Genomic DNA, 60948 nt, shown 5'->3' on the forward strand with positions numbered 1-60948 from the left:
TGCATGTGTTAGGCTAACTTTGATGAAATATTTGCAGTTTATTTTTTTTAAGTGCTTTAATAACTGTTAAAATGCCTTGTATGGTTTTTGGTAGTAATTCTAATCCCAAAAACAAAGAATAAATTATTTATTCATATTTAATTATTCTTTTATGTAAAGAAACGATTAAATATGTTTTAATTTTTAAAAATCTCGTAGTAAACGACGACACCGATTAAGTCAATCTGCGCAAGACGAACGTATTTTCATCCGACAAATATTATTCCGCTGTTAGTTGTATCATGAAAATAACCCAATACGCAGTAAATTATTTAAATCAATTTGGTAATATTGGTTACACTGCCAATGTAGTGCAGTCACGCCGCATTATCACCTGATCTACTGTTACTTGAATGTTCGCGACAGATACTGATACATCTTGAACCTTCTGGATTGAAAATATGCAACTATAAAAGCAGCAGCAGTGGCGCCACTCGTCATAGAAACAAACTTCAAATAGAAAAGGAGCTCAGAGTGTCTATCTCGAATATCGAACCAAACCTGGACAGGCTGCGTACTTTAAAGCAGGCACATATTAGTCATTAAATATATGCCTTGGAAATGTTTTATTTTAATTTTAGTTATAATGCATTCGTTGTGATTATATGCTTGCAAATTAAAATTTGAAATAAAAATTTTGATGTCTTGTTCATTTAGGAGGGTACGCCCCACAGTTTGAGAACCGCTGGTTTAGGGCAAGGCAACAAAAAGCTATCTCAGAGGATTAAACTGTCAATGTCAATTGTAAGGAATGTAATCAGGAAATGGAAGGCCACAGGCACAGTTGCTGTTAAACCCAGCAGGTCTGGCAGGCCAAGAAAAATACAGGAGTGGCATATGCGCAGGACTGTGAGAATGGTTACAGACAACCCACAGATCACCTCCAAAGACCTGCAAGAACATCTTGCTGCAAATGGTGTATCTGTGCATGGTTCTTCAATTCAGCACAATCTGCACAAAGAACATTTGTATGGCAAGGTGATGAGAAAGAAGACCTTTCTGCACTCCCGCCACAAATAGAGTTGCTTGTTGTATGCAAATGCTCATTTAGACAAGCCAGATTCATTTTGGAACAAAGTGCTTTGGACTGATGAGACAAAAATTGAGTTATTTGGTCATAACAAAAGTGCTTTGCATGGAGGAAGAAGAACACCACATTCCAAGAAAAACACCTGCTACCTACTGTCAATTTTGATGAAGGTTCCATCATGCTGTGGAGCTGTGTGGCTAGTTCAGGGACTGGGGCCCTTGTTAAAGTTGAGGGTCGGATGAATTCAACCCAATATCAACAAATTCTTCAGGATAATGTTCAAGCATCAGTCACAATGTTGAAGTTACGCAGGGGTTGGATATTCCAACAAGACAATGACCCAAAACACAGTTTGAAATCTACAAAGGCATTCATGAAAAAGGAGAAGTACAATGTTCTGGAATGACCTTCACAGCCCCTTGACTTGAATATCATCGAAAATCTATGGAATGATTTGAAGCAGGCAGTCCATGCTCGGCAGCCATCAAATTTAACTCAACTGGAGAGATCTTGTATGGAAGAATGGTCAAAAATACCTCCATCCAGAATCCAGACACTCATCAAAGGCTATAGGAGGCGTCTAGAGTCTGTTCTATTTGTAAAAGGAGGCTCAACTAAGTATTGATGTAATATCTCTGTTGGGGTGCCCACAATTATGCACCATAATTTTGTTATGATGCACAATGCATATTTTCTGTTAATCCAATAAACTTAATCTCACTGCTGAAATGCTACTGTTTCCATAAGGCATGTCATATATTAAAAGTTACTACTTTGACAGCCAATGATAAACAAAAATCCAAAGAATTTTTCATATAACTGTAAATGTGTGCTGTAAAGATTTACAGATCTTTAAATAAAGATTAATTTTATATGTAGAATTTTAAAACATCAGGATATTAAAACACAACTAAAATAACTCAACCAAGAAAAGCAGCAAAACAACACTGTTGAGAATAAAATATTTAAGTCAGTAAAGCTTAAATTAACATAACTTTATGTAAAGAGTCCAGCTTGAAACATGACCAAATATTTAGGTTTTTGAGGTCTTTCATACTCAAGTGTTACAATAGATCAATCCTAAGACGCATTTCACGTATACCTTTTTAAATTCATCGTAAATTCAGATAGATGTTAGTCATAGACATCATGAATATAGTGGCTTAATAATGTACTGTAAACTATAAATGATGCCAACTGAAATCCTATTGAAGGAGATGGGTAACAACTCATATCTTGAAGAGAAGACTAAGGTAAAACCAATATTCTGTACTATTAATGCACAACAAGCATTGTTTAGAATATTACCACAATCTGGACAAGAACAGGCCATTCAGCCCAATAAAGCTCTCCAGTCCTATCCACCAAATTCTTCTAAAATAACTTATATTATTAGTATTGAAGATCCCTGAAGTCCTACTGTCTACCATAATACTTGGTAGCTTATCCACATGTCTGTAGTTCTCTGTGTGAAGCAAAACTTCCTAAAGTTTGTGTGAAATTTACCCTTAACAAGTTTTCAACTGTGTCTCCGTGTTCTTGACAAACTCTTTTTGAAGTAACAGTCTTGATCAAACGTAACAATTCCCTTCATAAACACTTCAGTCATGTCTTTTCTTAATCTCCTTTTGCTTAAAATGAAAAGGCCCATTTATAATTCATCCCCTGTACCGCTAGAATGAGCCTAGTTGCTCTTCTCTGGACTTTTTAAAATGATGCTATGTCCTTTTTGTAGCCGGTAGACCAAAACTGCATACAGTACTCCAGATGAGGCCTCACCAGTATGTTATAAGCTTGACCATAACATCCTTGGATTTGTACTGTACACATCAGAGACCTATATATAACCTAATATTCTGTTAACTTTTAAAATGGCTTCTGAACACTACTATGCAGTTAATAGTGTAGAATCCACTGCAACTCCTTAACCCTTCTCATAAGATATACTTTTCGATTTTCAGACCTCTCATTGTGCATTTGAACATAATATTTGCTTTATTTCCATTGTTTATTTTTCATATTTAAATATTTATTTACTATTTATAAAAACAGCAATGAGCAAGTCTGACAATATGTGACAATGCGGTTTGGTTGCATGCTCCCATCATCTGACCGGGAGCCCTTCAACCCATCCCCGTCAGTAATGTTACCTATGAGCTTAGTAGTGAGGCAACAACATAGCAAGGCGATGGTGAAAAAGTGCAAAGTGCTTTTATTAAAACAATCAACAAAACAAGGTGTTCAAATTAAAGTACTGTGCCTTCAATAAGTCAATAAATTATCCATAAAATAGTTTTGCAATCGTGGAGGTTAAAATCAATAGAAAAAGTCTTCTTAAAAAAAACGAGGTTAAAATACAGCTGCAAGCATTCTTTTTACCTGCGGCTCCCCTGCTTCCCCCGTCTGGGCTTCTCAATAGGGGAGTCGCTCTACCTGTAGCTGGCCTTCACTATACTCGCAAACTGGTCAGTTGCCTTTCTGATCCCTGGCTCTGGTAGGCACCACCAAACAGCGACTTGGGATTCCCCAACAACCAGGACTCTCACGCTGGGGACACCACGTCCCAAATCACGACTCTCGCAGCCTTCCGCAGAGAGTCATTCGCCTTCTGGGTACTCCCACCCTTCATAATAAACTCTGTGGGAGCGACCACTACTGCTACTCCTCGGGTGTCGGCCTAACACCCAAGCTCCCCAATTAGCTGCACGCAAGTCTGCACTTGCTCGCTCATTCTCCCACACCGACTTTCTCTTTTTCCACACTGCTTCCTGCTTTCCTCCAGCAACCTCCTGTCCATTCTTTCTCTTTCTTCTCCCACCTTTAGCCGACTCGCGCTTGTATTTAACTAGAGGTCATGGCAGCTGTGGCAAATCAGCAGCCCCAGGAACAATCACAGATGTGGACGGTTTCTCACCTGTGAATTTAGGTGAGAAACGCCCACATCACGAATCGCCCCGAGAACTGCTTCAGACGCACAACCACCACGCCCCCTCACCAAGCCACGAGCGTGGTAAATATTTATTTTAAAAGCGTCTCTTTGACGGGAGCTGTGGACCCACTATACTACACAATACACATGTAAGTGAATTCATTCATTTTAAATTCTGGATGTTTGCTTGCAATTTTTCACTTTTTCAAAAACAACCTGTGTGTCTTAATTAGTACATTACCCCTAAATAAATGTGCATTAATAATCCATCCAAAATCCTGTAGAAAGGATTCTGAGCAACAAAAAAATTAGTTCACGTGGAAGAGAAAATATTTACAGTGAAGAACACGTCATAGGAGGCATTCAGTATAAACCGCAGCAGGCTCTTCCAGGTACTCCTTTTTGGCAAGACAAGGGAAGCTAGACGGTCACCAGCCAGTCTGCACAGACTTAAAGAAGAACATAAAAAGCGCACAAAATCTATTTACTTAAGACATGCATACCTTTTTAACATTAAAACCATAATTTTGCTGAGCTGTGCGGGCTACTTATTTGCAAATCTAAACTGTAGTAAAAGTTGTGTTTCTTTTCAAAAACGTCAAGGCTGTATTTACAATTTAATGATTGGAGAAAATACATAAAAATAGTTTTATAAAGCAGACCTCTTTCTATATATGATGTTATTGCTGCTTAACTTTGATAACCGCTAATAAGTAGTCTTCTTTAGGATCCACAAGTTGATAGTTAAAGAGTTACAAGTTGGCAGACCTGGAATAAAATATCTGGCAAACAGTGAAAATGAATGTCTTCCCCAAATAATGCTAGTAAATGCATTTCACAGACTAGACTATTGTACTTAGCTTACACACTAAAACATTATTTTACTCCAGTGCACACGCAAGCTGTGATGGAGGCAACTGACAAGTGCAATTTCCTTGTTCTTTCCAAAGATTGCGGCTCTAACTTCTATTTCGGTGCAAGTCACTAACATGAATTTCTCAAGGTAACCAACTTCACAACACTGAAAGCACTATTGTCTAATAGCTAAGTAAGTGCAAGTGCTTTACTTACGGAATTGTTGGTTTTTGTTGTGCTACACTTCCAGCATGCTTCCTGTTGGGGTGTTCACACATTGAGCTAGTGATGTCATAGACAACCAACTCTTTTTTACACAATAAACAACCATTTTCTCAGATTGTTGGGAAAACACTCCCACAAAGCAGAGCATTTTGCCAAGTATTTGGAGGAACCTTCTTCCACTGAATGTGTTGCAGTTGCTGCCATGATTAGCCAACTGAAAAATTGAACAAAACGTCATAGCATGCCATGCGCCGAATGTGCTGGATAGACAGGGACAAATAATTGATTAAGAAAACAAAATTCAATTTAAAATTGTAGTCGATTGGTTGATTACATAGATTAATTGCATCAGCCCTAAAATATACAAGCACCAATAATAATGTTTCCAAAATCACTGACCAACAGGGTGTCAGATAATTCATTTTCTTTCAGAGTACACTACCATTAGCACTGAACAGAAAATTAGGACAAGAATCAAAACAAACCAAACCAAAAATAATTAAAGGATTATTTCTAAATATGTCTGTATGTATGCCCACTTTTATGAGAGAATTACTTAATTGATTTATATCAGGTTTTTTTCTTCTATAATTTGCTTGAACATTCCTGTTGATTTTGTGATTTCTGCCATCGCTCTAAGTATCATAGTTCACTTGCAGGAGAGATATATTCGCACTAATCCGAGACAGAGGTGCAGGCCGAGGGCAGGGGGAAGTGTGGCGTCTTGCTCTAATTTCTCTCCACGTTTTGGAGTGTACCTTGCCTCCACTTAGCTAGCGATACCTGTTTGTTTACTGATTTTTCAAGTTTGTCTTGTTTCACTACTACACGGGTGGAGCAGCAGGGGACAGCTACAGTAGTAATTTATAAAGGTAAATAACTGCTTTACTATATTTTTGAAACATACTAAAATGTAAAAAGAGATAATTATGATCTTGGCAACACCAGGAACAAGGCAGGCAACCTACTGTGATGGCACACGAACCAACTTCAGGGTATGAACATGCCCACACCCCATACTCATTCTCACTGAAACTGTTTACATTTAATCAGAACTTCTAACGTGGTAATTGATAAAAACTGCTCATCTGAAAATTAATCATCTCCACTATCATAGACCTTTGGACAGTGAAAGGAAAGTAAAGCAAGTATAAAGAATATGCAAAGTCTGCAGAAAGGGCATATCAGCTGAGGATCAAAGCAACGGCAACACACTACAAGGCACCAACCTGGCATCCTTTATTTCATAAAATATAAATGTAACCTTTTGTGGAATGCACTAAATAACTCTAAAGAACTTAAATGTAAGCCCAGGCATATACTTCTTCTTTCTGCTGCTACCGTTAGCGGTTGCCACACCGGATCACAAGAATCTTGCTTATGAATACATTCTTGAAAAGCTTCAAGTTTGAGCCTGCAGCCCCTCTGAGTTTCGTCATTTAGGTTTCCGACCCATTATTGCTAAAAGTTACTTTACTGTGATAAACGAGATTCAGCAGTTGGGCTGATTGCATTGAGGGCAAACTGATTGAGCAGTTGGTGGCCCCAAGTGGGCAGAGACATTGTTGAAAACTGCTCAGACCAATGTCTTGGGGGGTGGGGGATGGGGGGTCATCGTGGAGTGGAAATGATGAGGGATTGTAGTTTGAATCTGCACTGTTAACTTTTCAGTGGATGATGGATCAGATTCTGTGACCACACTCCACATCTTGTATCACCCCAGTCCCAAAGGTATCATGTCCTAGTGAGCTGAATGACTTCCGGCCTGTTGCTCTGACGTCACATGTGATGAAGACCATAGAGCGGATGCTGCTTCACCACCTGAGGCCACAGGTCCGCCACGCCCTCGACTCTCTGCAGTTCGCATACCAGGAGAAGGTGAGAGCGGAGGATGCCATCATCTATATGTTACACCGATCCCTCTCCCTCCTGGACAGAGGCAGTGGTGCTGTAAGAATTATGTTTTTGGACTTCTCTAGTGCCTTCAACACCATCCAACCCCTGCTCCTTAGGGACAAGCTGACAGAGATGGGAGTAGCTTCACACCTGGTGGCATGGATCGTGGACTATCTTACAGACATACCTCAGTATGTGTGTCTTGGGAACTGCAGGTCTGATATTGTGGTCAGCAATACAAGAGCGCCGCAGGGGACTGTACTTTCTCCGGTCCTGTTCAGCCTATATACATCAGACTTCCAATACGATTCGGAGTCCTGCCACATGCAAATGTTCGTTGACGACACTGCTATTGTGGGCTGCATCAGGAGTGGGTAGGAGGAGGAGTACAGGAAGCTAATCAAAGACTTTGTTAAATGGTGTGACTCAAACCACTTGCACCTGAACACCAGCAAGACCAAGGAACTGGTGGTGGATTTTAGGAGGCCCAGGCCCCTCATGGACACCCTGATCATCAGAGGAGACTGTGTGCAGAGGGTACAGACCTATAAATACCTGGGAGTGCAGCTAGATGACAAATTGGACTGGACTGCCAATACTGATGCTCTGTGTAAGAAAGGTCAGAGCCGACTATACTTCCTTAGAAGGTTGGCGTCCTTCAACATCTGCAATAAGATGCTGCAGATGTTCTATCAGATGGTTGTGGCGAGTGCCCTCATCTACGCGGTGGTGTGCTGGGGAGGTAGCATAAAGAAGAAGGGCGTCTCACGCCTGAACAAACTTGTTAGGAAGGCAGGCTCTATTGTAGGAATAAAGCTGGACAGTTTAACATCTATAGCAGAGCGACGGGCACTAAGCAAACTCCTGTCAATCATAAAGAATCCACTGTATCCACTAAACAGTGTCATCTCCAGGCAGAGGAGTAGCTTTAGTGACAGCCTTCTGTCACTGTCTTGCTCCACTGACAGACTGAGGAGATCGTTCCTCCCCCACACTATGCATCTCTTCAATTCCACCCGGGGGAGTAAAAGCTAACATTATTCAAAGTTATTGTCTGCTTTTACATGTATTTTTATTACTCTTTAATTTAATATTGTTTTTGTATCCGTATACTGCTGCTGGATTATGTGAATTTCCCCTTGGGATTAATAAAGTATCTATCTATCTATCATATGCTGGAGCCTATCTCGATGACATAGTCATTTCTTCTCTTGAGCATGAAGGCTATCATCTGAGAAGTTAACGAATGCAGGATGACATCATAGTCACTGCTTGCATGCTGCATGTGGTGTGTTTGAGTGACAGCTCCCCTTTGAATAAAAGTTTTATGAATGTTCCTGTCTTCACAACAATAAAGCTGATTTTTGTGGAAACCTGGACTCACCGCCTTCTCTCTTATACAAGTTTGTAACCCACACATCACAAAATATGCACAGTAAAATATATATTTAGACGCTCATTTTGTAAACATAATTTTTATGAAAACATCCACTGTACTAACAAAATATTATGCAAGAATGCAGTAAAGAACAAAAGCAAAAGTCACACTTACCAGAAAAAAGCAACCTTGTCTCCAAGTTTGTTCTCATGGATATTTCTATCCAGTAAATTGTAGCAGATGTTTGTTGAAGCACCTTCCATGCATTTAATGAAAATATCTCCTTTTGTGACATCAAAGTTGTAGTCCAAAAACTTCCCTGTGTGTTTAGTCTTCCAAAAGAATTCTTTGATGGTGTCATTCCAGAACTCTGTTTAAAAAAAAAAAAAAAAATCAAGAAAAACATGTCAGACAATTCTACTCTTACAATAAAAAAAATTAAACATATATAGGGAAAATACATTTTAAATGAACAAACTACAGTACATAGTATATTGTAAAGACCCATCTTTTTTCATAATACAGTATATGAATAAACGCCCCATACAGAGTTAACAACTTGCCAGACGGCAAGACTTTTGATCGGAAGTGTTATGGCAGTGACATCAAATTAGCTTGCCTGGAGCAGCCTGATGAGGAGCTCTCAGTATTGAAAAGTCTGGAGAGGGTGCCCCAGATATCTGTTTTATGTGGAGTGCAGCTATAAAGTGAAAAAGTGCAGAAAAAATAATATTACAATACTATACATACATACATACATACATACAAGTAAATACTGTGTGTACAGGGTAGCACATTGGTCAACAATACTGCCTCAAGGATCCAGAAGCCATTGTCCTAACTCTGCGTCTGATCACTGTCTGTCTTAGCAGTTTGAACATTCTGCCCTTTTTGGGTTTGATAAGGATCTATGAAATAGTTTGCGTGCAGATGACAAATACAACTTCATTTGGACAAGAAGGTTGCAGAACAGATCTGACAGGAAGGGTATCGTACCTTTCTTCTTGTGCATTTTTATTGAATTGTCACACCACATACAAACCTCCCACAATTTGAGCATTTCATACCCAAAAAAGGATACCCTAACTGAAGTCACAAAAGAAAGGACTTGGCTGGTATTTCAGAGTTTAAAAGGGATATGGCTGGCAGTTCTGGGATTTCATAATTCTTTACAACCCAAATGCTATATATTTGAACAGTCACACAATTGTAATTTTCAATTGGTACGCCACAAAAATGGATTTCAATGGAAGCACTCAAGACGTGATTGAAGGGAACACTTTCAGCTTAATTCTAGGGGTTGTGATGCCTGAGTTGCCTGCAGCAGGCATTAACCTCCTTAAGCACGGTTCATCGATAGTCATAGACTGAGATGGGCTAGCACAATAATAACTCAAACAACAGCAAGTTAGGGCAGCATGGTGGCGCAGTGTTAGTGCTGCTGCCTCATAGTAAGGAGCCCTGTGCTAGCTGGGATAGGATCTAGGAACCTCAAAAATACCTTGTTCAGGATTAAGAGGGTTAGACAATGACTGACTGAATTAGAGCCCAGAACAAAGTGTTGTGTAATTCTTAATATAAATAAACAATAAACAATCCATTATAAAAACAAGTGCTCATCATGGAAGATAAAAATCAATTAATAAAATTATGCCAATGGCAAAAAAATAAATAAATAAATACAAACATCATGATAAATGTCTGACCCTTAAAACACAAAGGTCTGAGATCATTCCCTTCATCAAGCCACATAGGCTCTGTTAAATTCTTATCCAATGGACACTCAACTCAATCAGTGATCCAGCATTCCCATGCTTGCATCCTTCGGCACTTTATAACCCAGGAAGTTCCAGGCCACCAGTGCTTGCTTCCATCAGAGTCTACCACTTCCACTCTCAAACTCTGTACCTTCCACTTTTTTTTTTCTGATGGACTGCTCCACCCTGGCAATCACTCAGCAAAGCAGTCTTCTACCAAACCAAAAGCCTTGAGCTCCACCAAATCATCACCTCCTGTTCTATCCCAAGTTTTTTTTTTTTTTTCTCTCCACTCTCTGATTTTCCCAGCGTCATTTATACTCCTTTATGCTTTTAATTACAAGCCGCTGAATGCCAATGAGAAACCTGACAGGGAAGATTGTGTCTTCATGTGTAATCTTGACCATCCAGTTTCATCCTAGGGCTGCAAAGCTGCACACAGCTACAGCGACAGAACCCAAGGTTCATTGTTTTTATTTAAAAACTTGTACACTGCCATGGACCCTTACTCACTACACTACAGGGAAACAGAAAAAAAATTGTATTAGCTGTTTAGGAATGACAGCCATGTTTATACTTTAAAATACATTTACAGGAACTGAAAAGTAATTGTCAAAGTAACATAATCTAGACTAACAAAAGGCAAAGCCCTCACTGACTGACTGACTGACTGATTCACTCATCACTAATTCTCCAACTTCCCGTGTAGATAGAAGGCTGAAATTTGGCAGGCTCACTCCTTACAGCTTAAATACTTTCGAAATTCTATGTGTAATGGTCATAACTGAATCCTACTTACGTACATATATACGGCCATAGCGTGCAGCTCGGTCGCTGTGTGAGGCGGAGTTGCATCCCCCATCACCGCGCCTCCCACATAGTTGGCTGCCTGCCTATATTGCATCCCCTAGACCCACGCCTCCCACATAATTGAGTGCCTGCCCATATAAGGCCGTCAGTCAGCAGCAACCCAATAGACATGCTGCTGCTACGAGGCGTTTGTCATGCCTAAGATGAATACGATATTCGCGAGATACAAGTTTAGTGAGAAGACGCAAGGTATAAACGAGACTTATGATAACTTTGTAACGGAGTTAAAATTGCTGGTGAAGGACTGTGCTTATGCAAATGAAGATGAGATGGTCAGGGATAGAATAGTGTTTGGCACAAACTCAGCAAAAGTGTGAGAGAAACTTTTAAGTGCCGGGTCTGAGCTAACATTAAATAAAGCCGTGGACATCGCAAGATCGCACAAGATAGCACAAGCACAGCTGAGAACCTTTGATGCATGTACTCCAAGCGGCTCACGTGAACTGACTGTGAACGCAGTACACAGACAACAAGCAAGAGCTCCAAAGAGCGCTGAACAAAAAACACATTACACAATTGAGAAGGCAGCAAAAGAATATGAAGCGAGTGACGCATACAAGCATATTCATAAGCGCAGCTACTGCAGAAAAAGTCAATGTCAAGCTAAAGGAAGACGGTGTAAAAAATGTAGAATATTTAACCACTTCACTTAAGTTAGCAGGACTGGGAAAGGTAAACCTGTGCATGCAGTGTGTGATGTCTCAGATAAAGAGGAAGACGAGCTGTTTATTGATGCAGTAAGAAAGGAACAACCCTCTGAACCTGAACAAGCCTTTGAAGACATATTAATAGGAAATTATTGATTATTATTATTAATAAATTAAGTTCATAGACACGCTGCCACTAAATATTCGCAGGCAAATCCACAACTTAATACCGGGAATGCCTGTTAAACATCTTAGATTCACGAGTACCGATTTGGGTAGTGAACACTTCCATGAATGAAACCTGTTATGTTTACAACAGTTGACAAACACGGAATGTAACTTGAACACAACACATCCTCCAAATATGAACCTGATTGAAAGAAATAACGATAATCTAATCCTTGATGACAGCAACACTCATAACAGTCACAAAACAATTACATTGACAATCATGTTACGTTATTTTTAAAATGTTTCCTTTTCTTTTTCATAACTTCTTTAACACACTACTTCTCAGCTGCGAAGCGCAGGTATTTTGCTAGTCAGAAATATAAAGACCATTTTCAATACTTTGTTGAAAACCCTTTGTTGATGATGAATGAAGTCTGCAAATCGTGGATGTCACCAAATGCTGGGTTTTTTCCTTAGTTATGCTTTGGCAGGCCCCTTCACTGAAATAGGTTTTTTTTTTCAGTAAGTGAATTGCTTGTTCAGTTGAGTGAAGGTCAAGAATATTTCACTTCTTTGCCTTGAAAAGAGCTTTGGTTGCTTTCACAGTATGTTTTGGGTCATTGTTCATCTTTACTGGGAAGTTTCATCGTATCACTTTTGCAGCATTTGGCTGAATCAGAGAACATAGTACAGTCTTAAGCACCTCAGAATTCATCCTGCTGCTTTTATCAACAGTTATACCATTATCAATAAACACTAGTGACCAAGTTCCATAGGCAGCCATACATGCCCATGCCATAACACCAGCTCCACTATGTTTTACAGATGATGCAGTATGCTTTGGATTATGAACCGTTTCTTCTCCATATTCTTCTCTTCCAATCTTTCTGGTACATATTTATCCTAAACAGGACAGGCTTTTTCAGATGTTTTCTGGCAAAATCAAAGTCAAAGTCTTCCCTTCCTATTCTTTAGGCTTACCAGCGGTTTACACATTCTGGTAAACCACCAGCATTTACTTACATTTAGTCTACCCTTCACTGTAGACTTTGACAATCAGTGCATTTACATGCACTTTATTAACCTGGTTAGTCACAGAAACCTGGTTCCTAAAATGGCATGTAAACCTTCATTCGGGTTAGAAAAACTGGATTAATGGTCTCGGAGAAACCTTGTTAGCAGAAACAGATTTCTCTGCATGTAATCTGGTTATTTGGTAATGTACACCCTTAACCAAGTTAAAGTTAAAAATTTTGTAGTTTGTACATATCCATTGTACTCTGTTCACAAGCATCTATAAGATACATTTTCTGAGACAAATGCTCGAGTGATCGCATTATTCCTTCTCCTGGTCGAAATAATCTGTCAAGATTTTTCAGAAATAACTACATCAAGCTGAAGGTACTGCTAAGCTCAGCAGCAACATGTGTTATGCAGACGGGTTACTTTTAAAGCAATAAGTAACCTAACACATTTCTTCTTTTATTGAAGTAAAAACACCAGAGTTGTTATTATCTCAGCACCACTGGGAATAAGGCAAGAAAGAAGCACATGTACCTGTGCACTGCTTCTTTGCACAGATCAATCGCACAGTGAAAAGGAAAAAAGAGTGTGCTGCATGCAATCCAGTAACAGAAACATTCATAAAGTTACTTTTAATCCACCTATTCGTTATAGATGTGTTGAAATAGTGTGGCCGGGGGATGATGTGGCCAGTGTTCACATGTTCAATTGTTGGGGTCTCAGGCCAAGGATGTAAAGAGGGCATGAATGTTATTTACTTCTGAACTCATGAAGGACAAAACATATTTATAAAACACTGGAAAATTATCCCAGGCTTCATGCTTGTTTTTTGGATTCACAGTGGCCAATGAGGGTGTTAAACTCTTTTCTGAGCTGTTTAATGATGTTGGCACATTTTGCCAAAAAAGAACACCAGAAAATTACTTGTGAGTGTAAATATGGATTTTTAAGACACCAGGTTTCTGCCTTAACCGGATAACTTACTTATCCCAGTTCATGTAAATGCACTTAATGATACGACTGCCTTACAGAGAGTGTTCTTGACTTGGCTAGATGTTGTGTAGGGTTTTCTTTTTCAACAAGGAAAGAATTCTGCAATCACTTAGCTTAGTTGTCTTCCATGGTTGTCCATGTCTTGCTAAGTTCACCAGTGCATTCTTATTTTAAGGATTTTTACCAGATTGTTCATTTGATCTTTCCTATTGTTTTTGCTGATGTGCTTGTTTTGTTTTCTCAGCCTAATGATGGCCTGCTTTACTTGCTTTAGACCTCAAATTGATTCACATCACCAGCTTCTAAATACTAATTCTACAGACCTTTTACCTGATTAATTGATAATGAGGATACTGGCCACGCCATGGAACAGCTTATCAGTTAATTACCCATTTCTGGTCACATGATAAGGAGTTGGAAATATTTAAATAGTGCCGTAATTCCTAAACTATTTGCCTAATTTGGATGTACCCTCAGGTTAAAGCTGGAAGTTTGCACTTTCAGCCCATGCTTATTATACAGCTTCAACACCAACATTTTTTGGTAAAAAGCTAAAATATCAATGTCCAAATACTTATGGTCCAGACTATATATACTGTGCATAAGAAATATTTCAGTGTAATAAGAGAAAGGATATGATGTAATGCAGGGGTGGGGAACCTGTGGCCTTCATTCGGCCCATAAGAAAGTTTGATTCAGCCCACCAGGCAATTCATGCTATATTTTTTTTTCCAATAACTCTGAGGGCTCAAAATTTTTTCCCCAAAAAACAGTTTTCTGAAATCACACGAAGTAATGGTTTAATGCATAAATCAACATAAACCATCTGTTACCATGTGCTGTGGCAACCAGTTCACCGTTTCTTGTGGCTTGAGCAGCTTATGGGAGCGGCACAATGGCTGGCAGGCTGTCTTCATGGGGCGGGTGCAGCAGCAGGCAGAGTGCAATACCTCTTGCCATTGTAAGTGGCAGTCCTCGCTGGCAAAAATTGCTGTAGGCGCATAAGCTACACGAACGTTTTCAGCACCACGATCAGCTGATACTGATACCTCATGTTCATTTTTGACTACTTGAATCAAAATTGGAGTCTAACAAAGTCAGACCACAATTCAGCGATAATATGCAAAATGTTCTCTATTGAATATTTTTCTTTGTGCATTTGCTTTGATCTCTCACCAGGTGTTGATGCCATTTTTGCTGTTGCTTGCTATTCACTACTCACTCAAGCACATGAAATCTTGGTCAAAAAAACAAACCTAGCTTTTCTTCTGACAAAGACAGTCCAACTAAAACATAACGGACAGTTTGGTCACCGTTTACAGTTGATTACCTCCCTCAACCCTCCTCTTAGCAAAAGTCAATATCTGCCTTGAAAGAGTTAATGATTAATACAAAATAAAATAATAATAATAAAGTAGCAGGGGCATCTGGATGGCACGTTCATGCTGTATGCCAGTCCATGTCACAGTCAGGGTGAATGCAACAGGTTTATTATCCCTTATCATCTCTGACACATCATGGCGTCAGTCAAGAAAAGAAAAGTACATGCTGAATCTCGAGTTTTCAAAGAGAAATGGACAAATGATTAATTTTTTGTTAAAGAAAAAGGCAAGTCAGTGTACTAGATTGTGAGGATGCACTTGCAGTGATGAAAAAGGTCAATCTCAAGCATCATTACAGCTTGAAACATGCTAAACTGGCTGAACTGAAAGGTCAAACGTAATTGGATAAAGTTAATGCTCCTTGGCAGAGATTGGATGCCAAACAAGCAGCTTTTACAAGACCGTATCAGATGCATATATTTAATATGTTCATTGAAAGCACATAACATAGAAGATATCAGCCATTTCATCAATAAAATGAATCGCCAGGCTACTTTTTAGCAATCTAACCTGTTAAAGTTTGGACTTAAAAGCTGTAGCAATGTCATTGTGGTTCTTTTTAAATTATTTATTAAAGAAGTTACAAACATTTAGTAACATTAAACAAAACTTACAAAATTAAAAAGACTAGAAGAAAAAATAGATTAATCAAATAATGTGAAACTGGAGATTTTTACACATTATATTTCAATTTACATTTAGGAGGAGTCAGAACATTTTTCTGTATCCGACTTCAGTAACCAAATAATTGCTTTCGACTTTGACTCCACAGTCTTGTGTGCACCTCCGGACAACTTCAGGCAGAGATGTAAAAGGAACCTCTCCATTAAAGTACTGCCCGGGGGAAGACTTCAAAAACCTAAGAATCAAGGAGGCACGTTATCAGCCTTCAGTCCTGCAACACCTCTAATCTTCCCTTTTCTGCAGATTTTTATGAAAAGGCTACATCATTGTCCCACAGTACCATTTCTACAAATCTTCCATTGAAAGAGAACTTTTCACTATTAAATTAAAAAATATATTTGAATGATTCCCGTTAATACTTCACACAAGGAATGGACCTCAATCACTTATAATATACTGTACATCCTTCAACAATCTGCGGAAAACAATCTGTAATTCATATTCAACTGTGAATTGTACACATTTTTACATACTGAAACTACCCAAAATATAACAGCAACATGATATAATTGTAAACAATGCCATTAAGCACTGGCCTTGATTGGTCATATGTTTTGGGAATGTCCTAAATTACAACAACTTTGGAAGAAAATGGTCATAATGATTACTTTATCTAAGTTAATTACTTCAGACCTTTTAATGGCACCTCTTGGAGCAGTATCAGTTAGGACTAGATCATGTAGCAATAAACTCGCAATTGTTTCTAATACTACATTGTTAACGTACTGATGAATTTTACTTAAAAGGAACAACTCCTCAATAATTCAATAAGAAAGTCGCATCTTAAATTATCTATGAAAAGAAATAAATGCAAAATGCTGTGCAAGGACCAATGCAGCGTTATTAAAATTACCATAAAATCCTAAAATAACAGGTCTACAGGGGTCTTGCAATTTATTTTATTTACTTCTTGTGTTTATGATTTAAAGTGTTTTAACTCTCTCTTTAAACTTTGTTAGCTATTTTTTTTTAATTAGACTTTTGTTTTATATATAGAAAGTTACACAACCGAGTGTGTCTGATTGCTTGGTTACAACTCATATTTTAACGCATATACAGTTAGGCCCATAAATATTTGGACAGAGACAACTTTTTTCTAATTTTGGTTCTGTACATCACCACAATGAATTTTAAATAAAACAACTCAGATGCAGTTGAAGTGCAGACTTTCAGCTTTAATTCAGTGGGTTGAACAAAAGATTGCATAAAAATGTGAGGCAACTAAAGCGCATTTTAACACAATCCCTTCATTTCAGCGGCTCAAAAGTAATTGGACATTTGACTCAAAGGCTATTTCAAATCCTGCTAAATGCAGTCAAACTGATTGGGCGAAGTTTAATGATACAGATGGACAATGACGCAAAACATACAGCCAAAGCAACCCAGGAGTTTATTAAAGCAAAGAAGTGGAACATTCTTGAATGGCCAAGTCAGTCACCTGATCTTAACCCAATTGAGCATGCATTTCACTTGTTGAAGACTAAACTTCGGACAGAAAGCTGCAGTAAAGGCCTGGCAGAGCATTAAAAAGGAAGAAACCCAGCATCTGTTGATGTCCATGAGTTGAAGACTTCAGGCTGTCATTGCCAGCAAAGGGTTTTCAACCAACTATTAGAAATTAACATTTTATTTCCAGTTATTTAATTTGCCCAATTACTTTTGAGCCCCTGAAATGAAGGGATTGTGTTAAAAAAATGCTTTAGTGTCCTCACATTTTTATGCAATCTTTTTGTTCACCTTACTGAATTAAAGCTGAAAGTCTGCACTTCAACTGCATCTGATTTGTTTCATTTCAAATTCATTGTGGTAATGTACAGAACCAAAATTAGAAAAAAGTTGTCTCTATCCAAATATTTATGGACCTAACTGTATTTAAAAGATACATAGTATACAAAGGCAGACTGGAGTAAAGAAATTAAGAGGGCGAAAACAAAACTAATGCACATTAGAGAATCCATTTTTTGGATTCATTCGCCTCAATTTAGGGTTTACAGAATTTAATTGTATGACTTCAGAAGACATAATACATTTGGCAAAGAGCCTTTTTCCATATGTTGTCTTTTAATTGTAGAAATAAATGAAACAGGAAGCTTGCAGTAAATATCTGGATCTTCTTCTGCTCCTCATTTTAAAATTATGAACCCAAACAGATTTTATCTATTGTCTTCTAGTTTAAAGTTGCACCTGCATGAACCTTCAAAAAACATATAAGCCAAAGAAATCAAAGTAATATTGCATAGAATGCTGTTGACTATTCAGATTTCTCTCTTTTTCATGTTTGTATAGTATAATTGAGGAAACTGAAGCTACATTTAGATTTGTCTCTTCCTGAATGCTTGTTTCTTTAAAGTGTGGATTTGAGGTGCAGTACAAATGCTGGGTAATCTGGATTTACAAGTCAAGATAATGATTAATGCAACTAAATAAAAATTGAACTCCCTTTTCACTTGATTCCAAAGGTTAATTAATGTAATTTCAAAATCGGACTTGCAAATCTGCCATGCTGCAAATCCACCTGGCTTACTAAGTAGTTCTGAAGGAAAAATATTTTTTTTCTTTTTGACGTAGCAAAGTTCTGAGAAGAACAGACCAGGAAAATGCAACAGTGCAATTAATTATTCCCATGTCAGTATACACTGAACATATTTTCCACTTTCTTGCTTCTCATGGAGACTGAAAGAATATAATTCTGATTACTGTGAAAATGAAAACACTCAAAACATTTAAAACACAATAAGGTGTCTATGTGTGTCTGTCATGCAGCAGTGGGTGAGCTTTGCAAACACTAGGATATCCATGGGATCTACTAACATGATGAGCTTGTTAGGTCACAGCAAATGCTACAAGCTGCTTGTAGCAAATAATCACTTTCTGTTAAGGTTTAGAAATGCATTGCTCTGCGTATTATTACTGAAAAAGTGGTTTAAGTCCAACAGACAGGTAGAACCTGTAACAGCAGTAAATCCTTACACCAGATTACCTTACACAATAACATCAATACTGTACTTGGAGGAATGCAAAGAACTTCCAACTAAATACTAACTGTTTCCTCTGGTTCCTCCAGAGCTTCAAAAACAAAAACAAAAAACAGTTCCTCACTCAATACTGAATAATGTTGAATTATTTAATTATTGCCTTTAACCATCGTTGCTATTGTACTCGAAACCAATTCAAACTCCAAGCTGTGAAACTTCAACCTCCAGAGCCTTTAATGCCATCCAGCCATCCCTGCTAAGAGGTAAGTTCAGATGTTTGCAGGAGGATGAGTATGTGGTGTCCTGGATAAATGACTATCTGTCAGGCCAACAGTTTGTGAGACTCAAGGATTGTGTTTCTAATACGGATGTAAGTAACACTGGAGCACCACAAAGAACAGGCCTGTCTCCTTTTCTCTTCACTCAATACACTTCCAACTACAAATATAACACCAGGTCACGTCACTCGCAGAAATTCTCACGTGATTCTAAAATTATGGGATATACTGATAAAGGGGATGTGACAGAGCAATAGGAGTCAGGTAGAGAACTTTGATTCTTGGTGCAAAGAGAATTGTTTGCAACTTAACATTAACAAAACCACGATTAAAGTTCACTTTGCAGACTTTCATCTAAGGATATTTGCATACACTTCAATCACACCATGTAGAAATGACAACATTTTTTGTACTTGGTTTCTCCATTTCAGGGCACCCTAATGTTTGGGACATAGCAATGACAGGTATATTAAAACAGTCATATTTAGTACTTTGTTGCATATCCGCTGCGAGCAATGACTGCTTGAAGTCTGCAATTCATAGAAATCACCAAGTGCTGAGTATCTGCCTGGCGATGCTCTGCAAGCCTCTTAATGCAGCAATCCTCAGCTGCTGCTTGTTTTGGGGTCTTGGCCCCTTAAGTTTTCTCTTCAGTATATGGAAGGTAAGCTCAAATGGATTTAAATCGGGTGACTGTTCAAAATTTTAATTTTTTCTGCTTTGAAAAACTCTCATGTTGCATTAGCAGTATGTTTGGGGTCATTACCTTGCTGTAGGATGAAGCACCCTCCAAAGAGATTGGAGGAATTTAGTGGAACTTGAGCAGGTAAGATGTTTCTATATACCTGAGAATTCATTGTGCAACTGCCATCAGCAGTTCCATCAAGAATGAAGATAAGTGTGCAAGTACCAGGGACAGTCCTACATGCCCAACCCATAACAACCAACTACCATGTTTAACAAATGAGGTAGTATGCTTTGCATCTTGGGCAGTTAATTTTCGTCTTTGCACTTTGCTCTTGCCATCACTCTGATACAGATTCATCTTTGTCTCGTCTGTCCACAAGACCTTTTTTGTGGCCTGTGTACTTCTGTTCATGAAGTCTTCAGTGGATAGTAGCCTCTGACATATAAACATCTGCCTCCTGAACACTGTTTCTAGTCTGTCGGACAGGTGTTTCGAGACTTTTTTTTTTTAAACTATAGCGAGGATTCTTCTGCCATCAGCAGTTGGATGTCTTCCTCGGCCTACCAGTCTTTTTGCGATTACTGAGCTCACCAGTGTGTTCTTCCTTCTTAATATTTCAGTTGATTTAAGTAATCCTAAGGTTTTACTGATTCCTCTAATGGTTTTACTCTTGTTTTTTTAGACTTTGATTTTCATTGGCACAGTTCTTGTTTTCATTTTGAACAATGGCAACTTTAGACTCCAAAGGGTAGAAGCAGGCCTACATACTTTCTACTTGCTGGAACTGAAACACATGTAAATACTCTTAAATGAAACTCAGCAATGTGCACTTTAATCATGTCTGAATTGTAAAATTTGTAATTTTAAACTATGGAACAGAGGGGTAACTCAATAAAAAATGTGAATTTGTCCCAAACATTATAGAGGGTACTGTATATAAATGTATTAAAAAGATTGTGTAAACAGCTAAAGTTTCCCCTTGAAACAAATAAAATCTAAATGCTACTGTATCATGGCCTAACTTAACACAATGCATTTCTGGTATTAGCATGGCAGCCTTGCTTTGGCACATCAGTAAAACTTCACTTAACCTGACAAACACAGTAGCCTTCACAAATATTTCATAACTTTCCTTAACTGCCTAACAATTTCAACACTACCGTTACGCAATTAGGCATTAACAAATGAAAACGCACATCATTATATATACACTATGCTGAAATAACAGGTTTGAAAATTCCAAACATCAGCACCTTCTGCTATTGTCTTCTCTTCAACAACAGCGATCTTTCACATGTAATTTATTCAGTGGATTCATTTTCAAAACCAAATTACTCCAAGTGGAATGCTGTCTTGCACTCTGTACTTGCTGAACTAGGCTCCACTTTCCCCGTGCCCCTGCCAAGGATATGCAGGCCAGGGAAATGGATAGAAGGATGGAATAGTGAAGGAGAGTGGCTTGAGCTTATTAATTCAGGAGTATATTGAGAGCTCTCACTGTAAATCACAGGTCCAATCATTAGATACAAGTACACAAAAACTGAGTCATTTACTATGCCCAAAAAAGTTGAAACTATCCCTTTGGACCATAAAAGGAGCTGACAACTAACTCCCTACAGCAAATATATAGGACCTTTACAAAAATGTAAACAGAAAATATTACAGTTTTTAGGCCTACATGACAACAGAAGCCATATTCATATAAAAAAAAAAAAAAAAATCAATTATTTTGATTTTTTGGTAATTTAGCTAAGAGCTACTGTATGCAAGTATGGGTCTTAATTAAAATATTGATTTGCATTTTAATGTGTGTCTCGTTTTATTCAATGCCATTCTCAATTACTATTAACTATTAACAAATATATATCTTCTATTTTAAATGGTTATGAAAATTTAGTATAATGTTTACTAACATATCAGCAGATTACGCAATAAAATTAACTACAAACTGAATTCAACACACATTTTTAACATTTCCTTCTTTGACATGTGTACATCTTCATGGGTTCAAAGGTATAAATCCTGCATTTACACTCAATTAACATACTTTTTCCCTCTTCTTCTGACATCCAGTATATTTACATTAGAGAGCTGTTCACTCAACACTCTGCTCCTCTGTTGCCAATCAGTCATTATCCAACCCGCTATATCCTAATAGGGTCACAGGGGTCTGCTGGAGCCAATCCCAGCCAGCACAGGGCGCAAGGCAGGAACAAATCCCGCCAACCCACCTCAGGACACACACCCACACTAGGGACAATTTAGAATCGCCAATGCACCTAACCTGCATGTCTTTGGACTGTGAGAGGAAACCGGAGCACCAGGAGGTAAGAACATGCAAACTCCACGCAGGGAGGACCCGGGAAGCGAACCCAGGTCTCCTTACTGCGAGGCAGCAGCGCTATCACTGCGCCACCCCTCTTCTATTGCCCCTTATCCAATTCTTCCCTGAATTTGACATGTTTCTAAAATATATATTAAACTGTTTATTTTGCTATCATTATTCTCATTATTTGAGATACTCAAATACTGTATATTACATACAATTTTGGCATAGGCAGTTTGAATGAAAGTTTTGCTGCTGGATGGCAAAGTATTAATTTCAAACTAGACCTTGAACAAAAATGTCATTAAGTTCTCATCACTGAGGACAAGATGCAATCAGCATTCTGTCAGGTAGCTGCTCCTTCCAGAGCAGAACAGGCGATCAATACACTGTTTTCACACATAAATCAACATTCACAGAAAACGTTTGTGAAGACTGGCCATTACCACAGTTTACAGAGTACTTCGGTTTCTGAATTTGACCTTGAAAATCACAATATATGCCTGTGTTGTGCATCAGCCTCTGTAACAACACACAGTGCGCAGGGACCAAAATCAGCATCTACCAGCTACTTGAGTTCAGTTCCTCAATTTGTAATGAATATAAACAGAATTTAAGGAATATTATTTTAAAAAGTTCTTGCTCTATGCAAGGAAACTGCACAACTGGGTACCAGTGTCAACTCTCAGATCCAACGGTGGTTTAAAAATCCTACACTATGTGTCAAGGCTATGAAATATCACCATGTCTAAATAGATTTCCCTCCTATATTTCCTTTTTGTAAGGATGGGTATGTGTGAGAGAGTGGGCTTTTTGATGGACTGGTGGCCTGTGCAAAGTCTGTTACATACTGTCCATTATTGTCTTGATTTCACCAAATACAATTTATGATCGACTGTCTAATTAACAGGGAAAATGTAAAAACCCACGCAGCACTGGCTGTCACGGCTATAACGCTGCTGCACAGATGTCCGCGGACGCAGCGTTTTGACGTCACGCAGCTGGAACTACGAGAACGGGGTAATGATGAACTTAATCGAAACAAGTTTGGGACCGAGATTTTGCAAACCGTACCTTGTGTATATGAAAATACACATACAGCAGGCACGAATAATTACTCTTGTGTTTCCTAACATTTTTATATTGTGTCATACAGAGAAAGAAAGAACTATGGCTTCCAGAGACTTCACGTGTGATCGAAGGTCAAGTTTAACTGTCATTTTTTTTTTCTCCAACTTCACATTCATTGCTCGTAAAAGCGATTATTAAGACACATTTTCAGAATGCAAAACAAATATCTTTTTTTTTTCACCCGAAGAAGGTGGACTTTGTGCTTGCGGCCTGAATATATGACAATAAGAAAGTAAGCCCTCACCTTCAGGATTCTCCACCGATTTCGTGTAAAGCTCCTTGTACTTCTGAAAGCTCGAAACGTGCGCCTCTTCTGCTAAGCTGACTGGAGGTGGGAACACATTACTTTGCTGAGCATACCCGGGAATCATTGCTTCAAGTTGTCGATTCCTTAGTGAGGAGGGGTGAAAAGTCAATTCGTGAATAAAAGAAAGCCAGAAAAATGCATGAGAATAAAAAACAGAAAAACTCAGACGAGTTTCACATAAACGATTTTGAAGTAAAATGAAACGTGAAGGCCCAAATCTGAAAAAAAAAAAACTGTAGCACTTCCTTGTTTGAATAAAAAGAAATCGAAAAGCGAGCTGACGAAGCGTTTGAAAACGTTCACTTGCGAGCACCTTGCCAGTGTTACTGCACGCCTAGAGGTACTACTGCAGTTTATTCGAATGTGTGATCAAGGCTGCAGATTTACAAAAGACAAAAGTAAAAGCAAACTGGTAATCAAAGCTGTCTCCACTGAGTACATTAACAACCACATGTGAGGTTTAAATCCAAACAAGCCTGCAGCGTAGCGTTTCAAACAGACTAATAAATGTTTCAACAAAAAGAATTTCCGTCAACAGCGTGTATTGCGCCAGGACAGTACCTATTGATTTTACAACAGACGTTTGTTGTTACTCGCTGGTCTCCTGTTTTCAATAGACCTTTCTTTATCTCTTTCCCCTCCCCCTCTAGTCTCACTTCAGAAAACGCGTGGAAAGACAGTTGACGGCTGGGAGTGGGCGTGGCGTCTCCCAGCCAATAAGACCCCTTACGCCCCAGTGACGACTTTTGAATCGCGTCTTAAATCAGAAAGATGTCGCCTTCTTTGACAACATGTTTAACAAGTAGTTGAATTCCTCTCGTCCCCTAAGGTTATATTGACAAACGGTTTTGTTTTTTCAGTTTTCAATGTCCGTGCAGGATTAGTTGAAGGCTTCAAATTGATCCAGTTTGGGTGATGCATAACTGTGGCTTGTGGTAGACCCTCGCGATTTTTTGCTTTGTTGCCCACTCTTTGACACTGTTTGTAGGGGAAATGCACTTTCCTTCATTTGCGTCGTTTTTCACTTCAGGCACTACGCTTTTTCTGTCAAGTAACCACCACGAATAACCGGCTAAGGTAAAATGGCACAGCATGAAAGCATACGTGTGGGTATGTAATTGGCTGGCGTCCCGTTCAAGGTTAGTGTCCGCTTAGGAGTCAGTGCTGCCTAGACAGGTCCAGCCATCCATTATCCAACCCTCTATATCCTAACTACAGGGTCACGGGGGTCTGCTGGAGCCAATCCCAGCCAACACAGGGCGCAAGGCAGGAAAGAAACCCCGGACTGGGCGCCAGCCCACCACAAGGGCGCGCACACATACACACCCCGACACAACAAGCACACACTACGGACAATTTAGAATCATCAATGTACCAAACCTGCACGTCTTTGGACTGAACTGCGAGGAAACCCACGTAGACATGGGGAGAACATGAAAAACCACGCAGGGAGGACCCAGGAACCCGGGTCTCCTAACTGCGAGGCAGCAGCACTAAACACTGCGCCACTGTGCCTCTCATGACTAAATGTAAATATGTTTTTAGGAAATTAATATAAAGGTGGATTGATTCCACTTCAGATGTGAAAAAATTGCTTTTTTTGCCACATTAAACCCAATTCGTATGTTTGGAGGTGGGTTGGGCTTGGTTTGGGGGTAACTACAAAAGCTTTTAGATAGCTGTTAATTGTGATTACAGTGATTTTCTTCATAAGACACAGCATATTTTTTTAATATATTTTTATTTATGGGAAAACAGAGGTGCAGTTGGGAGGACTGCTGACTTGCGCCTTCAGGAGCCTGCGTTCACAATTATGGCTTGGTTGCTATCTGTGTGGACATTGCATGTTCTCCCTGTGTTTGCACTGGTTTTCCCGTCACAACCCAGATATGTACACATTAGGTTAATTGGTTCCAGGTTGGTTAGTGAGAGTTTATGTTATGTGAGGTATTGACATACGGTCCAATAGGGGTTCCAATTTTATGCCAAATGCTGTCGAAGTACAAGCCAACCAACAGGTCAGGTCGGATTGATGAGCATGTACTGGAATAGCATGTTGCACACGCACCACCAATTTTTTGAAATTGAAAAAAATCACATTCGCACTTAGATGATCTTTAAAAATTTTTTTCAAAACCTGGTCAGATCTAATCAATAACATTTTAGAATGAGCATTTAAATTGAGGAAACAGATTCTTTTTTTTTTTTGCTCCATTTATTTTTATTCATTTATTAATTTATCTATTTGCTTATCTATTAGTTTTATTCTGCTGGCCTAACTCTCTCAGGGGTGGGGCTTGATTTGTTTCGAACCTATTTTTATAAAACGTGATTTATTTGTATGGAATGTTATTTGATTTTAATTCAATCAAAAAAAATTGGTTCCATGTTGATGAGTGAGAGTTTATGCTATGTGAGGTATTTACATAGGTCCAATAGGGGTTCCAAGTTTATGGCAAATGCTGTCGAAGTACAAGCCAACCATCAAGTCAGGTCAGGTTGGTGAGCATGCACTAGAATAGCCCAACACTTAGTCAATGAAAGCACTGAACAGGGTAGGATCAAAAGCACACCCCTGATGAACCCCAGAATCAACTGGGTAAAATACAGAGGCTATGCCTCCACTCTGCATAGCAGTAACAGTACCAGAGTACAGGTCGGCCATAATATCCAGCAACCTTAAGGGGATCCCAAGAAGTCTCAGGATGTCCTACAGGGCAACTTGATCAACTGAGAATGGGCAAAGGCTGCACAAAAAGTCTGCTGATAATTGCATTTGCACTTGATGAGGACCCTCAGTGCCAGGATTTCGTCAATGGGAAACTTCATAGGCTTAAAAGCAGACTGCTCCAACCACTGGTAAGTGAGCAAGTGATGACGGATCCTATTGAGGATGACCCTAGCAAGGTCCTTACCCAGGACCGACAGCAGTGCTATCCTGCTGTAGTTGCTGTAATCCAGACGATCACCCTTCCCTTTCCAGATAGGGTACGACAACTCCTGTTTTCCAATCAGTTGGGATGATGCCTCTCTTCCAAATGGAAGCAAATATTGCTTGCAATGCTAGGAGGACAGACATACCACCAGCCTGGAGAAGTTCACCTAGGATATTATAGATCCTTGCAGCCTTCCCTACCTTGAGCTGGTTCACCATCTATGCAATCTCGTGAGATTGGGTGATTCACAGCTAATTGGAGGATCAGTCTCAAGAACAGTGGACCCAGAGATGTCCAACGTCCAAGCTGGAGGATCAGTTTTGAACAGGTCCTCAGAGTAACCAGCCTAGCGAGTCACAACTACAGTGTCATCCGTTAACGACTGTTCCATCACCCGGCCTGACCGAGACTCTCTGAGGAATAAATTTGGATATGCATAATATTTTGATTCCTCTGTAAGCAGTACGTGGGTCACTAGACTACAGATGGTGTGTCACCTGCTCAAAGATTCCTGTAACAAACGCCTCTTTATCTGCCCTCAGAGCCTTTGCAGCCATCCTTGTCAGTTCCCTGTGCAGACTTGAGTTGCCATCAAGCCATGCACTGCAGCTTCTCTCAATGATATCCAGGGTGCCCTGCGAGATGAAATTTCTCCTTCTGGGAACACTGGCAATGCCAACACAATCTTCAGCCATCTTCAAGGTCTTATCACAGAAGAATCTCCCACATCATATTAGGATCAGCAGTCGCACCTAGTCTGTAAGTTCCTCACATAAACTGTGCAAACTCATTAGAAACGGTCTGATCTTGGAGTCTGGCCAGGTCTAGCCTCTTTCTCCTACTAGTTGGTAGCCTATTGGACCTACTAGATCTTCAGAGCAGCAACATCAAGTCTGTGGTCAGAATTCAAAAGCTGGGCACTTTTGTAGACCCTGCTGCTAGAGTGTCTGCCCACAAGGATGTGATTGATCTCACTTGTACCACACTACCATTTTTGGTGTACCAAGTCCAACAATGCAGCAGTCTACAGCTCCTGACCTTGTGTAAAGTCAAGGAACATAGAGCCACTTTTACTGTGGTCTCCAGTTCCATTGGGACCAACACAATCCTCATAGCCAGCCCTGTCAGTGCCAGTGATCGCATTGAAGTCCCCCATCGCAACCCAAAATTGGACTAAGTGGAGTTGGAAAATAGAAGAAATAAATATTAAATCTATTTTGCGTGACCATTACATAAAACACAGAAAGAAACTATGTGCGTTTATTGTAATGTGTTCAGCAGTTTGTGTTTTACAGCCTTTGAAGATACAGTATATGAACTTTGTCATCCCTTTTGTTAAGCCACCATATTAAAAGACTCTTATTTATTTATCATAATTTTAAATCTGGAATAAAACATTTAATATGAGTAAAGCTGTGTTATATAAAGTTGTGAAGTCATTCAGTAGAATTAGCGACCCACAGACAACCTGATCAGGAGGGCTAATTAAGTTATTTAAGTACAAAATTTAAGAGGCATAGCTTCATCACACTACACAAAAATATAACACTTCAAAAATGTGTAAAACTCTATCCTTGGAGAGGAGCCTCTAGGAGCTTGAAGAAATAAATGAAACGATCTTCATATATCTTTTGGAAAATGCGCATTTAAACATGAGAGGGCAATTCTGAACTGTGAATGACAATCTAAAGACAAATGTAATCCGAAAATGGGAGTGTTTGTGGATAGGTGTCCTTAATTTGCACCACATGTAAAATTTAATTTTGGCATCTTTAGGAGAGAAATGTCATCTTTGTGAAATGAATTGGGTGGATGATCATGGCAAAACTCTAGATGCAACAGGATATTTATAGCTTTTCAGTTGATTTTATTTCTGTTCAGTCTGGTCAACTATCAAGCAGTACTAATCTGTAAAATCGTGCAAAGTGCTTATTTACTGAAGATGTGAAGGAGTGGATGTGGAGGTGATCTCCGCTATATGTACTTGGGGGGTACATATCAATGACAGGTTGGACTGATCACGTAACACAGAAGAGCTGTATAAGAAAGCATAGAGCAGGCTCTTGTTCCTTATTAAAGAATGAAACATCCCCTAACAGGACAAATCAGTTATCATGCAGGAGAAAAGCTGTTCATTGTATCTTTTAATTACCCCTCAGCAAAATGCCTTAGAGGGAGCATTTTTCAAAAGCAGTCTGTTACAGCATGGTCAGAATGGTCAGAGAAAACAAAGAATAGAGGTTCATTTTATAAACTACTGAATTTATATACAGTGTCAATCAATGCATACATTTTACTTTGGTTGGTTCATTGGTTTACACCCAATTGATTTATATCAAATAAAAGTCAGTTATATTATTATATTTTGGTTCATCTTATACCTTTGAGTTGTGCCACCACCCTTCAATCAATCAATCAATCAATCAATCAACATTTATTTATATAGCACATATTCATACAAAAAAATGTAGCTCAAAGTGCTTTACAAAATGAATAGAGAAATAGAAGACACAATAAAAGATAAACATAAGTCAACATTAATTAACATAGAATAAGAGTAAGGTCCGATGGCCAGGGTGGACAGAAAAACAAAAAAACTCCAAAGGCTGGAGAAAAAATAAAATCTGTAGGGGTTCCAGACCAAGAGACCGCCCAGTCCCCTCTGGGCAATCTACCTAACATAAATCAAACAGTCCTCTTTGTATTTAGCGTTTTCATCGAAGGACCTGATGATGATGGTCACGTAGACTTCTGGCTTTCAGTCTATCAATGTTGGTGAATTTCTGTGCATGTAACAATTGTCCATTCTCGTTTATAGGACATTTGCTGATTTCTTAGTCATCCCTTAGCCATCCTTCAGGACATTTTGTATGTTACATCAACCTTTCTTCTAGTGCATTATTTACTTGACCATCTTAGTATTTTTTCTAAAGCAGTTCTTATATTTCAGTGTATATTTTGTGGTTCACTTGAACTTTATCTGATTTCCTGGTGTGCCTGAACAGGTTTCTGACATATATTACGCATTTATGCTATTTCTTTAAAATGAATGCTATGTTACCGTAAAATTATTCTTCCACAACATCCTCTGTCTGACACGCTAACATTGAATCAATTAATTATTTAGCAAAATTGTACAAAGAAACTACTGGGGCTCCTTTGTGCCTTCACTAATATGCCTTTATAATGTACCAATGTGACTGATCTTACGTCTCGTATCTTTACCCATGTCAGAAGTTTCCTTTTCTTTTTGTAATTCTTGGGCATTTTGGGTGGGGTTATTTTAATTGTTTGATCTGATGTGTTTGATATTCTAAGAGGTTGAGGTTCATTCCTCCTCATCAAATCTTCTTGTGGTCATGAAGCACCCTCTCTTTAAAAGAGTTGAATGTTTACAAAGTGTTAAAGAGTCCTTCCATATACTAAACACTGTGCCCAAAACTCAACACATGAACGTAGTACACATTGAATTCTGGGGGATACAGCATTTCTTTAAACACATTTTGTTATCCAGCACAAAATGTTTAGTACTCAAGGGTCCTTATGGGGTCCTTTCCTTCAGTTCTGCTATGAGGAGAGTTACCTTCTTGTAATCATTGAGGTTCTCTTCACTTATACTGTATATGCCTATTGACTGGTGTCCAGTAGCCTGTATTTATAGTAAGCATATGATTTATTGCAAACCTTTAAATTAATTTTCAAAAGTATTTCTTGTTTATTCAGTCCAAAACATAACCATTTCATTGAATATGAAGTGAAGTTTTCTTCACAGGTTATCTGGGCTCAGCCCAAGAGACAGTGTGAGAAGTACAGATATTCAGGAGGAGCTCACAGTAGAGCCAATGATCTTCTGCATTAAAAGGAGCCAGTTGAGGTGGTCCAGCAGCTGATTAGGATGCCTCCTGGACCCCTCCTTGTGGTGGTGTTTTTGGTAGAAGACCTTGGGGCAAACCCAGGATATGCTGGAAAGATTATATCTCTCATCTGGACTGGGAACGCCTCAGTATTCCCCAAGAGAGTTTGGAGGTAGCAGGAAAAAGGGATGTCAGGGCAACATTACTTAGATTTCTGCCCCTGTGACCTGGACCCAGGTAAGTGGCAGAAAATGGATGGATGATGGTTGCAAACTTGCAACACAGAAAGTCAACCCCAACCATGTCATTTTACTTTGGGCTAAAGGGAGTTCTATGTGGAATTTGCCTGTCCTGACTGTACTCTTTGACATACTGCTGGTTATTTGGCAGTGCCGTACCTGTGGTCAGTTGGGTCAGTGCAAGCTGAAGCTGTTCATTACATATTGTAGGCTCTCAAAATGACACTAACTGAGAATAAGTACGGTAACTAAGTAAACGGAGGTCAGTCTCGCCATAGCCAATAAGAAAATAGGCTGTTCAGAAATGACATTTAATGATATTCCCCTTCATTTTGAGCAGCAGCAGTAACTCAACAAATGTTCAATAAAACTTAATCAGAAGTCTACGTGACCATCATCATCATCAAGCCCTTCCGTGAGAACTCTAAATCCAAAGAGGACTGTTTCATTTATGTTAGGTAGAATGCCCAGAGGGGACTGGGCGGTCTCATGGTCTGGAATCCCTACAGATTTTATTTTTCTCCAGCCGTCTGGAGTTTTTTCTGTCCCCCCTGGCCATTGAACCTTACTCTTATTCGATGTTAATTAATGTTGATTTATTTTGTTTTCTTATTGTGTCTTTCATTTTTCTATTCTTTAATATGTAAAGCACTTTGAGCTACTGTTTGTATGAAAATGTGCTATATAAATAAATGTTGTTGTTGTTGTTGTTAATCAGGCTTTTGTGTTAATAGAAAAGCCTCCACAAATGATTTCAGACATGTACACATACAGACAAAATAGACAGTCCTCTAATAAATTATTAAAGAAAATTAACAGTCTATAAGGAATTCCTCTCTTTTTACATGCACTGTTTCTTAATAAATGGTCAGCAGGAAAGTTTAAAACTATTAAATCTCATTAAATACAGAACAAACCTACTGTGGTTTTGAAAATGTATAGAAAATCCCTGAATTGAATGTCATACCCTTGATTTTCATCGTAGGCACCACGTAGAGCACTGCAAGCAGCAACGAACTATTATATCATCTGTGGGTCGCTCTTCATGGGTCTTTGGGTTTCAAGTAAGGCACCAAAAGGGAGTCCCACTGCGCAAAGACACCATTCTGTTCGCTGGCAGTCACTGAGACGCTGGCCTGGCCGAGGACGACAAAAACATACACGAGTGTGACGTTACATATACTTTGTGATGGACGGCTCTTGGTGCTGCCTGGCCAGTAGGCTGATATACCGGAAGAACTGGGGGACCAGATATGCACAGGACACTACCTCCCTAGGAGCGCTTGAGAGCAGCCCACTAGGATGCTGTGGCTCCATGGATTCCCACAGGGCTTCATGGGAGTTGGAGTTTGGGACAGCCCTATCGGGTCCTGTGGGGGCCGTCAGGGGGAGTTGCAGAGCCCTACATTGAGCTGCTACCGCACCTGGGAGTGATTCCACATCTGGCTAATGAGCCACCTGGAGCAATCCTAGGGCAGCATGAATGGAGCCACCTCATTTCACTTGGGGAGCCAGAGGCGGGAAGAAAAGGGATGAAGCTTGCCAGAATAGAATAGAAAGAAGGAAGGAAGGACGGACAGACGGATGGACTATTGTGTTATTGGTGGTTCTACTGTGCTGTGACGTGCACTGAGGAACGAGACAGAAGTGTTTCCCCACAGTAATAAAGCTGTGTTGTGTGGAAAGATTGTGCCTGCATGTGTTGGGATTTGGGCGGCTTGTGCGCCCTCTGGTGGCCATAACCTTATAACCATCATTGTTACAAGTTTCAGATATACCGATCCTCAGGAGTGTCAGGAGTGGTAGTGGTTGTATTTACTAGAGAGCACTGAAATTTCAATATTTTTATTTGAATAACTTTTTATTGGCATAAGTGTTCAATAACATATTTAGAAATTTAATATAAATATTTTTGAACTTTTTTTGGTGGTGCTTAACGATGTGGTGTATGAAAAACTTAGAATATAGGATATTCAAAAGGAAAAGAAACACACTGAAGATCCAACAGCAGTTCTTGACCTTGAACACCCTTCTGCCCATAAAGGCTTGTCTGCCAGTGCAGATTATCCATCCATTCATTTAATTACCTTTTCTGATGAATGCTGCATCCTGCCGTATTCCTTAAATTAACCAACTGGCATGTCCTATTAAGCAGATATTTTACCTCAGAGGATAAATTTGTTAATAATAAAAAAATATTTACAAGTTTAAAGAGGAGAGTGCCTCTCAGGCTCAATTCAAAGAATGTGACACAAATACCAGGCCACAACTAAGGATGGCAATAGCATCGATGTCCTGATGACCGTATGTATGAATTGTGAGGGTCATGAGCAGTTAATGTTAGCCGCAAGCCTCTCTGTGCACACCCAGACAATATACATACAGTACATGCTTAGAACTTCACATAAACTTAAATAGATACCATACCTGTTTCCTATTACTGAAATATTTATATAAATATCACTGCTTACAAAAGAAGATCAGGGTACTGAGATTCCTGCTTTGAATATTTAATGATTTAATCACTTCTTTAAAACTTTGTATAATCTCATCTGACAATATGATAAATGTTACAGCCTACATTTTCCATATGGATAACATATAAACACTAAATTAGAAAATGTTTACTCAAAATAACATGAAGGACTAAACATAACTACTGGACTCAAGGACTAAACATAACTACTGAGCTGAAGTACTAGAAGGGGATGTTGACAAAGCTAACGTTCCTGAACTAATTTTTAATAGATTTTCCCTCCCACGGTAGATAGATAGATAAATAGATAGACAGATAGATCGATAACGTCAAATGACGCTGCTCTGCCTCTTCATTTAATGGAAGGACTTTAATATGGACACTTGTGATTGCACACGGAGTTCAGGGTTAGAAATAACTCGTCATTGTTTTCCTGTTCATTTGAAAATTTATTTTACTATAGTAAAAAAAAAACTGTTAGTGACGTGACAACTAGCAAATGAGGAAGTGACATTCAAAGTGCGCCCAGGCACAAAAGGACAACCCGGCGTGGTCGAAGGGTGCAGGTAAGTGCATTGCTCTGGATTTTTGTGAGTGTTGCACCTTCGTTCCTTTACATATCTTTGGGTCTCCGCTTCATCCAAACCTTTATTACAACGGTGTGGCCAGAAATAGGTAATTGCGGCAGAACATTGTGTGGACAATATACATGACACGCTCTAATTCAAGCTTTGAACTTAATTGGACAGAAGTCAGCAAAAGCGTCTGACTGCATTGAGTTAGCTTGCTTGTCTCGTAGACGATTCGTATGTAAAAAGGACATTAGCAACGAGTGATTCCTGGGGACCGGGACACGATTGACTAATATTTCATAGGTCAATAGCCTCCTTGATATTCTGTATTGTATGTATGGTCGGTCGGTATTCTTTCTAAGCGTCTGGCTAATGTGGTCCACAATGCTCTTGTAAAACTGTAGACTTAGCGAGCAGATAGCGGACACATCAAGGAAGTTGTTTCGCAACGTGACATGTTATCTGACGGGATATACTAATTGTTAGCCTGAATGAGATTGCATTACATTCTAAGTGCAGGTTAGCTAAGTTGAACAATCCAAACTGACCTGCCGAGGTAAAGGTGGCTTTGCCTGCCGATATTCGTTTAAATACTTAATATACGCTATTTCCTTATATTTCAGATAAATGAATGGAAATCTTAACACAAACTGTGAAATGACGACCCCACATTGCCCACCAGCGACCCAGAATTTATTTCATCTGGTTCGTGTGATTCATGTGACAAAATGGAGAGGCCGAAGCATCCAACTTTGCAGCCTGAATCGCGGAATTTGACAGTGTGATTAAAAATTTTAATTCCGACACCACTTAGTTACTGTTTCATACTGCAGTATTGCGCCAAGCGCCTGTTTTTTGTTTTGAATAATTGGTGACCCGAAAGTGCATTTCTGTAAAAACTGCACGTATTGAACGGTCGTTAGATAGGCCTACTTTATAGCACACGGACACAGAACGCCCAACGGCGAATAACTGATTACAGTCCTTAGCGGAATGAACTCATCACGGTGTGTGGGAAAAGTCACAAATACAAACTTGTTAATTTATTCATAAGTGTAAATTTTTTTTTAAAGAAATTGCTATTTCAAAAAAAATGACAGGTTGATTTCACTACAGAATAAAATACTGAAAAGGGTGCAAATACGCATATAATCGACATTAAGGTATATACAGCTTGCCGATTTATTTACGTGTTTTGTATTTTTTTGTTAATACAGCTAGTTATTTTTAAATATTTTTAGCAGTTAATCACCTAATTGGCTTGGAGCCACCCAGTCTTACTGTGATTGTACAGGTGGTGAACAGTGGCGTATCATGGTGGGGAGGGGGTGCTAGCTGGGCCCGGGGCAAGGGGGGACATCTGTCCCCGGGCGCAGCATTCAGGGGGCGCCAAAATGATGTTACGAAATTTTAGATTGAAATGTTTTGCATTCTTAAATTCACTAAAAAGTAAATAAAAAACATTCGCATACTCAGTCCATTACTCCATCAGTATGAGGATATCTTTTTCCTGTGTTTTTTGTCTCTTTCTGATTTCGAAGCACGTATTAGTTCTATATACACAACAGACAATAATTTATCCCCTCTACATGCTTGACTCCCACCCAGAAACATTTTGACGTTATTAATCAGGTCGCGCGACTGACATGAGGCATTAGTGTATCATTGTTGTTGCAAACGCCATTTCTGTGTGCCAAGTGATTTGTATTTATGTGTTTGATAGAAAATTGATTGGGCTGTGGTGAAGTATTCTAGTAGATGGCTGCAAAAGTCTAGACGTTTCCCCATCATATTTTCATACGAATAAATTGTAAGTAATGCAGTTTTTATAAATATATAATTATTTTGCTTTATAATTTGTTATAGACTTTCTTTAAAATCATTTTTAAATGCAGAAAACGAATTTTTTTCTTACAAAAACTAATGACGGATTTAGATTTTAAAGAACACGAGGCGGCGTTATCATTTTCGGAGACTTATATGATTTTTTTCTTAAAATACTATTATTTTAAATACATTTTTAAAAAATGTCTTTCCCTTCACCATTGCATTTTGGCAAACAGGAGGGGGCGCGAAATCTTCAGTTGTCCCCGGGCGCTGAAAACCCTAACTACGCATCTGGTGGTGAAGCAGTTCACGGCAAGGAAGCCTCCAGGAATCTGTGATGTCCGGGGTGAACTTCTTCATGCTGGTAATAAGGCCGTCCTCTTTGCAGTGTAAGCAATCTTTGCTCCCATTTGGGAGACGGAGGTCATTCCAACTAACTGAAAAACAGGACATGTCGTCCCAATCTGGAAAGGGAAGGATGATCGCCTGGATTGCGTCAACTGCTTGGGGATAGTATTATATTCTCTTGGTGCTGGTTAAGGTGTAGCGCAGCGTTTCTCAACCATTTGCGACCCGATTTTTCATAACAGTTTTAATCGCGCCCCCCTAACATTTTTTTTTTAAATGTAGATGCATATTTTATTATACCTACTTAACGTTTATCGACATTTATCTAACTCTATATTTATTGTTCTAGTATCAGAATGTAGTTTAAGTTAATTTGTTTTGGTTTCAACAGATTTTTTTTCATATTTTTGATTCTTGTTTTCTTTATTCACATCTTCGTGTCCCCCTTTTTGTTACTTCGCGCCCCCATAGGGGGGCCCGCCCCATAGATGGAGAACCACTGGTCTAGCGACCGAAGCAGTCAGGTGTTATGCCTGAGGAGAATCTTCGACCGCATCCTGGCACTGAGAGTTCTCATTGAGCTCGAATATCGACTGAGCTTCTTTCTAGCCTTTGTTGATTTTCGTAAAGCGTTCTACTCAGTTGATGAAGCTGACCTTTGGGATATTATGAGACTTCGTGGGGTCCCCCCAAGGTTGCTGAATGTCATTGCCGGTCTGTACACTGGTACTGTGAGTGCTGTGCAAACTGGAGGTTGAACTTAAATGTTTTTCCCAGTTGATTGTGGGGTTTGTCAGGGGTGTGTTGTTGCTCCTACTCTTTTCAGTGCTTGTATGAACTGTGTGTAGCTCAGGGTCATGAGGTCCAGCGGCTGTGGGGCATCAGTTGGTAAAGAAAGACTCACTGATCTTGAGTTTGCTGATGATTCTGTAATCTTTGTGGAGTCAATGGAGGCTCTCAAGAGACTGAGTGAATGGCCTGGATAAAAACCAAGATCCAGGACTCTTTGGCACAGCCATCAGCAGTGTGTCTGTCTGCGGAGGGAATGTTGGCCGCATAGAGGTTTATTTACCTCAGCAGTGACATTCATGAGTTCGCTGGAAAGGGGTGTGTGGCGCTTCCAATATCTTTACAAAAGGACAAAAGTTGAAGTTTTTAGGGTGCTTGTGCTTCCTGTTTTGTTATATGGTTGCAAGACATGCACTTTATCCAGTGACCTGAGACAAGGACAGGACTCCTTCAGTGCTATGCTTCTTCAGAGAATCCTTGGGTATCGCTGGTTGGACTTTATGTGTTGAATGAGCGGTTACTCATGGAGTCCTGTATTGTTAGGGAACGTCAGTTACGGCACTACAGCCACGTGACGTGATCCCCTGAGTATGATCCAGCTCTCAGGATCCTCATTACTGAGGACCAGAGCAACTGGACCAGGCCAAGGAGACACCCATGTAACACTTGGCTGTGGCAGATAGATGGTCATTTCTGGGGAGTGGGACTGGACCACGTGTTTGCCTGGGGGGTTGCCAACTGGGATCCCAAGCTGTTTTGTCATGTGCAGGGTACAGCAGCACAATATAGCAATGCATGCTCCTCAGCATACACTGACCTGACCTGAATTACCTACATAAAAGATATGGTATGGCAGCCAAACAATTCAAAAAGGATTTGTTTTTTACAGTAAATGCCTAGAGAGTGCCTTTCAATTTATTCACATTTTGCCAAGACCCTTAGAATGAGGTGTAAAAGTGACCTTTTTCTGAATATTGACACCGCAGCTGTACACTTCAAAGCACTATAGTATAATTATGAATTAAACGTCAGCCAGATACAATAAGAAATCAATAGTAACTCCTTTTTTGAAAAGTAAGATGTTGCTTTCATAGTTTTTATTTAAGTTTTGAAGCTTATAACCTGTCAGAAAGAAACTTTTGGGTCAAAATCAACGAAACTATCCATCACAAATGAGGTAATGTGGACTGCATCTGCAATGGACTAGAACTAGCCAGAAAAGAAGCATCCTCTGTTTCTTCGAAAACAGTGTCTTTGCTGTTGGATGTTCAGTTCAAATCTGTATTTAATTTGGAAATCTTTTACTTCACTTTTAGTTCTTTACTTCACCTTATACAATTTCTCGTATTAGCACAGGGTCAGCCATTGTACAGCGCCCCTGGAGCAATTGCAGGTTAAGGGCCTTGCTCAAGGGCCCAGCAGAGTAGGATCTCTTTTGGCAGTGATGGGGATTAAACCCGGCAACCTTCAGGATACCAGCGCAGATCCTTAGCCTCAGAGCCACCACTCCACTTACCTGCAAGCCTATGAAAATGTAGGGATTGTTCACAACTGTAATATAATTAAATTATCCAAAAGGGACATATCATTCCAATCCTTTTTGAAAAGGCACCTTAGGGACTTGGTCTACTGGTGCTGCTGAAGGGCAAACCCAATGAACATATGATGTGGTCCATGGTCTGTCCACTTGAAGGCTGTAACACAAGGAGGTCTGTATGACAGCACACGTTGAACATGGAACACTATGAACAAGAAATAAAGGACGTCTTTATAGAAAGTGAATTCTATCACAGTATGCTAGTGTGAAAATTTATGAAAATAATCAGTTTTCTTTGCATTTTGTAATGTGATGCTAACATACTGGAATTGACAGCAAATGACACAGAACACAGAAATCTGTTCATGTTCGGTAATCATTGGTGAGCAAGTTCCATTAGGTTAGTTATACATAATCTTACAAGTCAACAGTAATGAATATTTAAAATCAAGAGTAAAAACAAAAAACAAGGAAATAATGTATAATTCACATTATGGCCTGTCCTGGTATTTAATAATGTCATAAGAGTACAATTGTGAAAACAGCAACAATTATGCATCATAAAAGCAATCTTGAAGCAGTATAGATTAGTTGGAATAAGTGTATATGATGACAGTATCCTGGGAAGATTTTAATAATAATTCATATTAATCCTTTCTAGATTGAAATAACATTTAGATATTTTAAAATCTAATATTAAAAACCTTCTAGTGATAAAGGTTGTCAGAGAAAATAAGTGGTGGTTCACTGTTTTACCTCATAGCTTCAGGGACCAGAGTCCTATTCCCTGCCATGTCTGCTTGTCAAGATGCTATTCCAGGTTCTCAGAACTATGCAAAGAAGTTATTAGGTTATGAGGTTATTTAAAACACAAAACAGTAAGATATTAAAAAATAACAAGCATGTTACTTCAAGAATTGCTGATTCTAAACATTCATACATTACTGAACACACCTAATCCAGTTCAAGTTTGGTTGGAGGACTGGAAAAAGTTCCTGTGGTGGGCAAACACTTCATGAGTCAGCATGCTGACCTGGTCTTAAAACATATTATTGTTAAAAATGCAGGTAGGTAACTGACACTTCTTAGCTGGTGTCCCATTTAGTGTTGGTTTTGGTTTAGATGTTTTTAAAATAGACACCAGTTTCCTTGCCATGAAGAAATGTATGGAGAATGGAAAAAATAATAATGATATAAAAAAACTATTCAAGCAAGCAGGCTAACAAAGCTTGTCATTTTCATATTTCACAAAAACTGTTTTTGCCAGGCAGATCTTTGTATTTGCAGCTCTATGTTTATTTATGTGTATTTTCTTACTATTTTTAGTTTTTTTTGCCATTTTTTGGTAATGCTACTTTCTCTCTCCCACTCTCTAGAATGATTCAAGACTACAGTCTGGCAATTTTTGCAAATCTCATGGGAATCACCATTTTTCTTCTCATCATGGTTTACCATTATTTAATGGTTAACACGCCAAAAAAATATGCACGGGTCAAGATTTCATAGGGTATGTGAAAAATTTATTTGATTTGCAAGCAATTTCAGTTGGATCAGAGTCACTGAGAATCAGAAAATATTTCATCTAGCACCAGTGTTACTGGTACATGAGGCTCACACCTGACCTCATTCAAAGCCCAGTAAATGACTTCTGTTAACAACCATTGTCATGTCTTAACACTGTGCAGAACAAATGATAAAACTGTACTATGAAAGATATCACCCCTTATATATTCACCCTGTATTCTTCTAGCAGGATCAGTGAATTTTGGATTCTTCAATCCATTCTCTAAAATAATTGAGCCAGCAAGCTGCTGCATATAACCAATCAAACATCTTTATAATGCAATAGGCCTGCATATTCCCACTATGTTCATAGTTATGTCATGGCATAAAAGCCAGCCAGCTGCCAGTTAGGGCTGTGGTCTATCATGTCAAAGTGTGTGTCTTCAGTGCTAATGTACATCTTTTATCCTGTTATTTTATTTACAGGAGTAAAAAGATAAAACCTCCAGAATGTAAAGAGGAAAACAGATGCCATCTTGCAAGAAGCACCAACCCAAGGATATTTGGAAGGCCTCTCCAGATGATGTAACTTATTATTTAATATTTGTTTTATATTTAAATACTTTGTTTTATAAAAATAAAGAACATTTTCCAGCTTGACCGTTTCCACATTGAATCATTTATGTATGAGTTCTATAATTTCAAAACAAGCCTGTTTTAATGTATTTAAAATATTTTGATATTTTCTTGATTTAATAATAAAATTGTACAACAATCAACCCTACTCTGCTGTTAGCAAAAGGATCAAAGTCTCAGTCCAATTAAAAATACGGTTATTCCAGTAAGTCATATAAAAGAGTCAAGATTCATTATTTCATTAAAATTAAATTTTTTCTACTTTTAGGTGATTTATTATTTTCTCAGATAGTTATGGAGGGTGTATTTGGATCAGGGTGGCAAAGTCCTTAAAACTTTATAGCCCAAGAACAGCTTAAAAACAGCAAAGTTTCCCAAAAAATAGCCCAATACCTGACGCAGCCAGAGTGCTACACTGGAAAGCAGAAGTCGGCATAAATATCTTCAAAGTGGTTAGGGCGGATGGGGGATTGGTTTGTGCCTCTCGGAGATACAGTATCTGAGAGTTAATAGACTGTGTATATACTATCACACAACAGGGAGTTTCCCTCAAAGACATTTCAAAGTAATAGAATAGGTAAAATATACCATCACATAACTTCCACCTCAGAGATTTTACAAGGATAAAGTATGTGTACAAGTGTGTAAATAGCAGCAAAACAGGTGATGGATGGATGGTAAACATGGTAATAATGCAGAGAAGGGGGATTGAAAAGTAGCCCAAAATAACATGTTGAATTTTTAAAATCAGCCCCCCAAAAAAACCCTGCAAAAGCCTTTTTTTTCACACTGACACAGATCAAAATATCCCTGAGGGGAAATTCTGTTTTTTGCATACCCCAACTTACTCAGGGTCTTAGTGGCAGAGTCAGCTATTTGTACAGAACCTCTAGAGCAACTGCAGGTTAAGGGCATTGCTTAAGGACTCAACAGAGTAGCATTACTTCTATCAGTGTCGGGATTTGATCTGCTAACCTTTGACTTACTAGCCCAGCTCCTTTAGCCACAGAGCCACCATTCCATCCAGCTAGGAAAAATTAATAGATGATCTTTAAATGTAGTGTAGGAAATCAGAGTGAGATTAACGCTAAATAGTCTAATGCGATCAGATGTTACCCCAAATACTGCTGCAGAAGGATTTGAAATGATGGTAAATTTGACACAATCTGAATTGGCTAGCGAAACTGGATTTACTCTACTTGGCATCATTCACAAGTTTCATCAAGTCCCTTATTAATTTAACTTAATTTTACTCTAGAGAAAAGAAAAAGGCCCTGAAAAATGTGACACAACTCAACAAAAAACAATTTTAAAGAAAAATAAAAGGTTGATCAATACACAATAGTTTCCTGACAGGGTTAAAAACACCCAGCACAATAATAATGAACACTTGATCACCTTCCATCTCCTTCCACAACTTCTCCACAAGTACCATTCACCTCTTCCTGACTCCTGACTCACTGGTACAGATGGGGTGGTGTCTTTTATGCCAGAACTGGGGTTACTCCTGGGGTTAAAGCATTGCACAACATAAGCATTTCTGAACCAGGCGGAAGTTCCCCAGAAGCTACCCCTGGCAGCACCCAAATACCCCAACATGCTGCCTCTCAAGACTACAATATGCCCTGCAGAGTTACAAATAGATGTGCCACCAGAGTGATGCTGCCACCCTGTGTACAGAGAGAATACACAGCCCTGGGAAACAGCTGTTCTTCTGTTATGGCCTCCCGACTTGGAAAAGTACCATCACCAACCTGGCTGGGTTGCTTGTCCATCCACTCCGACACTTACAATGTCCAATGTATAACTTTGACCTGAAGTACATTGTGTTTCACACAGATTCATGAATGTGGTGAATAATTTAATTCCACTCCTTGCCAGAGATATCAGTGGTCTCCTTCTCTAACCAGTGAGCAACATGATAGTTGATAAAAGTCTGAAAATACAGCCTGCATTCTTCTCATCACTAGTTAAAATGTTGTGAACATTGCTGGAGGATTTGTAAAGTTTGACAGATTCAGGTTTCTGACTTGTAAAAAATAACTGTTGAAGGAATTTCATATTTACAGTATAGTCATCCATCCATCTACAGTGCATCCGGAAAGTATTCACAGTGCATCACTTGTTCCACATTTTGTTATGTTACAGCCTTATTCCAAAAGTGAATTAAATTCATTTTTTTCCTCAGAATTCTACACACAACACCCCATAATGACAATATGAAAAAAGTTTACTTGAGATTTTTGCAAATTTATTAAAAATAAAAAAACTGAGAAAGCACATGTACATAAGTATTCACAGTCTTTGCCATGAAGCTCCAAATAGAGCTCAGGTGCATCCTGTTTCCCCTAATCATCCTTGAGATGTTTCTGCAGCTTAATTGGAGTCCACCTGTGGTAAATTCAGTTGACTGGACATGATTTGGAAAGGCACACACCTGTCTTTATAAGGTCCCACAGTTGACAGTTCATGTCAGAGCACAAACCAAGCATGAAGTCAAAGGAATTGTCTGTAGACCTCTGAGACAGGATTGTCTCGAGGCACAAATCTGGGGAAGGTGACAGAAAAATTTATGCTGCTTTGAAGGTCTCAATGAGCACAGTGGCCTCCATCATCTGTAAGTGGAAGAAGTTCGAAACCACCAGGACTCTTCCTAGAGCTGGCCGGCCATCTAAACTGAGCAATCGGGGGAGAAGGGCCTTAGTGAGGGAGGTGACCAAGAACCCAATGGTCACTCTGTCAGAGCTCCGGAGGTCCTCTGTGGAGAGAGGAGAACCTTCCAGAACGACAACCATCTCTTCAGCAATCCACCAATCAGGCCTGTATGGTAGAGTGGCCAGACGGAAGCGACTCCTTAGTAAAAGGCACATGGCAGCCGACTGGACTTTGCCAAAAGGCACCTGAAGGACTCTCAGACCATGAGAAACAAAATTCTCTGGTCTGATGAGACAAAGATTGAACTCTTTGGTGTGAATGCCAGGCGTCACATTTGGAGGAAACCAGGCACCGCTCATCACCAGGCCAATACCATCCCTACAGTGAAGCATGGTGGCAGCATCATGCTGTGGGGATGTTTTTCATCGGCAGGAACTGGGAGACTAGTCAGGATAAAGGGAAAGATGACTGCAGCAATGTACAGAGACATCCTGAATGAAAACCTGTTCCAGAGCGCTCTTGACCTCATACTGGGTTGACGGTTCATCTTTCAGCAGGGCAACGACCCTAAGCACACAGCCAAGATATCAAAGGAGTGGCTTCAGGACAACTCTGTGAATGTCCTTGAGTGGCCCAGCCAGAGCCCAGACTTGAATCCGATTGAACATCTCTGGAGAGATCTTAAAATGGCTGTGCACCAACGCTTCCCATCCAACATGATGGAGCTTGAGAGGTGCTGCAAAGAGGAATGGGCGAAACTGGCCAAGGATAGGTGTGCCAAGCTTGTGGCATCATATTCAAAAAGACTTGAGGCTGTAATTGCTGCCAAAGGTGCATCAACAAAGTATTGAGCAAAGGCTGTGAATACTTATGTACATGTGATTTCTCAGTTTTTTTATTTTTAATAAATTTGCAAAAACCTCAAGTAAACTTTTTTCATGTTGTCATTATGGGGTGTTGTGTGTAGAATTTTGAGGAAAACAATGAATTGAATCCATTTTGGAATAAGGCTGTAACAACAAAATGTGGAAAAAGTGATGCGCTGTGAATACTTTCCGGATGCACTGTATCCTCTTCTGTTTATCCAAGGTCGGGTCGCGGGGGCAGCAGCTTGAGCAGAGAGGCCCAGACTTCCCTCTCCCCAGCCAATTCTTCTAGCTCTTCCAGGAGAATCCCAAGGCGTTCCCAGGCCAGCCGGGAGACATAGTCCCTCCAGTGTGTCCTGGGTCTTCCCCGAGGCCTCCTCCCGGTTGGACGCGCCGGGAACACCTTACCAGGGAGGCGTCCAGGAGGCATCCTGATCAGATGCCCGAGCCACCTCATATCTGACTCCTCTCGATGCGGAAGAGCAGTGGCTCTACTCTGAGCCCCTCCCGGATAACTAAGCTTCTCACCCTATCTTTAAGGGAAAGCCCAGATACCCTGTGGAGGAAACTCATTTTAGCCGTTTGTATTTGAGATCTCGTTCTTTTGGTCACTACCCATAGCTCATGACCATAGGTGAGGGTAGGAACATAGATCGACTGGTAAATTGAGAGCTTTGCCTTACGGCTCAGCTCCTTTTTCACCATGACAGACTGATGCAGAGCCCACATTACTGCTGACGCCGCACCGATCCGCCTGTCGATCTCACGTTCCATTCTTCCCTCCCTCATGAACAAGACCCCGAGATACCTGAACTCCTCCACTTGGGGTAGGATCTCTCCCCCAACCCTGAGAGGGCACTCCACCCTTTGCTGGCTGAGGACCATGGTCTCGGATTTGGAGGTGCTGATTCCCATCCCAGCTGCTTCACATTCAGCTGTGAACCGATTCAGAGAGAGCTGAAGATCACGGCCTGATGAAGCAAACAGGACAACATCATCTGCACAAAGCAGTGACCCAATCCTGAGTCCACCAAGCCGGACCCCCTCAACACCCTGGCTGTGCCTAGAAATTCTGTCCATAAAAGTTATGAACAGAATTGGTGACAAAGCGCAGCCCTGGCGGAGTCCAGTGATCAGTTGACAGCTCCACCCCTCTCTTCACCCGAGTGTCCAAGACATGTGGCCGCAAGTCCGATGACACGACCACAAATTTGATCATCGAACTGAGGCCTAGGGTGTCCTGGTGCCAAGTGCACATATGAACACCTCTATGCTTGAACATGGTGTTCGTTATGGACAATCCGTTACGAGCACAGAAGTCCAATAACAAAACATTGCTCGGGTTCATATCGAGGGGGCCATTCTTCCCATTGACAGCATAGTCAATCGAAGTGTATAGACACATTGTCAATATGAAGATCTCTGAAAGTCCACATGCCCAATGAGCTGCATAAATTATGAACTATTTCATAAAGACAGAGAAATAATAAAGAATATTAGAGGAATATTAATTATCCAATTATTCTGTGCTAGAACTGTAGAGTACAGCATCTCTGCTTTAAAGTGTTTTCTACATTGGTTCCATATTTTGAGTGAGTGAAGTACAGTATTAATGCTTGTTAACTGATAGCAATTATTACTGACTAGGGCACAGATATAAGGAAGAGTTTATTCAAGATTTTCTTTCCAGATCTAACCAAGCAGGTGAATTCTTAACACATTCTACTTACTTAAATTGTCTCCAATAACAAATATTCAAAACTCAGTATTAAGTGTGGATGTCAGACAGTGGCATACCACCCTCTGCTTGTGATTTTGGCAATGCCATCCTTTTAATACGTGACTTTTCCCCAAACACAAGAAAACACAATAGTGTCAAACTTTTTAAAAAAGTATTAGGGATTTGTTAATAAATATAGAAAATTCTAAAAAAGAAATGTGAGCTTGCGAATGGCTATTCATTTTAACAACCTTAATTCTAGCTGTTTCTGAGAGTCAAACAGTTGCCCACCTATTTCCATCATGTTTAAATGCTTAAATGTTAAACCTTAAATGTTCTTGTAACTGTAACCCTCCAAATACCTGAAATACTCTGAGCAAGGCATCTGAAAGTGTTCTAATAAAGGATAGCAAGTTAGCTGGAAAAAACCCATGTTTATTCAAATCAATTTTAAACTCAGATCTTGTAGAAGACATCTAGCAAGTTTTCTATAAAACTAGCAATAATAAACTTGGGTCAATAAAGAACACAGCCATTTCATCCACATGCAGAGATAATTTTTATTCAATTTCTTCCTTTAAACGAGTATTTCCCTTATTCCTGAGTGTTGTTGGAAAACAAAGCGCCAGTGGCTATTTTAAAGAGCGTTGGTAATAGATAGATAGATAGATAGATAGATAGATAGATAGATAGATAGATAGATAGATAGATAGATAGATAGATAGATAGATAGATAGATAGATAGATAGATAGATAGATAGTAGTGAACAGTCTTGTCAGATTTATTCATTCTAATATGAAGAGGAGAGGAGAAATGTGTCTTTGTCCCAAACATTATGGAGAGCACTTTATTTCTGATGTATGTCTTTATAAACTTAGGAATTTCTTTATTTAATTAGAACAGCTTAAGCACAACTGAACAACCTGCTTGCTGTCCTCCTGCCGATCTGCTGTAATAAAACAAACATTAAAAGGTGATTGTAGAAAGACTATTTTAAAGAAATCCAGCCTCACAACCACCCAGTTCTCAGGATATTATATTGGCTATGAATCACCTAAACAGTAACACCTTCTATTTAGGATCAAATAGCTTTGAGGTGAAAAAGAACAAGACACAGTAACATAGAAAGAACCCACACACCACACACACCACCCTACATGAAGTGGAAGGAGTAAACATAAAACTTTCTTGGTAGCTTTTTCAAATTTAGTGCAGTCCTCTTCAGTGATGGGTGAAAATCAAGATGCAGCATAATATCTTGAGAACAAAGCATTGCTGATATTGATGTAATTTTTTTTGTATTTAAATTACTGTGACTGACATTAAGGGAACAAATGGTATTGGACACTTTGGCTGGGAAAAAGTCAAACTGGAAGTGCAAATATGTCATTATAAAAAAAAAAACCTAAAAACAAAAACAGGAAATATTTATTTGTATACAAACAAAGACATTCAAGCCCCATTGCTAAACTAGAAAGTTCAGGTTGGATGGACATGTGCATACACAACCAAAGGTAGAGAGAACGCTGCAGGGTCAATTGATCCAGTTAATCAACCAGAAACAGGCTGCTAGTTTCACATACTGCAAGGAGCTTTATTAGATTGGATAAGATAAGTTACATTGTGCATATCATAGAAGATTATTTTTTTTATTTTTGTACAACATCTGGGATTGTGCTCCACTGGCCCATAATGTGAAGACGCTGGAAAGGATCAAGACAAGTAAATGAACTTCTGGAGAGAGGGATACCAGATGTAGTAGATCAATGGAGGTGTTGCAAAGTGAGTGGGCTAACGAGAGACATAAAAATTGTCTTCTGTGTGGAGGATTCATGTTCTATGTTCATATGAAATTTCTCAGATAACTACACACTGCACCAGAGTCTAGACCACTGCTTCTCAAAGCATTTTCTTTTTCTTTTTTTAATTTTATTGAATTTATTAAAATCAAAAGTATTTTCTTCTAAGGGCCTCCTAAGCCAAGACAAAGATTCTCACAGCCCCCTTCCCTTCCCAATACATTAAAATAAAAAAAATAAAACTAAATTATAATAAAAAATTCTTTGGGAGTGACAATCAGTATCTCTTGTTATAAAGCTAATCATGTGCAAATGGGGTTTTAAAGACATTGATTCACTTATGTACTTAGATGTTTAGCAAATTGAAAAACTACAGTGAGGGAACCACAAAGGGGGAAGACAGGACACAAATAGGAAAGGAGATTAAAGGGTAGCTTGTTCTATCCTTCTAGGTAGGAACTCGAGGTCCCCTCATGTCTTTTACTTTCAGCTCCAAGTATTTTTCAAATTAAACGACTTATCCCTTTGGTGGTGGTCCTGCAAACCCCTAGGGGTCCGTGAGCCCACAGTTTGACAAGCATTGGTCTAGACCAGGGTTCCTCAGTCACAGTCCTGGAAGGCTGCAGTGGCTACGGGTTTTCATTCCAGACAGTGTTCTATTAGAACTCAGTCCTTGCTGATAATGAAAGTTAGTGTTTAACTCTATGCCTTGTTAGTGCCTTTATTCATCAAAGACAAATTTTAGTTACTTTGTAGTTCAGAGGTCCTCAATTACAGTCCTGGGGGTCTGCTATGGCTGCAGGTTTTCACTTTAACCAATTTCTTCATTAGAACCCTTTCATTTACTACTAAAGCAATACATTTTTTGGGCTTAATTTTAGTTTTCTTGCTTGTTACCATTAAGAACTCTTAATTGTCTATTTTAGATGTTAGCAGCTGCATTTAAGTTTTAATTGTTGCCTGTTTTCTTGATCAGACAATAATGAGATGCAGATAACCAATAAACCAGTAGCTCTCCAGCTAACGTGCTTGCCATGAAGTATCTGTGATAAAAATGTTTAGAAATGAATGAGAGGGGAATTGGAAGGACCATTAAGTTTAAATCTACTTTGGTCCACAAAACACAAGGATAAAGTTCTCACAGAAGGAAACTCTACAGTGCCATTAAAATTGCTCTTGGATGAATGCAAGCATTAACCAGCTAAATAGTTCCAAGTTTCATTATCAGCATGGACTGCTTTCTAATTAGGAAACTAGTTGGAGTAAAAACCTGCAGCCACTGCGGCCCTCCAGGACTGTGATTGAAGACCCCTGGTCTAGACTATGTGTCATCTGTACTGTCAACTGTCGTTTTATGAATGAATAAATGTGTGGGTGTAGTTATAAGTGAATAAGTCTGCCCTGAAATGTGAAATCATGGGCTCTGTGCAAAACACATGTTAATCTCTGAATTCATTAACGGCGTTGTTAAACTTGTGGTTGAAAGCATCCATCCCCCAATTTTCTGACCATCTTGTCCGGTTCTGTGCTGGTGGTAGAAGAAAATAAACGCGCTGTTCCCCTTCCAGCCTCCTGGTGGCGATCTGTCCCTTACTTTGCACTCTATTCTCTCTCCAAAGTGTGCAGGGCAGGAGCAGGAAGTGCAGCTTTTAGTCCAAGGAACAGCACGTTTTTTGGTCGAAGGCGATTGTAGTCCTTTCATTGGTTTCTGTATTTACATGAAGGATGACCGATGGAGTCCACCTATTCGGCATTTCATTCCTATGACTTTGAAGGAGACGAAACTTATAAGAAAGGAGCTCAAGCGCTGCGCGACCTGTCGACGGAGCACGAATTACGCCTGAAGATCTTCTATTACAGCAGGTTGGTGCGCCAGCTGAAACATAAACGGCACAACGAAGCGGACAGCTTTCGGGATGTGAGAAAATGCAACGGAATCGCGAGGATACGTATGGCGTTATTTCAGTGCCACTATTCTGAGCGCACGTAAAAAAAGATTGCAAGTGCAAGTGTTGCATTTTGAAGAGAAATTTATTTTGAGCGTACAAAAGCTGAATTTGAGTGAACAAAATTCTTTGCTGCGTGCAAAAAATGTATTTCAGTGTTTGCGCTTATCCATATACACACAATAGCACCCCTCTCGCTCAGTTTTTCATTTGCGCTTGCTCGCAATGTGTTGCTTGCGCTCACAACATTCTCTGCTGCAAGCGCTCAACTCTCTGTACACCGTTATAAGTGTGCCACAAAACCAACCAATCACAGACTTGGTTTCAAAAATTCTGATTGGCTCTTACGGTCTCCAATCAGCTCGCTAGCTGCTGCATTCCGGAAACAGTCCGAAATGTAGCTAAATCAACTAAACTCAATTAAACCCCAATTTGCGGATAATATCTTTAATTATTTTATTTTAAAATATATTATTTGTTAAGACTATCGTTGGTGTAGTATAATGTAGTTGCATTATACAACCATGCCAACTGACTCTCCAAATTATATTTGAGTAGCTCTCTTTTATGTCGTCGAATACTGAATGCAGTATGTGTGTATGAATGTATGTTGTAATGCAACTACATTATACTACACCAACGATAGTCTTAACAAATAATATATTTTAAAATAAAATAATTAAAGATATTATCCGCAAATTGGGGTTTAATTGAGTTTAGCTGGATTTAGCTACATTTCGGACTGTTTCCGGAATGCAGCAGCTAGCTTAGCTGATTGAGACCGTAAGAGCCAATCAGAATTTTTGAAACCAAGTCTGTGATTGGTTGGTTTTGTGGCACACTTATAACGGTGTACAGAGAGTTGAGCTTGCAGCAGAGAATGTTGTGAGCGTAGCAACACATTGCAGCAAGCGCAAATGAAAAAACTGAGCGAGAGGGGGTGCTATTGTGTGTGTGTATATGGATAAGCGCAAACACTGCAATACATTTTTTGCACGCAGCAATGAATTTTGTTCACTCAAATTCAGCTTTTGTACGCTCAAAATAAATTTCTCTTCAAAATGCAACACTTGCACTTGCAATCTTTTTACGTGCGCTCAGAATAGTGGTCACTGAAATAACGCCTATAGATACGCACATTACGTAGCTCGGCGGATGCCATGTTTTGATAATTCACTTAAACTGATTGAATATGTAGTTGAGTAGCATATGAGTTAACGTATAATCGCAACAGCGACTTCACCAGACAGGCCACGTACAGTGCAACAAGTACTTTTTAAATAAAGTACCTGGAGGGCGCCTGCAGTTAGCCATTTCCTGGTTTGGAAGAATCGGGGAAATTGTTTAAATCACACGAAATGATTACAAGGTTTGACGGGATTAGTAAAGACAGTACTTTATTGTCACGACGTGAAATCGACAAGTACAGTCTCAATAGAATTGTTGTATAGTGTACTACACTAAAGTATTTTTACAAAATCGATGTAGATGAAAGTCTACACTTAACAATTTTGTTTAGGAAATAAAAGATTATTGGCACCCACGCTGGGCCCAAGGAAAACTTTTTTTTTTTTATTTTATTGCAGTAATTCCATACAAATCAATCAATTTTTACAAAAAGTAGGATTGAGAACAAGTCGACCCCTACCCCTGAGAGAGAGCATGGCCAATGAAGTAAAACTTAAGGCTTGTAAACATACCTAAATTGATGAGTTTGATAAGCCATTAGAGATGAATGGAGAAGAAAAAGAAATAGAGAAATAATTGCTTCCTCAGTGCCTTAAGAGCTTATTCTAAAATATTACTGATTAGATCCTGTCATGTTTTGAAAAAAATTTGTACAGATCCTCTAACTGAGTATTTGATTTTTTCCAATTTCAAATAGTATAAAACATCGGTTTCCCACTGACTTAAAAGAGGAGAGTTAGGATTCTTCCAGTTTAGCAAAATAAGTATGCGTGCCAAAAGTGTAGCGAATGCAATCACAGTTTGTTTGACCTTCTCCACTTTAAGCCCCTCTTGAAGAACACCAAACACAGCTGTTAATGGGTTAGGAGGGATTGTGAGACTAAGGCTGCCTGAAAGGTAATTAAAATTTTTGTCCAAAATAATGTTAATTTGGTGCAGGCCAAAAACATGTGATCCAGTGAGGCTGGGTCTTGATAGCAGCGTTCGCAGTTTGGATCATGCCCTGGAAACATTTTGGAGAGTTTTAGTCGAGACAGATGTGCTCAGTATATAATTTTGAGTTGTATAATTGTATGCTTTGTGCATATGGAGCTCGAGTGAATTCTCTGCATTGCTATTTTCCACTACTTTTCTGATATACTAATTGAGAGATCTTTTTCCCCAGTGTCCTCTTGGATCTTTAAAAGGTAGGGACTGTAAAATAATTTTATATATTGCAGAGATGATGTCTGAGTCCTTGAAATTCAGCAATATTTTTTCCAGCATGGGCGAGGGTGCAAGTTGAGGAAAATCGGGCAAGTTCCTAATTTGAAGATAGTGAAAGAAATGTGTAGCTGGAATGTTAAATTTGGAGTGTAATTGTTCATAGGATGCAAAGATGTTGTCTATGTAAAGATCTCTAAGCAAGTTAATCCTAAATTTTGTCCAGATTTTAAAAACTGTATATGTTTGCGAAGGTTGAAAGAGGTGGTTCTCTTGCAGAGGTGCCACAGATAAAAGCTTCTCCATCTTAAAATGCTTTCTACATTTGTTCCATATTCTGAGTGAGTGAAGCACAATTGGGTTATTAGTTTATTGCCGATAACTTGCATTTATTGGGGCACAGAGCAGGGAATATAAAGAAAAACTGCAGGGTTTTAGTTCTATTGCGGACCAGGCCTGTGTACAGTATGTTCATCTACACTCACCTAAAGGATTATTAGGAACGCCATACTAATACGGTGTTTGACCCCCTTTTGCCTTCAGAACTGCCTTAATTCTACGTGGCATTGATTCAACAAGGTGGTGAAAGCATTCTTTAGAAATGTTGGCCCATATTGATAGGATAGCATCTTGCAGTTGATGGAGATTTGTGGGATGCACATCCAGGGCATGAAGCGCCTGTTCCACCACATCCCAAAGATGCTCTATTGGGTTGAGATCTGGTGACTGTGGGGGCCATTTTAGTACAGTGAACTCATTGTCATGTTCAAGAAACCAATTTGAAATGATTCGAGCTTTGTGACATGGTGCATTATCCTGCTGGAAGTAGCCATCAGAGGATGGGTACATGGTGGTCATGAAGGGATGGACATGGTCAGAAACAATGCTCAGGTAGCCCGTGGCATTTAAACGATGTCCAATTGGCACTAAGGGGCCTAAAGTGTGCCAAGAAAACATCCCCCACACCATTACACCACCACCACCAGCCTGCACAGTGGTAACAAGGCATGATGGATCCATGTTCTCATTCTGTTTACGCCAAATTCTGACTCTACCATTTGAATGTCTCAACAGAAATCGAGACTCATCAGACCAGGCAACATTTTTCCAGTCTTCAACTGTCCAATTTTGGTGAGCTCGTGCAAATTGTAGCCTCTTTTTCCTATTTGTAGTGAAGATGAGTGGTACCCGGTGGGGTCTTCTGCTGTTGTAGCCCATCTGCCTCAAGGTTGTGCGTGTTGTGGCTTCACAAATGCTTTGCTGCATACCTCGGTTGTAAGGAGTGGTTATTTCAGTCAAAGTTGCTCTTCTATCAGCTTGAATCAGTCGGCCCATTCTCCTCTGACCTCTAGCATCAACGAGGCATTTTCACCCACAGGACTGCCGCATACTGGATGTTTTTCCCTTTTCACGCCATTCTTTGTAAACCCTAGAAATGGTTGTGCGTGAAAATCCCAGTAACTGAGCAGATTGTGAAATACTCAGACCGGCCCGTCTGACACCAACAACCATGCCACGCTCAAATTGCTTAAATCACCTTTCTTTCCCATTCTGACATTCAGTTTGGAGTTCAGGAGATTGTCTTGACCAGGACCACACCCCTAAATGCATTGAAGCAACTGCCATGTGATTGGTTGATTAGATAATTGCATTAATGAGAAATTGAACAGGTGTTCCTAATAATCCTTTAGTTGAGTGTATTTGTGTCCAGGTTTTTATAGCTTGTATGTTTGCTGCCCAGTACTGGAAGTTAGGTAGAGCCATGCCACCTTCTGCGTTTTGTCTTTGTAGGGTCGCTCTTTGGATACGTGGATGTTTTGAGTTCCAAATAAATGAGGTTATTGTTGAATCTAATTGCTTAAAAAATGATTTATTGATGTATATTGGAATGTCTTGAAATAAAAAAGGAGCTTAGGAAGAATATTCATCTTAAGTGTTAATTCTTCCAGTTAGAGTGAGATGAAGTGTTGACCATCTATGCAAGTCTTGCTTAATTTTTTCCATGCAGATGGCGACATTTTGTTGATAAAAAGCTTTATGTTTACTTGTGATGTTTACCCCTAGGTATTTAAACTGTTCTGCAATGATAAAAGGTAGGCTGTCTAATCTAATAATATATGATTGAGAATTCACTGGAAAGAGTACACTTTTATTCAGATTAATTCTGAGACCAGAGAGCTTTTGAAATTCTGTGAGTGCTGTTAAGACTGCAGGCACAGAATTTTGTGGGTCTGATATATGCAGTACCATATCATCTGCATATAGAGAAATTTTCTGTTCCAGTCTTTCTCTGATAATCCCCTTTATCTGATCAGCATTTCGAGAGTGTATTGTCAGTGGTTCAATGGCGATTGCAAACAGCAGCGTTGACAAGGGGCATCCTTGTCTGGTACCACGTTCTAGTTTAAAGTAGTCTGAACAAATGTTGATACAAATTGAAGCTTCTGGATTGGTATACAGTAGTGTGATCCATGCACAAATGTTCGGGCCAAACCCAAATTTCTCAAATGTAGTAAAAAGGTATTTCCATTCAATCATGTCAAATGCTTTTTCTGCATCCAGTGATGATAATATTTCTGGGGTGTTTGACTTAGTTGATGAGTATATTACATTAAACAGACGTCGAAGATTTGAAGATAAGTGATAAATCCAGTTTGATCTTGTGATATTACCGAAGGGAGCACTTTCTCCATCCTTCTAGCTATGATTTTTGAGAGTATTTTAACGTCATTATTCAAAAGTGAAATTGGTCTGTATGATGTTCGTATTTGCAAGATTTAATCCTAGACAAGAAATTATTATCTATAAAGAAATAATCAATTCTTGAGTAGCAATGATGTACTGATGAGTAGAAAGAATATGTTCTTGAGTTTGGGTTTAAAAACCTCCAGGGGTCTGATAAGTTGTGATCAGTTATAAACTTTGTAATTATCTTTGCAGTGTTAGATGTTATCCCCCCGTGATAGATGTCCTATCTGAGAGTGGATTTAAAACACAATTAAAGTCCCCAGCCATTATAATTTTATGAGTGTTCACATTGGATATGGATGCAAATAAATTTTGTATAAATTCCTTATCATCAACATTAGGTGCATAAGCATTTATCAAAATCATTTTACAGTTAGATAAGTGCAATGACCATCACATATCTCCCTTCAGGATCCAATACTACATCTGATGCTACAAGTGACTGTTCTTTGTATGAGAATTCCCACACCTCTAGTTTTCTTTGTAAAGCTTGCCGTAACTGCTGTTTGATGTTGTAGAAGGCTGCACGTTTAGTAGCTGTTGCGGGAGAGAAATCAGGGAAGATATGAATGTGGTTATTTTCATATATAATCTCTTGCTTGTGTCTGAGGAATTCCATCACCTCTAGCTTAAATAATAATCTCTCGAAGAGAATAATAAAAGATCTAGGTCTAATGGTATTTGATCCGCGTACGCGATAAGCCGCTGCTATCTCAGAATCTGCTTTAAAGTCTTCTCCAATTATTTTAGAAAATAGTTCAACTGCGAATTTCACTGGGTTTGGACTTTCTTGATTCTCAGGTAGACCTTCAATTTTAATATTATTCCTTCTGCTTCCATCTTACAAAGCAGCAAGTCTGTCTCCGAGTTTTTTGCATTCGGAGTTGGCAGTTGTTGCTTTTTCTTCAGCACTGGCAGCTAGATTTTTGGCTGTATCAATCCCAGTTGTGAATGTCTCCTTGACATCCTCCAGTTGATCAGCAAGTGTGCTCAGTTTAGACGAGGTTTCCTGAATGTGCTCTTCAATTTTACCCAGCATATCTTTAAAGACTGTCTCAAAGCGAATACATATGCGTTTCTCCAAGTCTTTATTATCCTGCAGCCACTCCTGGCATTTTCCCTTGCCTTCTCATTTGCCTTCTTGCTTTTCTTTATCTCTTGCTTGAGCTCAGCGATCATCACCTTCAGGTCAGACAGACCATTTCTGCTTTTGTGCACCGTAGGTGAGCCGGTGGGCTCTATTGCAGCCGGTGTTCCCGGGTCGCGTGGAGTAGTTGAAAGCGCAGACTGCAAGGCCTTTCCAGTTTCAGATGATCTTCTCCAATCAGCGAGCTATCGTGACCTGTGTCACTCGCACTCGTACATTCGCTCCCCATTTTGCTCTCAGCCGGAGATGATGTAGCAGACCGTGGTCCCGAGGAGTCTGGGCTTTTGCCCATTTGATGCAGGTCAGTCTCTGAAAGGCCATACCTTGAGCTTGACCTTGCCAATCTGAGCTTGGATGTAGCTTTAGTTTTTGTCTCTTTCGCTTCTTTCTGAACCCCTTTCTTGTTGGCCATGTTTATATATGCATGCATATACTGTAGTAGTGCCCTCAGGTTGGATAAATACAGGATATCCCAGGATAATAAGAAGATAATCTGAAAAATAACACCGCTGCTAGTGGAGCTCCGCTTCAGATGTCCTTCTGTCACAACAGACGAGACCAAACAAAGATTTTTACCCTTTTTACCCCTTTGTTGTTTGCCTTTGGTTCTACATAGGGTTCACATTCATGTTTTATGGCATCTTTGTTCATTTTTGTATGTTTCAATTTTCTTTGTTTTTATTTGCTATTGATTGTGTTTATGTTTCAATGCCATGGATAATGTTCTGTCATTATCAGTCCATCTGTGGTCCACCTGACCCTCTCATCCTAATGAGACATGCCTGTTGGGTCATGGTTGGAGGTTCAAATCAGGACAATAACAGCTAGACTGAAATTTCAAAAAATGTATTTAAACACCTAATTCTTTCAATGAATGGAAACCTAATGAAATTGTACATACATGGAAATAACATACAATTGTGTGGAATGTTTAGATTTGCTCTGAGATAAGTTGGCGATAAAATAACTTTTTTATAGAAATAGAAATGTTTAAAAAAAAAAAATAGAGGAGTTCTTTGGAAATAATGTTTGAAATTATTTGAAAAAGGAAATCCGACTGAGAGATTTATTGTACTTGCTCAAAATGAAACTTGCGGAGTGATTTTAAGATATTCAGTGTAAGCTTTACTTCTCAATTTTTCTGTTCCTTATGGACCAGTTTATCATAACTTTTTCCCTGTTGCAGCCACTGTTGGATTCTGTTGAATTTTGGTTGTTGCTCTGTCCCGTCCACTTAATGGGGGGCAGAAGAAGCCCATTTGAAGTAGTTTTGCTAATCAAAGATGCTGTTAAATTAGTAATAACATTCACGCAGCAGCATGCACAGATGATTTAAGCTTTGGGTGACGTAAGTGGGGAATGTGTGTAGACTGAGGGGGGATAGTCTTTAAATGTTTTTCAGATAAAATTTATTCATAACACACCCTTACAGCGAATTCAAAAGGGGGATGTTGGCACAAACTATTGTCTGTTGCTTTGCCTCATTGGCACTTTGCTTCTGATGCCAATTGTAGATTTGACATTAGCTTTGCTGCCTTGCTTTCAGGGCCACATTCATCACTGTAGAGCCACACTTCTAAGGCAAGATAGGGTTATAGGACCTTATTGGTTGAATGTTTTAATTTTTTATTTGTTTATGCAAGGAAAGTTGTGCAAATCAGAAGATTTCACACTACCATACTTCCTTTGGTTATGTATATACATCTCGGCTTTGGTTAACTGTCACCATCACCCGTTTTTCCACATTCATCGACTGTCTGAACTCACTTTTTCCATTACCAAGTCATGGGCAGCAACAGCTTATCCAGACAGTATCAGTTACAATTCAGAACTTGAACATACAGAAAGCACAGGCATACTGGGGATATACTGAATCAATTTTAAGACCTCATATGATGCAGTATGCATTTGTTTGGGATTTGAGAAGAATACACTTGTACTTGGGGACTTTAAATATCACTGGGGAAAGCAATTCATTCAGCTAGTAGAGGCCACGTGACAGGTACCGCCACCTCATGGCATCCTTCTGAACAGCATATCCAGTCTCCAAATATACGATGTGTATATGTAACATTTTAAAAACATCAAAATAGCATAAACACTGAACCTTTTGATATATTTGGCAATCAAAAGTTAAGATATGCCTCCAGTGGTGGCACTTGGTTAGACTGCTGCTGTCTTACAGCTCCAAGAGAAAGTATTTGAACCCCTTGCTTGATCATTGCCAAAGAGGAGTGTGCATGTCCTTCTTGTATCTGTGTAAGGATTTTTTTTTTTTTTTTGCACATCCAGAACCTATGTGTGTTAAATTAATCAGCATCTACATCAGTGCTTCATGAGGAAGTGGTGTTGTGTGCAAGTGTATGCACTGAAATTAACTGTTACCCTGCCCGACGCTGATCCCTACATTATGCCTAATGTTATTTTCTCCATGCCTTTGAATTAGTGGGCACAGGTGATGGATAAACAGTGACTAGTGCTGTTGCCCTGAGACCTTTTCCCTATTCCCAGGACAGCCACTGTCCATGTGGAGAGTACAATGAAACAGGCAGGCCAGCTTAGCGGAACCAGGCAAATGGAGTCCACCCACACAGACATGGATGGAATATGACAACGACACAGAAAGAGTGCGCAGGCCAAAATGTGAACTAATGTCTTCTGGAACCGTAAGGCTTCAGTGCCATCTTGTTTGCCAGAGTTTGTGCAATTTGCCACAAAATAGATAAAGCAGTGCAGTTGTATTTAACACATTAAAAATTACTTTTTTCCGTTTTATTAAAAATCCAGTCAAAAGCAAAACCTCTGGGTTTTCTGTACATGGAGGTAAAGAAAGATGATGTTTGAAAACTTTTATTCTTAAGGAAGTTTGTTTTGTACATCAACATTTATCAAAGCAACAGCGGTAGTGCACCCAATGCATGCAGCAATCACTGCATAGCACATCCATAAAACATACAATATTGAAGGTAATTGGTACAAAGTAATGGAATTGTACCCCATCCTCCTGTTTCTGCATTGCAAAAAATTATCATTGACAGCAGAGTATTCAATCAAACTGACAAGAGCAGTTATCCATGATGGGCACCATTGCTTAATGCCTTAAATGTTTTTATTTATTCTTACAGGTTTATTCAGCCAGTTGACTTGGAGGGCTACAAGCAGTGGGCCTCTGTGCACCTCTCGCAGCCCCCACATGAGACACACCGTGCGTTTCAAGTAGCTGATGAGCCGCAGGCAGCAATTGGACCTCTGCAAATATCAGTTTTACCTGTCTGGAATACACAGGACTTCAGTTCAGTTCCTGGCACGGTGGCCACAAAAGCTGCAGCTGAGACAAAGACTGCAAGCTTGGGTACAACCATATCTCAGCCTGAGAAAAGCAAAGACTGTAACAGCGATGATTTGAAAGGAGATAAGCACCCAGTCTTGGATTTGAGGGAAGACTATAATACCCTTTCTTTTCAGCAGGTTTTTCAACTGATAGAATCGGGTCAAGATGTTCCTGGGATTAAAAAACTGAACATCACTGCATGTAATCAAGAACCAACGGCCTCACAGGTTACTAGGAGAAGAAAGCCATGGGATGGTGAAGACTAACACCTTATGTGTGCTGTAGGCATTCTGCTCCCAGCAAATTTGAACACAGGGCCTCAGCTGTTAACATTATCTGGCATGGCAAAGAGTGGAATAAAACTGAAATATTGTGATAAGCCCAAGTGGAGGATTGTGGTGCATATAAACTTACAATCCTCATTTTGTGGAAGTATGTTTGTAAATGTCACATTACTGCCTATGGCTTTAATCAAAAAGTTCATGCGAAATGAACAATTAGAAATTTAAATAATACTCTTGGCAGGTTTTTTTTACACTAAATGTGAAAGAATTGGCATTATTCTCATGTAGTGTGTCCACAGCCCTCTTATCTGCTATCCACTCTCTTCGCATTTCACTAGTTCTGTATTGGGTAAATGTAAAGGCTCATCTTGGCTCCTGTCAGCTTCAAGTTGGGCTCATGTTAAAATTTGTGCCAACTACTGATCCATCTCACAGCATGATGTGCCATGAAAACAGAACTGACAGTCACTTGGTGTCACTGGATTTCCTGTTGCTTCATGCAGTGGTCCAGAGTTTTCAGTTGAACGCTACAGTTGAATTGATCAACTATATTCATTTATGAAGAAATAAAATGATTTATTGTATTTTGTCAGTATCTTCTATTATGTATTATTTATGTATAAAAATTTGCAATAAAAACACAAGGTTTAAGCCTCCTCGTGGGTCCAGCTGACTGCATACAGATGCCTTGTGCATGTTCTGCTTGTGTCTTTGTTCACAACCATCAACATTGGCCTCAGTCCCAGCACAATCTTCATCAGCAACAGCAAGGTCAGCCTCTGCCATAAGCAAATTATGAGAGCTTCTGCCTTAGAGCAGCTGACTTCTGATATTTAAAGGTGCATGAGGTACATCAGTTTTACCTACAATTTTGAGATGCCTCAAAACTGCAGCATCTGTAAATGCAAGGCGAGGAGCAGCCTGCAGGCGAGACAGAAATGGATCACTTTTCACAGCTGACAGCTTTTAATTTTATTACTAGTTGGAATTTTGTGTTACATCTATTACTGTCTATCAAACAAAAAATTACAGACAAAAACAGCAAGATATTGATATTTCAATTTGTGTAAATGTATTCATACCAAAATATTTATTAAAGATTCATTGTTGTGGGTATATAAGTAATATTTTCCAGTCTCGATACAGTTGTGTGCTCCTTATTATGGTTAGCATGTATATTTACAGTGGTGTGAAAAACTATTTGCCCTCTTCCTGATTTCTTATTCTGTTGCATGTTTGTCACACAAAATGTTTCTGATCATCAAACACATTTAACCATTAGTCAAATATAACACAAGTAAACACAAAATGCAGTTTTTAAATGATGGTTTTTATTATTTAGGAGAAAAAATCCAAACCTACATGGCCCTGTGTGAAAAAGTAATTGCCCCTTGTTAAAAATAACCTAACTGTGGTGTATCACACCTGAGTTCAATTCCGTAGCCACCCCCAGGCCTGATAACTGCCACACCTGTTTCAATCAAGAAATCACTTAAATAGGAGCTGCCTGACACAGAGAAGTAGACCAAAACCACCTCAAAAGCTAGACATCATGCCAAGATCCAAACAAATTCAGGAACAAATGAGAACAGAAGTATTTGAGATCTATCAGTCTGGTAAAGGTTATAAAGCCATTTCTAAAGCTTTGGGACTCCAGCGAACCACAGTGAGAGCCATTATCCACAAATGGCAAAAACATGGAACAGTGGTGAACCTTCCCAGGAGTGGCCGGCCGACCAAAATTACCCCAAGAGCACAG

At 39.3% G+C, this 60948-nt stretch overlaps 2 protein-coding genes and 1 long non-coding RNA gene across 6 annotated transcripts in view; 2 read left to right on the plus strand and 1 right to left on the minus strand.

Annotated features, from left to right (window-relative positions):
• The window catches only part of acss2 (acyl-CoA synthetase short chain family member 2), a 117318-nt gene extending 92611 nt beyond the window's left edge, over positions 1–24707 (minus strand). The window contains exons 1-3 of one of the 4 annotated variants that reach the window (XM_039735991.1): positions 24689–24707; positions 23522–23667; positions 8527–8722 (exon numbers count right to left, since the gene is read on the minus strand). In XM_039735991.1, coding sequence (XP_039591925.1) covers positions 8527–8722; positions 23522–23648 — 323 coding nt within the window. In that variant the 5' untranslated portion in view covers positions 23649–23667; positions 24689–24707. Of the gene's footprint in view, positions 1–8526; positions 8723–23521; positions 24418–24688 lie in introns of those variants that run through there. The other 3 variants (XM_039735990.1, XM_039735993.1, XM_039735992.1) reach the window with 3 other exon arrangements.
• Positions 24708–33575: 8868 nt separating this feature from the next.
• Positions 33576–40347, plus strand: LOC120515041. Its single transcript, XR_005630570.1, has 3 exons — positions 33576–33655; positions 39539–39669; positions 40152–40347. It is a non-coding gene; the product is annotated as an uncharacterized LOC120515041 (long non-coding RNA).
• An 8570-nt stretch (positions 40348–48917) lies between these two features.
• On the plus strand, positions 48918–59773 carry LOC120515080. Its single transcript, XM_039735802.1, has 2 exons — positions 48918–49205; positions 58700–59773. The coding sequence occupies exons 1-2, from the start codon at positions 49075–49077 to the stop codon at positions 59169–59171; spliced, it is 603 nt and encodes a 200-aa protein (XP_039591736.1). The 5' UTR covers positions 48918–49074; the 3' UTR covers positions 59172–59773.
• Positions 59774–60948: the final 1175 nt, after the last annotated feature.

This window comes from Polypterus senegalus, chromosome 14 (genome assembly GCF_016835505.1).
Source record: "Polypterus senegalus isolate Bchr_013 chromosome 14, ASM1683550v1, whole genome shotgun sequence".
NCBI classification, from domain to species: Eukaryota; Metazoa; Chordata; class Cladistia; order Polypteriformes; family Polypteridae; genus Polypterus; species Polypterus senegalus.

What these genes read in the sequence shown, in the direction of transcription:
- LOC120515080 (XM_039735802.1), top strand. Translation starts at nt 49,075, where the DNA reads ATGGAGTCCACCTATTCGGCATTTCATTCCTATGACTTTGAAGGAGAC. An exon ending in AAGATCTTCTATTACAGCAG is followed by an intron (nt 49,206 to 58,699) that starts GTTGGTGCGCCA and finishes TTATTCTTACAG; the next exon opens with GTTTATTCAGCCAGTTGACT.